General features: G+C 43.1%; 2 protein-coding genes and 1 long non-coding RNA gene across 6 annotated transcripts in view; 1 reads left to right on the top strand and 2 right to left on the bottom strand.

The window, feature by feature from the left end:
- Positions 1–4,590: 4,590 nt before the first annotated feature.
- Positions 4,591–16,705, bottom strand: LOC139571197 (hormone-sensitive lipase-like). 3 transcript variants are annotated; one of them, XM_071393822.1, is made up of 12 exons: positions 16,608–16,705; positions 13,881–13,960; positions 13,156–13,405; positions 9,621–9,905; positions 9,252–9,342; positions 8,914–9,059; positions 7,227–7,412; positions 6,928–7,083; positions 6,611–6,755; positions 6,238–6,465; positions 5,563–5,945; positions 4,591–5,135 (listed from the first exon to the last, which is right to left on the bottom strand). In XM_071393822.1, exons 3-12 carry the CDS (start codon positions 13,393–13,395, stop codon positions 4,914–4,916), a joined length of 2,082 nt encoding a protein of 693 aa, XP_071249923.1. In that variant the 5' UTR covers positions 13,396–13,405; positions 13,881–13,960; positions 16,608–16,705; the 3' UTR covers positions 4,591–4,913. The 3 variants fall into 3 exon arrangements, with proteins under 3 accessions (XP_071249923.1, XP_071249925.1, XP_071249924.1); XM_071393824.1 differs by lacking the exon at positions 16,608–16,705 and adding an exon at positions 16,078–16,206; XM_071393823.1 differs by lacking the exon at positions 16,608–16,705 and adding an exon at positions 15,248–15,380.
- An 11,830-nt stretch (positions 16,706–28,535) lies between these two features.
- LOC139571199 (uncharacterized) lies at positions 28,536–31,121 on the top strand. The gene is made up of 2 exons (XR_011674252.1): positions 28,536–30,405; positions 30,480–31,121. It is a non-coding gene; the product is annotated as an uncharacterized lncRNA (long non-coding RNA).
- A 3,988-nt stretch (positions 31,122–35,109) lies between these two features.
- abca5 (ATP-binding cassette, sub-family A (ABC1), member 5) overlaps positions 35,110–72,089 on the bottom strand; it is a 110,308-nt gene continuing 73,328 nt past the window's right edge. The window contains exons 18-37 of one of the 2 annotated variants that reach the window (XM_071393826.1): positions 62,888–63,089; positions 62,390–62,556; positions 61,683–61,810; positions 61,008–61,145; positions 59,052–59,165; positions 58,079–58,249; positions 56,522–56,635; positions 56,068–56,274; positions 55,773–55,864; positions 52,933–53,056; positions 52,633–52,750; positions 51,675–51,766; positions 47,918–48,093; positions 44,337–44,412; positions 43,384–43,478; positions 41,731–41,850; positions 36,556–36,708; positions 36,288–36,367; positions 36,120–36,175; positions 35,110–35,982 (exon numbers count right to left, since the gene is read on the bottom strand). In XM_071393826.1, the coding sequence (XP_071249927.1) occupies positions 35,842–35,982; positions 36,120–36,175; positions 36,288–36,367; positions 36,556–36,708; positions 41,731–41,850; positions 43,384–43,478; positions 44,337–44,412; positions 47,918–48,093; positions 51,675–51,766; positions 52,633–52,750; positions 52,933–53,056; positions 55,773–55,864; positions 56,068–56,274; positions 56,522–56,635; positions 58,079–58,249; positions 59,052–59,165; positions 61,008–61,145; positions 61,683–61,810; positions 62,390–62,556; positions 62,888–63,089 (2,564 nt within the window). In that variant the 3' untranslated portion in view covers positions 35,110–35,841. Of the gene's footprint in view, positions 35,983–36,119; positions 36,176–36,287; positions 36,368–36,555; positions 36,709–41,730; positions 41,851–43,383; positions 43,479–44,336; positions 44,413–47,917; positions 48,094–51,674; positions 51,767–52,632; positions 52,751–52,908; positions 53,057–55,772; positions 55,865–56,067; positions 56,275–56,521; positions 56,636–58,078; positions 58,250–59,051; positions 59,166–61,007; positions 61,146–61,682; positions 61,811–62,389; positions 62,557–62,887; positions 63,090–72,089 lie in introns of both variants that reach the window. The other variant, XM_071393825.1, reaches the window with a different exon arrangement.

The following is a 72,089-nucleotide window of genomic DNA, read 5'->3' on the forward strand; positions in this document are numbered from 1 at the left end:
ACCTCACAGGTAAACAAAAGCAATACTTGGATTCTAAAAGTTGACACCCCAGAGGTATGAGGAAAATTAATGCGTGGCTTAGAGACTACCAGATGAAAAAGGGGTTGTCATTCAAACTGAGAAAGAAATTGAAGGGTCCTTTCAAAATTGCAAAGAAACTGTCAGAGGTGCTGTATGAAGTAGTACCGGGTAATGGACCTTATCATGCCGTGGTACACTACAACTGGCTCAAACCTTACTTTAGGGTTGTTTCAGAGCATGAGGTCACGGCCATGGGACAAGAGACTGAGTTGAACATGGACTCTTTTGTGACTAGTCAGAAATACTACCTACCCGGCTTTGAGGAAAAAGCAACCAATGATGTTAATGCCTCAGTGGAACGGAAACTGGACACAGTCGGGACTGAAAGCTCAGTCGAAGACAGAGACTCATACCACGCAAACGGATGTGAACACTGAGTTGCCCTCCCTGTGCACCTGCAAGAGAAAGTGTCTACTTTGAGACGGGTCAAGCACCTGAGTCAATTGCAGCAGAAGATCACATGGGTCTGGGGGGGTAGACCCCAAAGAACTATTAGGGGGCCTGTTTGGCAAGAGAGTTTTGTGTTGAACACAGTCAATGCATTCTGAATGTGTTTGGTTACTGTGCACTTCTCAGAGGGTATTTTGTATGCGTTTACCCAGGTTATTAAACACAGGGTGTTCAGTTAAAGCCGGGGGTAATGTAATGTTTTATACATTGGAAAGTCTCTCAGCCTATCACACAATGTTATGCAAATTAGTTGCTGAACGTTATGATGTGTAAGGCATGTTGGAGAGTTTTTTTCCCATGGGAAATCAGTGTTTACTCTAGTCAACAAACAACGTGCGAGTTTCGGTGGTCTTACAGGTTCTTTACAATAGCATCTTGACACATCACACAGACCGTTTTTTTCCCCGGGCAGCTGTTATTTGGGATCGCGAGTGACGCAGCGGTCTAAGGCACTGTACCTCAATGTAAGGGGAGGCACTACAGTCCCTGGTTCAAATCCAGGCTGTATCACATCCGGCCGTGATTGGGAGTCCCATACACCGGCGCACAATTGGCCCAGCGTTGGCCGGGGTAGGCAGTCATTGTAAATAAGAATTTGTTCTTAACTGACTTGCCTAGTTGAAGGTACATTTTTTTTTAAATAATGCAGGCTGCGCAGCAGAGCTAGCTTGTGTGTTTGTGTGGTGTAGCTAAACATAGTCATGCCAACACAATTTGTTTAGTGCAGCAAGTGCTTAGTTCAGTGCATTGTGCAAGTAGGCCTAAGGCAAGTATTTGAGTCAAATATGCCGCAGACCACAAAAAAAAAAGAATCATATTCAATACTCCAGACCAGCCTGCATTCCTCCATGGACCGGCGCGGGTTTGAGAAAGACTAGACGATGAATCATTTTATTGAGATCACACTTGGCGCACTTGATATTGCAAGCCCAGTACAGAATCAGGGATGAGGGACATCATCGGGCACACAAGATATAAGCAACTACACTGAACAAAATATAAACACAAGATGTAAAGTGTTGGTCCCATGTTTCATGAGCTGAAATAAAAGATCCCAGAAAGTTTCCATACCCACAAAAAGCTTAATTCTCTCATTTTGTGCACAAATTTGTTTACATTCCTGTTAGTGAGCATTTCTCCTTTGCCAAGATAATCCATCCACCTGACATGTGTGGCATATCAGAATCGAATTAAACAGCATGATCATTACACAGGTGCACCTTGTGCTGGGGACAATAAAAAGGGCCACTAAAATGTGCAGTTCTCTCACAACACAATGCCACAGATGTCTAAAGTTGAGGGAGCGTGCAATTGGCATGTTGACTGCAGGAATGCCCACGAGTTGTTGCCAGAAATGAATGTTCATTTCTCTACCATAAGCCACCTCCATCATTTTAGAAAATTTGGCAGTACGTCCAACCGGCCTCACAACAGAGTGCCCCATGGCGGCAATTGGGTTATGGTATGGGCAGGCATAAGGTACAGACAACAAGCACAATTGCATTTTATGGATGGCAATTTGAATGCACAAAAATACCGTAAAGAGATCATGAGGCCCATTTTTTTTTAGGTATCTGTGACCAACAGATTAGCGACCGATTAATCGGCATGGCTGATTAATTATGGTCGATTTCAAGTTTTCATAACAATCGGTAATCCGCCTTTTTTGATGACGATTATGGCCGATTACATTGCAATCCACGAGGAGACTGCATGGCAGGCTGACCACCTGTTACGCGAGTGGAGCACCAAAATAACCTTGTGGCTGCAAGGAGCCAAGGTTAGTTGCTAGCTAGCATTAAACTTAAATTATAAAAAACAATCAATCCTCACATAACTTCACATGGTTGATGATATTACTAGGCTAACTAGTTTGTCCTGGGTTGCAGATAATCAAAGCGGTGCCTGTTAATTTACCATCGAATCACAGCCTACTTCAATTTAGCCAAACGGGGGATGATTTAACAAAAGCACATTCGTTGCACAAATGCACCTAACCATGAACATCAATGCCTTTCTTAAAATCAATACACAGAAGTATATATTTTTTAACCTGCATATTTAGTTAAAATAGATGCATGTTAGCAGGCAATATTAACTAGGGAAATTGCGTCACTTCTCTTGAGTTCTGTGCAAGCAGAGTCAGGGTATATGCAACAGTTTGTGCCGCCTGGCTCGTTGCGAACTGTGTGAAGACCATTTCTTCCTAACAAAGACCGTAATTTATTTGCCAGAATTTTACATAATTATGACATAACATTGAAGGTTGTGCAATGTAACAGCAATATTTAGTGTTAGGGTTACCACCCGTTCGATAAAATACAGAACGGTTTCGTATTTCACTGAAAGAATAAACATTTTGTTTTCGAAATTATAGTTTCCGGATTTGACCATATTGTAGCGACCCGCACAGACAGCTGTGTGTTATGTGTTAGGCTAGGAGGTGGTTGTGTTGTACTGACCAGTACCCGGTGTTCGCGGGGTCCGACATGTCAATCAACCTGCTATCTGCCAATCACGGGAATGCCTGGAATGTTCTGATGCCGGGCATCCTGGTGGTTGGCGGAGTGGCGTGGAGGGGGGTTGGAGCATTGGAAGTTAAGACCAGGTTCAGCCTTTGTTCTCTCTCTCTTACGTCTGGGCTTCACAAGAGAAGGTCACGATTGGCTTGTGGGTTATCTGTCATCTATTTGGCGTGTGCTACGGCCCAAACAGTAGCCTGTGTAAAGTTGGTTTAATAAACCGTCAATTCGCAAACTCAAGCCTCTGTCTGGACAATTGTTCATTTATGATCTAGTCAGGTCATTACAATATTAATAACCAAAGGCTCGTATTTCTGTGTATATTATAATTAAGTCCATTATTTGATAGAGCAGTCTGACTGAGCGGTGGTAGGCAGCAGCAGGCTCGTAAGCATTCATTCAAACAGCACTTTCCTGCGTTTGACAGCAGCTCTTAGCAATGTTCGAAGCACAGCGCTGTTTATGACTACAAGCCTATCAACTCCCGAGATTAGGCTGGCAATACTAAAGTGCCTATAAGAACATCCAATAGTCAAAGGTATATGAAATACAAATGGTATAGAGAGAAATAGTCAACGCGTCATAATTCCTATAATAACTACAACCTAAATCTTCTTAACTGGGAATATTGAAGACTAATGTTAAAAGGAACCACCAGCTTTCATAAGTTCTCATGTTCTGAGCAAGGAATTTAAACGTTAGCTCTTTTTACATGGCACATATTGCACTTTTACTTTCTTCTCCAACACTGTGTTTTTGCATTATTTAAACCAAATTGAACATGTTTCATTATTTATTTGACACTAAATTGATTTTATGCATTATATTAAGTTATAATAAAAGTGTTCATTCAGTATTGTTGTAATTATTACAAATATATGTATAAAGATCGGCCGATTAATCGGTATCAGCTTTTTTTGGTCCTCCAATAAAATCGGTGTCGGCGTTGAAAAATCATAATTTGTTGACCTCTACAACAGATGCATTATCTGTATTCCCAGTCATGTGAACTCCATAGACTAGGGCCTATTGAATATATTTCAATAGACTGATTTCCTCATATGAACTGTAACTCAGTCAAATCTTTGAAATTGTTGCGTTTATATTATTGTTCAGTATAATTGGCGCCAGCATGTTAAAGCATAAAGTAGAGGGCATTCTCCTGCCTCTGAGCTCAGTGGGCGTCCAAGGGCCTTATTATTGTTGTCTAAGGGCTCTCTCTCTGTGTGTGTGTGTGTTTGTATGTGTAAGGTCGTAGGTTTATTCCAGCACTGCCACCAGTGCATGTGTGTGCAGTTGGGTATACAGGACATCCCAGCATTGTGTTATTGTTGTCTGAGGCTCACAGGGATGGGACGGTTTACCCCATGATCCTGAGGTGAAGGTGTCTAGCGTGTCGTCTTTTCTGCCACAGGGAGAGACAGACACGATTGTTAAGCCCACACAAAGCCCCTCGCTAAAGCCACAGCCTCCCAGGAGACTCAACGTCTCTCTCGCCCTCTGACACTCAGTGTTTAATTATTATTTTTGTTCAGTATTGTTCAAACCTTAAGCAATATGACATTTAATTGATTACAAATGACATGACCCTTTCCTGGATTAAAAAAACACTAAACTGTGTACATTGACATCTCCCTCAGCAGATGCTCTTTAACCAGTAACTTCAAATATCACTCATAATTAGAAAATGTTTTCCTCAATAAAGCAGCTATCAGTCAGTGCTAGTAAGAAAAGTGCAAGTGTTAGTGCAATAAAGGGTGTTATCTTTCACTTTCCAGTTTCGTGAGGATAACAACTAGTTTTCCCCTTGGTTTTATTAGGCAGCTGGTCAGCCCCATTATTTTTCCTTTCAAACATTGGTCACTTGCGAATACAGGAAGGCAGAGTTTTCTGCTGGAAGACCTCTCTGATTCGCTCTACGCAGATGTCGGAGGCCACCTTTATCTCCTCTGCGAATCCCGATAGGCTAAGGAAGCCATGTGGGAGGTCCTCCACCACCCTCAGGGTCACTGGTTGGCCCATATTCTGCAGTTTCCTGGCAAACATCACAGAGTCATCCAACAAGGCATCCAGTGCAGAGGCCTGTGGGGACAGACAGAGGAGTAAAAACTACAGAGTACTCAGAGATTAAAGTGGAAAGACCATCAATTGTGGAGTGAGTTAGAGAGACCAGTGAACAAGGACAAAATAGGTCTGCTGCAGTAAAACGTGTCTTGTTTTTTCTTTCTTTATCTTTTCCATCCCTCTCAACCTACAAACCAGTCTTCCTAAATCAGCATTTCCCTAACTCGGTCCTTGGGACCACAAGGGGTGCACGTTTTGGTTTTTGCCCTAACACTTCACAGCTGATTCAAATGATCTAAACTTGATGATTAGTTGATTATTTGAATCGGCTGTGTAGTGCTAGGGCAAAAGCCAAAACGTGCACCCCTTGTGTCTCGAGGACTGAGTTTGGAAAACCCTGTCTTAAATGCATTGACTCTCCACCTCCCCATCCCTCCTTTCTCACCACTAAGTGTACAGGTGGTAGTCCACGCAGTAGGTCATCAGAGGCTAGCAGGGGTGACACAAACGGGTTCTTGACGGTGGGACAGCTAGGCGTCTGGATTACAGACAAGCGCTCGGAGCGCAGGGGCTCAAAGCCTTCTGGGTAGTCCCTGGGGCCCGAGGAGGAGTCGGATGAAGATGGCAACACTGATCTCTGGTGGGCCTCGTTGTCCAAGGACCTCCGGTGTGATGATGACCATGACCCTAGGACCTCTGTGGGAATGAAGGACTGGATCCATTTGGACGCCCCATGTGAGAGGTCACTGATCAGCGAGGCTGTGTCTCTACCTAGAGTGCTCAACGTGCTGATCCCCTCTGTAGGCTGAACCGTCTCAGAGTCTACACCTGGAGGGAGTGAAAAAGAGAAAGACAAGGTCATTTGGAAAAAAGGAGAAATAAAGTAATTGAACTTTTCCTATTGAAAAACAATACCACACATAAATACAGTAACGTACTGATAGCTACTTTGAGGAAAAATGTACTTTTTATGCCTGTGATATGTGGTTGTCCCACCTAGCTATTTAACTCTGCTAAATGACAAATGTATTTTAAAAAGTAAAATAAGACTGGAGTGTGACTTTAACCACCTTTTACATAACCTTTGACTAATACCCTCTCATGCCTTTCACTTCCTTACCTGTGTAGGCGTTGATACACTTGGAGAGCACCCCTAAGGGCAGCAGTAGGTCAAAGCTGGTGAGAAGGCGGGAGGGCGAGGCTTCAATGGTGAGCAGGGTAGCAGGATATGCAGCCATAATACCATCAGGGATGCGCACACCGCAGGCAATGGCCCTCATGGACACAGTGATGCAAAGGTTCCCCCCAGCACTGTCCCCAGCCAGACACACACGCTCAGCAGTGGAGCCTAGGGCAGAGGAACAGACCAATCAGTACCAGCGGGTCTGACAGACGTTTTGTTGCAATACTGCAATAAAATATGTACCAATATGATTGACCCGAGGGTCCTCTGTTGAAACCATTTCCTTTGGCTCTAACACAATGACACTGACCCAAAAGATGGCAGTTCTTGAGGGCCCAACAGTAGGCGTAGAAGCACTCCTCCAGGGCTCTGGGAAAGGGGGCCTCAGGAGCCAAGGAGTAATCCACAGACAGGATGGGGACATTCAGATCCTTGGACCAGCTCTTCAGATAGTTCTGGGAGATGGAGATGTGACAGGAAAATTAAACAGCAAGGTTAAACAATATGAAAGTATTCATGGTATGTGCTGAGCCCCAAGCTCCACTTAATTACTGTGAAACTAGGGTTTGGGTTTAGCATAAGTCATTTCAGGCGACACACCACTACCACTATCCCAGGCCTATGTACCTCATGGGATTTGGAGGTCTGGGACACGAAGCCTCCTCCATGGAAGTGGATCAACAGCCAGGGGGAGGGAGGACGCTTCTGGGCACCAAATGGTACTAAAGACAGGGAAATGGGTGGAGCTTCTGTACGAGCAAAGGCTAGCAGCTCTTTACTGTCCTGAAGAAAGAGAGAGGGTAAGATGTATGCATCATAACTGAACCCTTTTTACAGTAATATGATTGATAAAACAGTGTAGACCTGTGATGAAATCAGATAATAAGCACAAGGTAATAAGCACAAGGTAAGAGCTGAGTTTTCACCTGTCCTTCTCGAAGCTCATAGGAGATGAGGCGCATGTTGACAGGTCCAGGGCCCCAGTGGGCCACTGGCGGGGACACAGGGGTAGAAAGACGGGGGTCTGAGACCAGGGGGAGGAGTAGCGGTTCAGGGGGTATGGTCAGGGTGAGGTTCACCTGCACTAGGGTAGAGGTTAAACTGGCAAAGCCCTGTGGAATGGATGGACAAAAAAGATGGAGGACATTGCAAACAGTCATAAAAGGAAACAAACAGGAAGATGGAGTGAGCAAGGAGAGACTGAGTAAGTAGGAGAAACACTGCTCCCCCTCCGTAGAGTGGTGTGATGAATCACACTTGGTCCTCAATACCAATAAGACCAACGAGATGTGCAAAGACTTCAGGAAGCATACAACACCTACCTCTGCAACATCTATCAGAGGTCAGAACATAGAGATTGTAGAGGAATACAAATACCTGGGTGTCCTCTTGGATAATAAGCTTCAGTGGAGTAAATGTACAGACCTGATCTACAAAAAGAGTCTGTATTTTCTCAAAAAGCTGTGATCTTTTAATGTTAATTGTACTACACTGACTCTGTTTTACAAATCTTTCATTGAGAGTATTTTAACTTTTTGTATTGTTTGTTGGTTTGGCAATGCCACTGTCAGCCAGAGAAATATCCTGAGAAGGATTATCACCACAGCAAGCAAGGTACTTGGAGTCAAACAGACAGGCCTGGATGAGATCTTTAAGGTCAGGGCCCTCCGCAAGGGTCACAAAATCATTTTAGACCCAAGCCACCCCCTGTACCCGGACTTTGAACTACTCCCCTCTGTCCGCAGGTATAGGGCACCCTTCGGCAGGAAAAACAGAACTAGACAATAACTTGTGCCAGGTGTGATATCCCTCCTAAATAGCTTGGGTTCAATCAATCAATCAATTTTATTTTATATAGCCCTTCGTACATCAGCTAATATCTCGAAGTGCTGTACAGACACCCAGCCTAAAACCCCAAACAGCTAGTAATGCAGGTGTAGAAGCACGGTGGCTAGGAAAAACTCCCTAGAAAGGCCAAAACCTAGGAAGAAACCTAGAGAGGAACCAGGCTATGAGGGGTGGCCAGTCCTCTTCTGGCTGTGCCGGGTGGAGATTATAACAGAACTATGCCAAGATGTTCAAAAATGTTCATAAGTGACAAGCATGGTCAAATGTTAATGTTAAGGTTAATGTTCCTATCGACCCAGTGAGGCCAGCAGGCTAATGTTCCTATCGACCCAGTGAGGCCAGCAGGCTAATGTTCCTATCGACCCAGTGAGGCCAGCAGGCTAATGTTCCTATCGACCCAGTGAGGCCAGCAGGCTAATGTTCCTATTGACCCAGTAAGGACAGCAGGCTAGTCTCTTTTTATTGGTATGTAACTGTTATGAAAGTTGTATTGTCAATTTGTTCTGTATTTAAACGCCACTTTAAACATGTACATGACACTGCAACAAAATTTCCCCATGGGGACAATAAAGTAAAGATCTGCTAAATGTAAAAATATTCTGCAGATGCTCTTATCAAGAGCGACTTACCTTAAGATGAATGGACTACCTGTATCTAGGTAAGACAACCACAGTCATAGTTTAAACTTTTCCTCAGTAAAGCCGCTATCAGCAAAGTCAGTGCTAGTAAGAAAAGTCTAATTAGTTAAGAGCCTCCTCCCCTCACCGATACAAGCTCTGATTCGGTGAGGTTCCAGAAGGACTTCCAGAACTTCATGTCCAAGTTCTGGGTGATCCGCTCATATTCTTCTCCTCTCAGCTCTGGATCGATGACATACTTCCCAGAGGTAAGGAGGGAGAATGCTGCCATGCCTGAGGAATATGGAGGAGAGCAAATGGGAAGTCAGTATAGCACTGCACACTATGCACTAACTTTGTAAAATGCCAAAGGATTACCACAAATCTTGCAATAGGCCCAACAAGGTAGATAATCAGTCAGTTGTTATGACACCTAACATGTATAGTTTTACAACTTGATACAGCCCAAAGAATTCAGAGACTGACCTAACCCGGAATGCTGTTTTTCGTAGCTCTCTCCAAACGAGACCATGCTTATGATTAATGACTGCAGGATCGGACGAAGGGAAGATGAGAACTGGGGAAGCAGAGGGGGAAAAATATTTCAGAATCTATTCATTTACACATACCCGGAATTTGACTTAGTGAATAGTTACTGCCAGCAATAAACAATGTACAGACAGAATACAGACAGTAAGTCAACATACAGGATATACAATATAAACATAGTGAACATAAAACTCTGGAGAAAAGCTGATTTACAGTGAGGATATACAATTTACAGAGGGAATATATCTCTAGTACCCCCGGTTGAGACCCACTGCTCTATAGCATCTCCCCCTGGTGGTGACTGACCTGAAAGCCCAGGCAGCGGCCGTAGAAGCAGGCCTTGTGCATGGAAGCATACTCCCTCACCAACCACCTGCTCAGCTCTCCGTCCTGCTCTCCGTACAGCTGCCCGGGACTGTTGTCGTGGAGCATTCCCTGGGCAATGTAGAGGAGGGCCCGTAGCTGACACAGGACACTGCCATAGGCTTCCATCTCTGAGGCGTTGTGGTCGGCCCTGAAGAAGGCCCTGTGGCAGTTAGCGGCAATGTAGCGGCCGTTGTGGATGATGTGCAGAAGGCAAGACTGCAACACCTGTGAAATTAGATTATATTTTGTTGGCTCCGAAATATGAATACAAAGATGTAAAATATACATTTGTTTTAATAATCGAAGGAGCACCATCACTCCCTCCCAGGGCCGGCCCTCCCATTATGCAAGATTCGGCCAACGCCTATGGCGGCACTTGAATTTGGGGCAGCATTTTGACAATTGGCTGCCGCCCTCTGGGCGCCCCTGATCGGCTGCTACACTGCCCGCGGTACCCCATTCCCACTTTTCCCGAAGTTCACTCCCACTATCCTTGGTAGCTATGGTGATGTTTGTGATTATCCAATTGTGAAACATTGAATCTGCCAGTTATTATTTTCATTTTTATGTTTGTGTGTGACGAAGACAATTAGTGATTAAGGCAGTAGCCTAACCTAGCCTGTTAACTTTGGCTAGCTACTACTAGTGGATATTATTTTAGCTAAAAGTCATCTATAGAGATTTAAAACAATTTTCTACCATGTCTAAGAAACAAAATCTAATCAGGAAGCAAATATAAAAAATAAAAAAAAGAGAAAAGAGGCACAATCTCGAAACCAAAGAAATTTGCTGGTGAAATTTATCAGCGTGCAGCAATGTCCATCAGCCGTTGGGGAGAATGACAAGCCTACGAGGACAGGCCATTTATTCGCTGAGAACGACAAGCCCCCGTTCGCTGATTCTAGCAGCGAAGAGGGCAACCCGGATGCGTCCAAGCCATGCACTTCCACCGATGATGGCAGCTCTCTGGCTGGACAAGTACAGGTGGTCGCACCAGGCCTAGCCACACCTCCAAACAATGCCGGCGAAGATCCTACTATTTTTGACCCAGACTCGTCGCTCCCCGTCCCAGATGACAGTGGTGGTGCTGCTGCTGAATCCGACTCCCAGACAAAAAAAACAAAAGATCCCGGTGAGTGGCCAAAATATATAAATGGATCTTTACAGGATGCTAGTGCAGGCTGGGCCACATCAGGATAAGGAGGGGAATTTCCCAAGAAATGAGGGGCAACGAAAGTTTTCGGTGGCCCACTACAATAGGAGGATGGAGAACGGGGAGAGAGTGGAGAGACCAAGGCTTGTCTATTCTAACAAAAACGATGCAGCCTTCTCTGTTTTTGCTGCAAACTTTTTTCACACGAGTGCAAATCTGTGCTGGTCAGGGATGGAATCAGGGACTGGAAGAATCTGTGCCACCTCCTCAGCTCGCACGAGAAGTCGCATGACCACTTAGATAGTTTCTAGAGGTGGAAGGAGCTGGAGATCAGGCTGGGGTCCAATCAAACTCAGACGATTTGATTTCAGAACCATGGACAGCTACCATGGGAAAACATCGCTACCATGGACAGCTACCAAGAGAAAACATCGCTGACTGCAATGCAGCACCACAGCAGAGGAAAGAGGCCACTAGGTGGAAATGAAATAAATTCGATATGTAAATAAACAAAATTCATTAAGGCTAGGTCATTGACATAAAGCTTATTTTACACTGCTCCGAGGCCTGTCATGCATTTATGAAAGCACTTGTTTCCAAAGCTCAAATGATCTTACTCTGTTTTACAGTTCTACAGGAATATAAAAATATGTTAAATGTTATATACATTTTATTTTAATTGTAATTGGAACAATTATGGGGTCGTGCCATGTGTGATAACAGGTGGGATATTATTAATAAGAAACTCGTTTTCCGGTCTCCCGAGTAGCACTGCATCACAGTGCTAGCTGTGCCACTAGAGATTCTGGGTTCGAGTCCAGGCTCTGTCGCAGCCGGCTGTGACCGGGAGACCCGTGGGGCGGCGCACAATTGACCCAGCGTCGTCTGGGTTAGGTGAGGGTTTGGCCGGCAGGGATGTCCTTGTCCCATCGCACACTAGCGACTCCTGTGGCGGGCGCAGTGCACGCTAACACGGTCGCCAGGTGTACAGCGTTTCCTCCGACACATTGGTGCGGCTGGCTTCCGGGTTAAGTGGGCATTGTGTCAAGAAGCAGTGCGGCTTGGTTGGGTTGTTTCGGAGGACGCACGGCTCTTGACCTTCGCCTCTCCCGAGTCCGTACGGGAGTTGCAGCGATGAGACAAGACTGTAACTACCAATTGGACACCACAAAATTGGGGAGAAAACGAGGTAGAATAAAATTTAAATAAATATTAATAATTTAAAAATTTAACTTATTTTCCTCCTATATGTAGTAGGTTGCATAGTGATAGCAACATTGTAACTCTTCGATGCAGGGGTTAAAGTAACATTCCCTTCTGCCTGGTAAGGGACCTTCTATATGTGCACGCGCGCACCAACATTTTCTATGGGCCTAAACATGTATAATTGGAGATTATTTCTTAATCTTCCAAAAAATAAGTGGTAAGCCTACCTGTTTGACAGACACAATTATCCTATCCATAGATGTTGGTATAGCCAAATACTACAATACTGTCGCATGCACTGATTAAATACCTCCGTGTATGGGAAGGGCTTGGTGTGTTTAACTAAAACCAGGGCTCGAATTGAGTGAGGGTATCACATATCCTTTTTGCCATTTTCTTTAACTAAGGGTATCTATTGTTTGCTTTACATTTTGAAATAAATACATAAAATGTTTCCAGATTATATCAAGCGTTCTATAACAATGCTTAACTCTGTAATGCCTTATGGTGGAAACAAGCTCTGAAATGCCTGTGAAAGAAGTGACTCTGATCCATATGGGGATGTATTGATTCCTCTCCATGACAATCTGAAGCTAAACTGCAGCCTATAATATTCGAGGAGATCAAAAAAATTGACTTTGCTATTCTGTCTTTTCTCTTTCTGAAAAGACAAGATGTTTGTTTAAACCCAGGCAGCTTTTAGGGAAGCACTTATGTTGTTGGGTTATACAACGGACTAGTAGCCAGCAGTTGAAGCTTACAGTTTTCTGCGTCAGTAGAGCCTATTTCTGGGTGGAAAGGTAACTTTTGAAAGTGCCATGCTTAGATTCTATAGGATGTCTAAGATATAATCATTTTTGTCTGGCCTAGGGCGGCAGAACATCCAGGGTATTGGTGATTTTATCAATGTAATGAGATTGAAAATATTAGGCTGTTATTGACATTGAACTGATTATATAGCCTAATAACCAGATGTGCTAAAATTTGTAGCATAGGGGCGGCAGATTATGGTCTCGCCTACGGCGGCAGAAGGTCCAGGGCCGGCCCTGCTCCGTCCTATTTTCCCTCTGTGGCAAGAGAATGAGAGGCAATCACAGAGTGATAATTCTACCCTACCTTGATCAGTGTGCGATACCCATTCCCAGGGGTATCGGAGTCAAAGTCATAGTGGTGGTAGACTGCAGTGATGCCAGAAACCACAGGTTCCAGGGCACGACCATGGTCCTGAATCCTTCTCATGCATGTCACCAAGCGCCTGGACACGTCGCCATATGGAAAGTCAGGAGGCCCAGACAGAGCAGTGATGTTTTCCTCACACACCGCCTCCAAGGATGTGAACACAGCTATCCAATCCATACCTGAGACACTAGAGAACACACATACAGAAATATAAACCCAACCTAGACCAAAAACATGATTTTTATTTCTGAATAATCATACTATATCTGAGCTTTGAAAGTTTAAATAAGGAGATATAAAAATCATTACATCTGACTAACCTCCTTAAAATGACTGCTTTGGTTGTGTGTGCCAAAGGTCAAAGATTAAAAGATGCAACTTGCACAGGACTCCTCTTACAAACTGACTTAGCAAAACAAATTGGCTTTTGACATTTATCAAAATGTACACTAAATATTGTCCTAAATCCTTAATTTATAGGCCTAGTCAATAGAAGAGTAGGCTACTAAGAATCAACAAATCAAACCAACCTTGTTCCGGTATATATATGACTGACAAGTTATGTAGGTTATATGCTTGTACGCCAGATATGTAATAACCATGTTTCCATTACAGGTTAACGTTAGCTTATACAAAACGTTGAAATTGATTTTTCAACTAACCTGCTCTTGCGACAACGTCTTCGTTCTCGATTCAGGGAAAGGGTGCCTTATAAAATGTCCGTGTCCAGTTGCAGGGGATTCTACAAAAAAACAGAAAATACATATTTTTTATTAAAATCATGTTTTGTACGTCACGAGGAGGTTCCTAGCCATTGTAGGGTGTGTTCGTAAATTCAATCTGGAATGCCAGAGGTGCGCTCTGGGGACGCTCAAATCGGGGAGTAGGGTTTATACGAGCGTTCTGACCTCACAACGGCAGTCAAGCATCCACGCTAACTGGCTAACGTTGGCTAGCTACTTCCAGACACACTAGCAGAGCTGGTTAGGCTGTTTTCATGTTATCCAGAGCGCTGGTAACTGGCACTGTGCTGCTGGCAACAATTTAAATGCGCGTTTTTGCCGACACAGGCCATATTCAACGGGTGTTGAGCGTTCGTAAATTCATCAGTTATTCTTCGCTATGGCACACTCAGACGAGTGTCCTCTGAAAACGGTGTAGATGGCCAGAGTAAATTTACGAACGCACCCTTTGCTGCCCCGCATCTAGCATTTTCCAGCATCTTTGCAGGAACTAGTCGTTTCTATGCGACGCGGCCACGTTTAGACGTAGTTGACAGCGCGTCAGACAGTGCGACCAAAACAAAGATCGACACACATGCAAAAGGTATGTCACTCGAAACAAAACATGGATTTAAAATTTTAAAAAGTGTTATTACACAAGCATGAAGATCTTGTGCTAGAGAGGGGAGGGGGGCAATGGGGTGTTCATGCAGGAACCCCGGAATTGCGGGTTGCAGTTGAACACTTGTGCATCAGACAGGGTTCTGGAGAACGGAACAGCCGTCATCGGTGCATCCTTTGACCCACGAGTCCAGACGTACTGATCATAGCCCAAGTTACTAATGCATAGCGAACGTCCTCTCTGTGTGGTGTTTAGGGAAACGTATGTTAGCCGTCATATTCAGCCGTTGTAGGAAATATGTATCGTTAAAACACTACACGACTTACGGACGTGCTCCCAAATATTTCATTTCGTCCATCCTCAACCCCAGGACGTGGGTGCTCAAATATTACGATGATTCCCTAGTTGATCATACCCTGCGTTTCTCGGTTGTCGTAGGGGGAAAAAATCCGACACACATACAGTGAGCTGCTTTATTAGTGTGCACATTATGTGCAGAAATATTTGTTTTAAAGAGACGGAGGCCCAGAATATAGACTTAATATGCGATAATTGCATTATCTTATTGGTTTTTGTCATGGTAGGGAAGCAGATGTAATATTGGTACAGTTCGTTTTGCACTTGAAACGGTCTAAAACAACAAATCCACTAAACCGGGGCACCGGGCCATGTAAAACGAACTCACCCATTGAAAAGGCATTGGGTTCTCTTCACAGTTCCACCAATCTGTCTTCTATCACCGCAGTCCGCATGGTGCTGTTAATTTCCTCTTCGCCATACAACAATATGCACGACCAACATTTACTGACAGGTGTCTGGAGAACGGAACAGCCATATTCGGTGCGTCCTTCACCCGCTCAAACTACCAGATTCCCGGAGTACTGATCCTAGCCCAAGTTCATAGGAATTCACCCCGATCATGAAAATGTATGTATGCCCGGCATAAACTAAACTCCATGGCTATCGGGAAACTGGGCCCTGTTCAATGTCTATTAATGCATTCTTAAACTTCCTTCGTTTCCCCGAGTGGCCCAGCGGTCTAAGGCACTGCATATCAATGCTAAATGAGTCACTACAAACCCTGGTTCGATTCCAGGCTCTATCACAACCGGCAGTGATTGGGAGTCGCATAGGGCGGCGCACAATTGGCACAGCGCCGTCCGGGTTAAGGTTTGGTCGGGGTAGGCCGTCATTGTAAATTAGCATTTTTTCTTAACTGACTTGCCTAGTTAAATAAAGATTAAATTTAAAAAAGCAGGTCACCTTTCATCTAATTACTCAAGACTCCCCAGCTCTCAGAACCGAACCAGCTGCTTGATGACGTCACCACACATCGACAAAAACAACACCACTCTAAACTGACCAAATCCACTCTTCCCAATATATAAACTTTAACTGGGACACTGGTAGCCGCGATATCATCTTTCCCGACGGTAACCACATGTAAATCCACATAGTTTAAAAAAATTGCACTTTCAAACACGACATAGAACTTTGGAAAAAAGTATAACCTACCCAAGCTTCAGCACTGCCAAGTTGAAACAAAAATGGGAATCAGCTGGTGCTTGACTGATGGACTTTAAAATCCCCCCAAAATGAATTAACCCCAGAACACTTCTATTGAAGATTATCCGGGAGAATAAAGAAAAAGGAGCAATCGGTTGCGGCGTAAATCTGATCGATTTGTTGACGGGAGAAACACATTTAATCAGAGGCTCTGATTAAGGCGATTCATACCGAAACGTAAGCAAATATTGTTTGTCCCGTCAATACATCTGTCAGATTTACGCAAACAGTGTTATTACATTTTTTTTCTTCTCCCGGATAGTCACCAGTTGAAGTGTCCTAGTGTACGTAAAAAAAATTTCTACGACATTGAATTTGGCCGCCCAAGACTGGCAAAAATTGTGACGGACGAACGACAATTAAACAAGTGACTTCAAACGAACACTTGCAATAAACGTGCGACCTATGTTTACGAGAAAAGTTAGTGTACAGTATGATCAAATATGGAAAGCCTTGTATTGTACAGCCTACAAACTTACCAACACGCATCCTCTATTCTTCAGCTGACAGTTTCTGTTTCGCCCCACCGATTGGGGTGCGTTCAATTCGCTTAAAAAAAATAATATTTGGTTTCTTCTTCTATGGTATAATGGCCGTCCGCAAACACGTTTAAGGTGCATGCCTGCCGCCACCTACTGTGCTGGAGTGTGCGATGGATCATGGTTTGTGTAATTCTGTACTACAAAAATCCATATTAACTTCTAACAAACCCTCCCCGTCCCCAAAACACATCAAACTTTTGCTCTGTAATGTTGAGACAATCCATCCTTAGGATTACTTGCCAGGTCGCAATTGTAAATGAGAACGTGTTCTCAATTTGCCTACCTGGTTAAATAAAGGTTAAATAAATAAAAATAAATAAAAAAAATTAAAAAAATTGTGGCCAGTAACATTTTATTTAACCAGGTAAGTTGACTAAGAACACATTCTCATTTACAGCAACGACCTGGGGAATAGTTACAGGGGAGAGGAGGGGGATGAATGAGCCAATTGGAAGCTGGGGATGATTAGGTGGCCATGATGGTATGAAGGCCAGATTGGGAAATTTAGCCAGGACACCAGGGTTAACACCCTACTCTTACAATAAGTGCCATGGGATCTTTAGTAACCAGAGAGTAAGGACACCCGTTTAACGTCCCATCCAAAAGACAGCACCCTACACAAGGCAATGTCCCCAATCACTGCCATGGGGCATTGGGATATTTGTTTTAGACCAGAGGAAAGGGTGCCTCCTACTGGCCCTACAACACCACTTCCAGCAGCATCTAGTCTCCCATCCAGGGACTGACCAGGACCAACTAGCTTCAGAAGCAAGCCAGCAGTAGGATGCAGAGTGGTATGCTGCTACATTCTGTTAACATCTGTTGCCACTAATAACTCTGTTGCCATATCCACAATAATCTTCAACATGGCATTTCTGCTTTTCACAATCCGAGTCATGTTGATAACCTTTCCAATGAAGTCAATTTTATTTACTATCAAAGGGTCCTTTGACCAGACCCGGCGCCAGGATAAAGTGGTGGCAGGATAAAGTGGCTAAGGGGGCGGCAGGATAAAGTGGCTAAGGGGGCGGCAGGATAAAGTGGCTAAGGGGGCGGCAGGATAAAGTGGCTAAGGGGGCGGCAGGATAAAGTGGCTAAGGGGGCGGCAGGATAAAGTGGCTAAGGGGGCGGCAGGATAAAGTGGCTAAGGGGGCGGCAGGATAAAGTGGCTAAGGGGGCGGCAGGATAAAGTGGCTAAGGGGGCGGCAGGATAAAGTGGCTAAGGGGGCGGCAGGATAAAGTGGCTAAGGGGGCGGCAGGATAAAGTGGCTAAGGGGGCGGCAGGATAAAGTGGCTAAGGGGGCGGCAGGATAAAGTGGCTAAGGGGGCGGCAGGATAAAGTGGCTAAGGGGGCGGCAGGATAAAGTGGCTAAGGGGGCGGCAGGATAAAGTGGCTAAGGGGGCGGCAGGATAAAGTGGCTAAGGGGGCGGCAGGATAAAGTGGCTAAGGGGGCGGCAGGATAAAGTGGCTAAGGGGGCGGCAGGATAAAGTGGCTAAGGGGGCGGCAGGATAAAGTGGCTAAGGGAGCGGCAGGATAAAGTGGCTAAGGGGGCGGCAGGATAAAGTGGCTAAGGGGGCGGCAGGATAAAGTGGCTAAGGGGGCGGCAGGATAAAGTGGCTAAGGGGGCGGCAGGATAAAGTGGCTAAGGGGGCGGCAGGATAAAGTGGCTAAGGGGGCGGCAGGATAAAGTGGCTAAGGGGCCGGCAGGATAAAGTGGCTAAGGGAGCGGCAGGATAAAGTGGCTAAGGGGGCGGCAGGATAAAGTGGCTAAGGGGGCGGCAGGATAAAGTGGCTAAGGGGGCGGCAGGATAAAGTGGCTAAGGGGGCGGCAGGATAAAGTGGCTAAGGGGGCGGCAGGATAAAGTGGCTAAGGGAGCGGCAGGATAAAGTGGCTAAGGGAGCGGCAGGATAAAGCGAGGGGACAGTTGAAATCGGCAAAGGGGCACAATTTTGAGGGGTTCTTGCATTGGAATTATATTGAATTCTGCTTATATCAAGCTATATCACAATAAACAAAGTTAAAATGCAGAGACTGAGATCATTGAGTGCTTTTGAAGTGACAGTCAGGTTGGTGCGAAATATGTAGCCTGTCACCGCTGCGCTGTATCAGCACAATGGACATCGCCCTATACATTAAAGCAAGGCCGTTTTGGTAATGAATATAGGCTACAAGATATAGTAGATAGGTGAATTACCCTACTGCAAACAGCCTATGTGAATTCAGCCTTACACACAGCTGTCTTGCCAAAATAATGCTAACTAAATGCTGTAAGTAGTAGCCTAGTTATTCATGTATGGAAACAAAAATACTGAATAGCATTTTGGCTTAGAATACCAAATGAATGAATGAGAACAAAACAGCGGTACCAAGTACAGTAGTAGGCCGAGTAAACTAAAAATCAGATCAATCAAGGCATGAAACAATCTATATGTAGGCTAGTTACATTAACAGTCAACAAACACATTAAACAAAAGGCTAATGGAGATCCAAATAACCAAAACACAGCCTACTACAGTGCAATGCAGCCATGCACAGCTGTCTTGCCAAATAAATAGTCCTATAACAAGTTGTGATATGGCACAAAACACTTCTGACAATCAAATTCGACCCACGTAATCAATTAAGCAATGCCAACCTACCTTAAACACATTTCCAATATGTACGGTTCCATTTACAACCACGAAAACCAATAGGCTACCAAGAAAACCATAATAGAATGTATCGATTTCTATGATGAAACTTACCGATATGTACTGTAGCTATACTCAGGGGCATCATTTGGGTTCTTGCATTGGAATTATATTGAATGCTGCTTATATCACGCTATACCACAAACATAAAAGTTAAAATGCTTCTGACCAAAAAGTTACAAGTTGGCACGAAATCTTCGCAATGCTCTATCAGCACCATAGACAGCGCCCTACACACTAAAGCAAGATTCTTTATGATAAACAACCAGCTAGATTGTTTCTTACCCTTCAGAACAGTTGAAGCCTCCTTGATGCTCTGTGGAACTTCCTGAGGAATCGATCATTCCATTCTCCCCAAAATCAAATGCCAGTTGGATTAGTTGAGCTATCCTCGGGTGTAGTATGCTTCTTCTGTGCTGACTGAACAGGTTTGTCAAAGTGGAAAATGAGTTTTAGCATGCAGCTTCCTCAGTGACAATCTCACCAATGAGCCCTAGGATTTCATTTTGAATATTGTGTGACATGTATGTGGCACTGTGGGGTATGGTGCTAAACCCCTTGGCAAGTTCCTTGTCTTTTCGGAAAGTGTATTCCATCAGACAAGAAAAGTCCACTGCCCCCCTCCCCCATTGACTCTATCGTGTCCAATGTCCCCCTCAGTGGTTGCTGGTTTGAAACAAGTAACTCAATAATGTCCACAATCGCCGACACATACATGTGATTTCTTGCCAGCTACCCATCATTAAAAAGTGTTTCGACAAGGGATACAAAATGCAGCATTTGCAGTAACCGAGTACTCCAGCCACTCTCTTCCTCTGAACCAATTGCTATTAAATTAAAGTTTTTGGACAGGAAACCTGGGACTAGGGTAGGATTTTAGAGGCTGGCTCCTCTGTTCCAAGATCATAAGGAACAGCCATAGGTGGAGGGGGCTGTGCAGCCATTATCCTGGCAGCACTTGTGGAAGAGGGTGAAGGCTCTGCACGCGGAACTAGCTAGAGCTCAGCAGCATCATTGCTGCTGGGCTTTGTGACAGCCTCAGTGGTTTGATCCTGCTGCTACTCAATGCTCTTCTTTGGCTTTGTTTGGGTACTTTGGCGAGGCCAATTTCTGATATCCATCATGGCAGTGGCAGATTAGCTGGTTCCTGCTAGCTAAATAGGCTAAGGCTAATAACACTAACACTTTTTACTGCTAGCTAAGAAGCTAGCTCTGTAGTGGTGTGGGGCGTGAGGCAGAGTTGAGTGAAGCAGCTCTAATGGTAAAATTGACCCCGCCCAAAATCAAATATTACAGCCCAAAATCAAATATTATAGGCAGAGGCGTATGTTGTTATTCACTTCGCCTACCACAGAGAACCGTTTCCCCCCCGCTTTTTATGGAAGACCAAAGGAGCCATACCTAACAGCCCCAGTGGCTTTCAAATCAAATCAAATTTTATTAGTCACATACACATGGTTAGCAGATGTTAATGCGAGTGTAGCGAAATGCTTGTGCTTCTAGTTCCGACAATGCAGTAATAACCAACAAGTAATCTAACCTAACAATTCCACAACTACTACCTTATACACACACACAAGTGTAAAGGGATAAAGAATATGTACATAAAGATATATGAATGAGTGGTGGTACAGAACGGCATGGCAAGATGCAGTAGATGGTATAGAGTACGGTATATACATATGAGATGAGTACTGTAGGGTATGTAAACATAAAGTGGCATAGTTTAAAGTGGCTAGTGGTACATGTATTACATAAAGATGGCAAGATGCAGTAGATGATATAGAGTACAGTATATACATATGAGATGGGTAATGTAGGGTATGTAAACATTATATTAAGTGGCATTGTTTAAAGTGGCTAGTGGTACATTTTTACATAATTTCCATCAATTCCCATTTTTAAAGTGGCTGGAGTTGAGTCAGTATGTTGGCAGCGGCCGCTAAATGTTAGTGGTGGCTGTTTAACAGTCTGATGGCCTTGAGATAGAAGCTGTTTTTCAGTCTCTCGGTCCCTGCTTTGATGCACCTGTACTGACCTCGCCTTCTGGATGATAGCGGGGTGAACAGGCAGTGGCTTGGGTGGTTGTTGTCCTTGATGATCTTTATGGCCTTCCTGTGACATCGGGTGGTGTAGGTGTCCTGGAGGGCAGGTAGTTTGCCCCCGGTGATGCGTTCTGCAGACCTCACTACCCTCTGGAGAGCCTTACGGTTGTGGGCGGAGCAGTTGCCGTACCAGGCGGTGATACAGCCCGACAGGATGCTCTCGATTGTGCATCTGTAGAAGTTTGTGAGTGCTTTTGGTGACAAGCCGAATTTCTTCAGCCTCCTGAGGTTGAAGAGGCGCTGCTGCGCCTTCTTCACAACGCTGTCTGTGTGGGTGGACCAATTCAGTTTGTCCGTGATGTGTACACCGAGGAACTTAAAACTTTCCACCTTCTCCACTACTGACCCGTCGATGTGGATAGGGGGGTGCTCCCTCTGCTGTTTCCTGAAGTCCACAATCATCTCCTTTGTTTTGTTGACGTTGAGTGTGAGGTTATTTTCCTGACACCACACTCCGAGGGCCCTCACCTCCTCCCTGTAGGCCGTCTCGTCGTTGTTGGTAATCAAGCCTACCACTGTAGTGTCATCCGCAAACTTGATGATTGAGTTGGAGGCGTGCATGGCCACGCAGTCGTGGGTGAACAGGGAGTACAGGAGAGGGCTCAGAACGCACCCTTGTGGGGCCCCAGTGTTGAGGATCAGCGGGGTGGAGATGTTACCTACCCTCACCACCTGGGGGCGGCCCGTCAGGAAGTCCAGGACCCAGTTGCACAGGGCGGGGTCGAGACCCAGGGTCTCGAGCTTGATGACGAGTTTGGAGGGTACTATGGTGTTAAATGCTGAGCTGTAATCGATGAACAGCATTCTCACATGGGTATTCCTCTTGTCCAGATGGGTTAGGGCAGTGTGCAGTGTGGTTGCGATTGCGTCGTCTGTGGACCTATTGGGTCGGTAAGCAAATTGGAGTGGGTCTAGGGTGTCCGGTAGGGTGGAGGTGATATGGTCCTTGACTAGTCTCTCAAAGCACTTCATGATGACGGAAGTGAGTGCTACGGGGCGGTAGTCGTTTAGCTCAGTTACCTTAGCTTTCTTGGGAACAGGAACAATGGTGGCCCTCTTGAAGCATGTGGGAACAGCAGACTGGGATAAGGATTGATTGAATATGTCCGTAAACACACCAGCCAGCTGGTCTGCGCATGCTCTGAGGACGCGGCTGGGAATGCCGTCTGGGCCTGCAGCCTTGCGAGGGTTAACACGTTTAAATGTTTTACTCACCTCGGCTGCAGTGAAGGAGAGCCCGCAGGTTTTGGTAGGGGGCCGTGTCAGTGGCACTGTATTGTCCTCAAAGCGGGCAAAAAAGTTGTTTAGCCTGTCTGGGAGCAAGACATCCTGGTCCGCGACGGGGCTGGTTTTCTTTTTGTAATCCGTGATTGACTGTAGACCCTGCCACATACCTCTTGTGTCTGAGCTGTTGAATTGCGACTCGATTTTGTCTCTGTACTGGGACTTAGCCTGTTTGATTGCCTTGCGGAGAGAATAGCTACACTGTTTGTATTCGGTCATGCTTCCGGTCACCTTGCCCTGGTTAAAAGCAGTGGTTCGCGCTTTCAGTTTCACGCGAATGCTGCCGTCAATCCACGGTTTCTGGTTTGGGAATGTTTTAATCGTTGCTGTGGGTACGACATCGTCAATGCACTTCCTAATGAACTCGCTCACCGAATCAGCATATTCGTCAATATTGTTGTTGGACGCAATGCGGAACATATTCCAATCCGCGTGATCGAAGCAGTCTTGAAGCGTGGATTCAGATTGGTCGGACCAGCGTTGAACAGACCTGAGCGCGGGAGCTTGTTGTTTGAGTTTCTGTTTGTAGGCTGGAATCAACAAAATGGAGTCGTGGTCAGCTTTTCCGAAAGGGGGGCGGGGGAGGGCCTTATATACGTCGCGGAAATTAGTATAACAATGATCTAGGGTTTTTCCAGCCCTGGTAGCACAATCGATATGCTGATAGAATTTAGGGAGTTTTGTTTTTAGATTAGCCTTGTTAAAATCCCCAGCTACGATGAATGCAGCCTCAGGGTGTGTGGTTTCCAGTTTACAAAGAGTCAGATAAAGTTCGTTCAGGGCCATCGATGTGTCTGCTTGGGGGGGAATATATACGGCTGTGATTATGATTGAAGAGAATTCCCTTGGTAGATAATGCGGTCGACATTTGATTGTGAGGAGTTCTAGATCAGGTGAACAGAATGACTTGAGTTCCTGTGTGTTGTTATGATGATCACACCACGTCTCGTTAATCATAAGGCATACCCCCCCGCCCCTCTTCTTACCGGAAAGATGTTTGTTTCTGTCGGCGCGATGCATGAAGAAACCAGCTGGCTGCATCGACTCCGTTAGCGTCTCTTGAGTTAGCCATGTTTCCGTGAAGCAGAGCACGTTGCAATCCCTGATGTCTCTCTGGAATGCTACCCGTGCTCGGATTTCGTCAACCTTATTGTCAAGAGACTGGACATTGGCGAGTAGTATGCTAGGGAGTGGAGCGCGATGTGCCCGTCTCCGAAGCCTGACCACGAGACCGCCTCGTTTGCCCCTTTTTCGGCGTCGCACAGGGTCGCCGGCTGGGATCAGATCCATTGTATTGGGTGGAAGGCAAAACACTGGATCCGTTTCGGGAAAGTCATATTCCTGGTAGGAACGATGATGAGTTGACGTTAATCGTATATTCAGTAGTTCCTCCCGACTGTATGTAATGAAACCTAAGATTACCTGGGGTACCGATGTAAGAAATAACACATAAAAAAACAAAATACTGCATATTTTCCAAGGAACGCGAAGCGAGGCGGCCATCTCTTTTCGGCGCCGGAAGTTGGAAAGCCCCCCTTCACATACCCTGGCGTGCTCTGTCCATTGTACTGACACAGCGCAGCGGAGATACAGATTTTGCGCCAACCTGTCACTCAATTTCTTACTTTTTTGCTATTTTTATAGTTGGACATAAAACTGAAACTGAGGGGGCAAAGGTTTCAAGTTAGGGGGCTAAGCACCCTTTAACCCCCTTGTGGAGCCGGGTATGCCTTTGACACAGCACATTTATGGGAGCAAGACTTCTGAACAGGTTTCAAAACCATGTCAGGACTAGTGGAAATATCATTCTCCTGGCAGAAGGGGCCTCATTAATAAATCATGCATAAGTACAAAAATAGACCCCAAAACATGCGTGTGCCAGTTTTCATGCGAAAGTGGGCATTTACAAAAACTGAACTTGACGTGAAAATGTGCTCACCTTCCCGTAAACTTTAGACCATGTGTACGCACAACTTCTAGTGGTTGAAGTATTGCATTGCAAGCAGATTAGTAATTTGTGCACATGGGGGATATGATGGACAAGCTTATTCATAACAATAAACAGATTAATAACAAGATGCAATCTTTTTTTTATCCCCAATTTGACTAGGTAAATTGACTGAGAACACTTCCCATTTACAGCAACGACCTGGGGAATAGTTACAGGGGAGAGGAGGGGGGATTAATGAGCCAATTGGAAGCTGGGGATGATTAGGTGGCTATGATGGTATGATGGCCAGATTGGGAATTTAGCCAGGACACAGGGTTAAAACCCCTACTCTTACGATAAGCGCCATGGAATCTTTAGTGACCAGAGTCAGGACACCTGTTTAACGTCCCCTCCAAAAGACGTACCCTACAGAGGGTAATGTCCCAAATCACTGCCCTGGGGCTTTGGGCTCTTTTTTTTAGACCAGAGGAAAGAGCCTGCTACTGCATTTCAATAAACAGGTGTGGCTTCTTAAACGGTTAATTTGTGGAATTTCTTTCCTTCTAAATGCGTTTGAGCCATCAGTTGTGTTGTGACAAGGTAGGGGTGGTATACAGAAGATAGCTCTATTTGGTAAAAACCAAGTCCATATTATGGCAAGAACAGCTCAAATAAGCAGAGAGAAACGACAGTCCATCAGTGCTTTAAGACATGAAGGTCAGTCAATACGGAACATTTCAAGAACTTTGAAAGTTTCTTCAAGTGCAGTCGCAAAAACCATCAAGCGCTTTGATGAAACTGGCTCTCATGAGGACCGCCACAGGAATGGAAGACCCATATTTACCTCTGCTGCAGAGGATAAGTTCATTAGAGTTACCAGCCTCAGAAATTGCAGCCCAAATAAATACTTCAGAGTTCAAGTAACAGACACATCTCAACATCAACTGTTCAGAGGAGACTGTGTGAATCAGACCTTCATGGTCGAATTGTTGCAAAGAAACCACTACTAAAGGACACCAATAAGAAGAAGAGGCTTGCTTGGGCCAAGAAACACGAGCAATGAAAATTAGACCGGTGGAAATTTGTCCAAACAGGTGATTTTTGGTTCCAACCGCTGTCTTTGTGAGACGCGGTGTGGGTGAACGGATGATCTTCCGCAAGTGTATTTCCCACTGTGAAGCATGGAGGAGGAGGTGTGATGGTGTGGGGGTGCCTTGCTGGTGACACTGTCAGTGATTTATTTAGAATTCAAGGCACACTTAACCAGCATGGCTACCACAGAATTCTGCAGCAATACGCCATCCCATCTGGTTTGGGCTTAGTGGGACTATTTGTTTTTCAACAGGACAATGACCCAACACACCTCCAGGCTGTGTAAGGGCTATTTTACCAAGGAGAGTGATGGAGTGCTGCATCAGATGACCTGGCCTCCACAATCCCCTGACCTCAACCGAATTGAGATGGTTTGGGATGAGTCGGACTGTAGAGTGACGGAAAAGCAGCCAACAAGTGCTCAGCATATGTGGGAACTCCTTCAAGACTGTTGGAAAAGCATTCCAGGAAGCTGGTTGAGAGAATGCCAAGAGCGTGCAAAGGTGTCATCAAGGCAAAGGGTGGCTACTTTGAAGAATCTAAAATATATTTTGTTTTGCTTAACACCTTTTTGGTTACTACATAATTACATGTGTTATTTCATAGTTTTGATGTCTTCACCATTATTCTACAATGTAGAAAATAGTAAAAATAAAAACTCTTGAATGAGTAGGTGTTTTAAAACTTTTGACCAGTATGTAAATGTGATAGCAGTTTATTTTTTGATACATTTCCAACAATTTCTAAAAACCTGCTTTTTCTTTGTCATTATGGGGTATTGTGAGTAGATTGATGAGGGAAAAAACTATTTAATACATTTTAGAATAAGGCTGTAACAAAATGTGGAAAAAGTCAAGGGGTCTGAATACATCCTGAATGCACTGTAAATAAAAAAATACATAGAAAAATCTGCATCTCTGCCCAGCCTGGCAAGAGTAGCTCTAAGGGTGTTAAGCTTCTCCAGTGGCTCTGCAAGAATGGAGAGGATATTCTCCGCTGCTGTCCTGCTCTCCAGGCACCATCGCATGAGCCTGAAGCCACAGACTCTGGCCAAACTCGTGTTTCTAAAAATGAATTAAAACGCACTGTAGACTGAGCCTAATAAGGCATGTTTCCTTTAATTTGTATTTAATTCTAAGTAAGTCCCAGCCTATATGCGCAATTTATAGACTATGATTTAATACAACGAAATGTTGTTTATTGCTGAGCGCTTTATGTCCCTACCAGCCTAGTGTCGCACTCGCAAATGCTTCACAATGTATTTATTTGTAGGCTATAGCCTTGAAATAATTGAAATAAATAGCCAGAATAATTCATTTTCATTCCTTCTTAGGCTCCCTGTCTAGCTCCTGACCTATTTAAAGTGTTTATATGCCGTTTAATACGACATGTAACCTATTTGAAATGATGAGTGCTACTTACATTCACCTTTTCATGTTTATTCAAATACGTTTCATTCAAATCATATGGTTTGGTTAAATTGTGAGCGGCAGCTTTATTATCTGTGAGCGCAGAGTAGTTTTTGGAGGAGCCGTTGGAAAGAATGTGGAGAGCTGGAGCTGCTCCATGACCAATGTGCGCGATTTCCGACCGCTCAACTCCGTTCACATACTCTGCTCAGGTGGAACAAACTTAAACTTGCTCCTATTTTCAATGCTGAATTGAATGTCATTTAGAAAACAGAAAGGTGGCATGTTTTTTTTTGCAAACATCCTTTCTGAATTTAAAAGTAATCCAAGTAAAAAATATTTTGCTGGTAACTGATTTTAGTTAGTTTTGTAATCAGTTTACATGTAACTGATTAGATGTTATCAGTTACTCTCTAACCATGTTGAAAAGATGTGTTGATATCCTACCTGTTTATTGATTATATTTGTATATGGGACAATCCAAATAAAAGTGTGACCGTTTTATTTGTCATATATTGTTGGAGAGGAAAAATGTGTCGTTTTATTAGACAAGTTTAAAAGATTTACGTTTCGGCCTTCTTCAGATTTATTATTGATTCTGAAGAAGGCCAATGAAGGATGAAACGTCAATGTTTTAAACTTGTCTAATAAAAAAAACAAAGAAAAATATGGTGAGTGAGCGCTGCGCCTTTTCCTGTCCAATGATGTCTACACATTTTTAGGTTGCACCTCCACTCACATTGGAAAGAAGTAGGAGGTACTCAACCAAAATGTTCATATATTGAACATATATTTGTATTGATATCCTATGTTTATTTGTATTGTCATTTAAATTCTAATAAAAATATACATTTGCCCTGCTACTGTAGCAGGCTAAATCGGGCAGTCATGGCATTACTAGGCAGACAGTTTGCTGCGGGTCATTCCAGCGGCAGAGTTTTTTGATGACGTGACTCTTCCTATTCAGTCCCTATTGGGCAAAACATAAACCAAAACACAAGCAAAACAAACCGCAAATGCATCCAACAAGTTTGTAGAGTCACAAACTTGATGTAGTCATTGCGTGTAAGTAATATGGGACCAAATACTTAACGTTTGACTACTTTGATACACTAAGTGAATTTGTCCAAATACTTATGACTTCTTCAAATGTGGGGCCTAGATACATAAAGTTATTTGATGTCTAAATGGCAAAACAGATATGTATGAAAATACCCTCAAATAAAATCTGACATTCTAACTCAAATCTAAAATGCTGTCCAAATACATATGGAAGGGAGTAAAAACAAAATGCTTACCTGCTCTGGGAATGGGCACCAAAAAAGAGTAAAAGGAAAGCAATCTAATGTTATTAACATTTTACTGCAAGTGACACTAAAGTCCACAGAATAAAGGATGCATTGATATTTTAGTTAACCATGATAGCCTTTATAATAGAACGCTTGTGACAACACATCTAAATATTGCACTTGGGAAAAACATCTTAAAGTAACTGCCAAGTGAAAATCTCACTTAAAAGTTCATATTTAGTTAACTCGTATCCAACTAATGTTGACTTGTCCTATACTCGTTTGTGGCCGAAGCATACATTGGAGAAAAAAAACAACAACCCCACCTCAAACTATCTCAAACAGACCTTTTCAAAAACGCTTGCTATTTCCTCATAGAACATGTCATCTCCCTGAGGATGAGCTGGCCAATCAGAGGTCTAGAGGAGGCTGAGCTGGCATACCAGCGGTCGACTTGCAAGAATATTTTTGACCGGTATACGCCCACACCATTTTGTTGTTGTTGTACACACCCATCATTCCGACACAGGAAAGCAGCTTTTTAAGGTAATTTAAAAATAATAATTGGAAGGAAAACCACTTCACTCATATTGTAAGTAATTATAGGTCATACTTCATAGAAATCTGGAACATCTGGGCAGTTACTTTAAAATAGATAAGAATTCAGTGAATGTAGTCCATCTCACCCCATACACAACTCATACAGAATGAAACATAAGACATTCTATTTTCACTCTATTATAGTGGCGACGATAGCACAAGGCTACATGTGTGCAAAAATAATGGTCAGAGTTAAAAATAAAAATGCTCTCCACTCACACGATAGTGTTAGAGTATGTCAACAGAACAAAGCAATATCTTTAAACATACACAGTCAGTGGGGTATTCTAGAAAGAAGGATTATCAGACAACAAATGCTGCCTGTGAGAGGTTGTACTGTATCATCATAAAAATAGCAGGAATCACAGAACCATACACAGATTTTTCACCAACAATGCTCAGTAGCAAATACCCTTCGAGAGAGTAAAGTAGAAAACATGCTTTACAAATTTAAAATAAAACCAATTGTAATTAACTTCAGAGGGCAAATTAACAGAAACCCAACAGACCAGTCCTATACCAACATACATTTTCAGATCACTTTCTTAAAAAAAAATATATGAATAGAAAACACAAAACATATATTCCATCAAATGAAGGTCAATGGTGGCAAAACAGGCCTCTGAGATGCTACTGCATCCTATTTCTTGGGCTTCAACCTCTTCTTTAATTACTTTTCATCAGTTTAAAAGACAACACAATAAGCATAATGATAAACTAAACCACACACATGACATGGTAGAGACAAAGGAAGCTATGAACAACCACTTTAAGTAACTTGCTCCAACATTATCCAACAACACCTCAATAACCCAACCACCACATTACAAAACTAAGTCACACAGCTCCCCATTAAAATTAACAATGTTATAATAAAAAATCTCCCTTAAAAAGTTGAGATGACGACTATAAAGCTTCTGCACCCCAGGTTGGAGATGAGACGTGAGAAAATATCTAGTTCACAGAGAAGGAGGGGAGGTGGGTTTATGTTAGAAGGCAAAAAGGGATAAGAGGCATTTTGCTCAATGATTATCACTGCCCAAAATAGGCGCTACACTCAGAAATATAATCGCTAGAAGGGACAAAGCCCCTCAGGCCATGGTCTTTTGACCACCTGGAACAGTATATTTCTATGGCCACACCACCCGTAAACAATAAGTGAAGGCCTCCTGTTCTCTGTGAATGTTTCTTAATTCAGACTCATGGCCAACAGACTGATATTAAGTCTCAGTATCAGAGAGAGGCTGGCGAGACATCAACAAATCTGACTCACTGTCATATTTTCTACTACGACACATCTTCGTCGGCAGGATGATATTCTCTACTACGACACGTCTTCTACGGCAGGATGATATTCTCTACTACGACACAATGATATTCTCTACTACGACACGTCTTCTACGGCAGGATGATATTCTCTACTACGACACGTCTTCTACGGCAGGATGATATTCTCTACTACGACACGTCTTCTACGGAACGATGAAGAACACACACTTCTGTAGAAAATGCAAGCACTCGTGATTTATGCTACAAGAAAATATATCAAATTAGACATAATATTATGCCACACTGTACAATATATTTACCTTTAGTGAGACATATAGACAGTTAGGTATTGTAGACACTTTTTAGGGCATCCTGAAATTGTGTTTGCATCTTTGTAAGTATGTGATGCAACTTGCAACCAGAGGGATCATGCGTTTCAAGCAATCAAGAATCTACCATGCCGGGCATACGCCCGCATCACAAATAGGGTCAAAAGTACCATCTCAATTTGGAAACCAAGGAAACCAACATCTTCTCTCAGTTCCACCATCCTCACATACTAAGAATTATCTTCTGAACTCCCTTCTGTTCATCTCTTATTCGCTCTTTCAAAGCTCACCTGAATGTCACAAGAAAAAGTTTATATTTTTACTGTTACAATTGTTTAAGTATTGCACCAACACTTAGTGTGCTTCCCTGGAGAGGGTTATATTAGTACTGTAGCAGTCTTATAACAGTAGCCAAACATGAGTCACGCACGCACACACACGCACACACACACACACAAATAATAAAATATATCTGTGGTTAAAAGCAGCACCAGAGTGACACAGAGTGAAAACTGAGCTCCTTTCAGTCCAACAGAACTTCAAAAACTCGAAGTCACCTAGATAAAAGAAGCCTCTTTTTGGAGGCATTATTTTTTTCATGCATTCAAAATTCAACACTTTGTCACAAAATACAAATTTTACCAATTACCAACCTGGCCAAGATAAAATAATCCAAATATTTCATAATAATAAAATAAAAACAAGACCTACTCTTCCAAACAATATTCTTCCAATGGACTGATTCTCTAGGGTTGGTGACTTGGTTCCCATACCAAATGTTTGATGAAGCCAGAGTGCTACATGTACTGATGTGCATTTAAGATACTACATTACCAAGCTATCATTCCTATTCAGACACTAAAGTATTGTAGGAGTGGAAGGCCACTGGGCAGTGTGAGCACATGTCCTAAACTATCCACCCTAAACCCTCCATACTAAACCTTACACTTGTGCCTTTTATAACATCACTACAATACTGACCATCTTCTCCTTATTTATCCATAATTCTTCCTCTCAGACAAGCATGTTAAGTCACTCAAAAGCAGGCCTCTTTCTTCTTGCCTATGAGAACTGGGGAGAGCTGTGTTTATAGTATACAATGGGCCTGAACAACACTAAAATGCATGCTGGTGTAGAGGAGACACAGTACTCACAGTGCCCCACAGAAACACAGAGGCACCCTATTCCCTATATAGTGCACTACTTTTGACCAGAGCAAGTAGTGAATATTGTGCCATTTTAGGATGCAGCCAGAGAGAAACATACAGTAACAGCAGCAAACCCTTAGTGCAGAAGAGGCAGAGGCAGAGTGAGGTGTGATTTTCTTCCCACCCACCAGAGGGCGATGCAGGGGAGGAGAGGGACTGGAGCTCCAGTTCTGCTGGGTTTCCTCTTTTGCAACAAAAAAAGGCCACTCCATCTGCCAGTAACTCTGTCTGTACTGGAGATCTGTCAGTTGATCTGTCAGTAGTTTATCTGTACTGGAGATCTGTCAGTAGTTTATCTGTACTCACGTTCAGAACAAGCAACCTACACAACTACGACACAAATAGTCCACATCATGCTACAGACGCTAAAAGCACCTCAGTGTCAACGTGTTAGGTTAGGAGTGTGTGAGTAAATAGGGATGTACTGCTTTGGTTCTAGTGGATCTAGAGCCAGAACTGGATTGGTGTTGTTATAAAACACACAAAGTTTCACAAACACAGTGGAAGACACGAGCAAACACACTTACTGCACTGCACTGATTCCCCATGGATAATCTTGTTCACTAGACACTTCCAATTTGCCTAGGGACGAGGTTACCCCAGGTAGGGAAATGGATGGAAAGTAAAAGGAATCAATAAATACTAGATATATAAATAACAGTTCAAAAGTTTGGGGTCACTTAGAAATGTCCTTGTTTTTGAAAATAAATAAATAAAATGTGTCCATTAAAATAACATCAAATTGATCAGAAATACAGTGTAGACATTGTTAATGTTGTAAATGAGTATTGTAGCTGGAAACGGCAGATTTTTAATGGAATATCTACATAGGCATACAGAGGCCCATTATCAGCAACCATCATTCCTGTGTTCCAATGGCACGTTGTGTTAGCTAATCCAAGTTTATAATTTTAAAAGGCTAATTGATCATTAGAAAACCCTTTTGCAATTATTTTAGCACAGCTGAAAACTGTTGTTCTGATTAAAGAAGCAATAAAACCGGCCTTCTTTAGACTAGTTGAGTATCTGGAGCATCAGCATTTGTGGGTTCGATTACAGGCTCAAAATGGTCTCATACAACGCTGTGTACTACTCCCTTTACAGAACAGCGCAAACTGTCTCTAACAAAGAATAGAAAGAGGAGTGGGAGGCGCCGGTGCACAACTGAGCAAGAGGACAAGTACATTAGAGTGTCTAGTTTGAGAAACAGACGACACACAAAAGTCCTCAACTGGCAGCTTCATTAAATAGTACCCGCAAAACACCATTCTCAACGTCAACAGTGAAGAGGCGACCCCGGGATGCTGGCCTTCTAGGCAGAGTTGCAAAGAAAAAGCCATATCTCAGACTGACCAATAAAAATTAAAATATTAAGATGGGCAAAAGAACACAGACACTGGACAGAGGAACTCTGCCTAGGTTTTCTTTCAAAAACAAACAAGGACATTTCTCAGTGACCCCAAACTTTTGTATATAGTTCTTATATATATATATATATATATATACATATATATATACATACAGTGGGGAGAACAAGTATTTGATACACTGCCGATTTTGCAGGTTTTACTACTTACAAAGCATGTAGAGGTCTGTAATTTTTATCATAGGTACACTTCAACTGTGAGAGACGGAATCTAAAACAAAAATCCAGAAAATCACATTGTATGATTTTTAAGTAATTAATTTGCATTTTATTGCATGACATAAGTATTTGATACATCAGAAAAGCAGAACTTCATATTTGGTACAGAAACCTTGGTTTGCAATTACAGAGATCATACGTTTCCTGTAGTTCTTGACCAGGTTTGCACACACTGCAGCAGGGTTTTTTGGCCCACTCCTCCATACAGACCTTCTCCAGATCCTTTAGGTTTCGGGGCTGTCGCTGGGCAATATGGACTTTCAGCTCCCTCCAAAGACTTTCTATTGGGTTCAGGTCTGGAGACTAGCTAGGCCACTCCAGGACCTTGAGATGCTTCTTACGGAGCCACTCCTTAGTTGCCCTGGCTGTATGTTTCGGGTCGTTGTCATGCTGGAAGACCCAGTCACGACCCATCTTCAATCCTCTTACTGAGGGAAGGAGGTTGTTGGCCAAGATCTCGCGATACATGGCCCCATCCATCCTCCCCTCAATACGGTGCAGTCGTCCTGTCCCCTTTGCAGAAAAGCATCCCCAGAGAATGATGTTTCTACCTCCATGCTTCACGGTTGGGATGGTGTGCTTGGGGTTGTACTCATCCTTCTTCTTCCTCCAAACAGGGCGAGTGGAGTTTAGACCAAAAAGCTCTATTTTTGTCTCATCAGACCACATGATCTTCTCCCATTCCTCCTCTGGATCATCCAGATGGTCATTGGCAAACTTCAGACGGGCCTGGACATGCGCTGGCTTGAGCAGGGGGACCTTGCATGCGCTGCAGGATTTTAATCCATGACGGCGTAGTGTGTTACTAATGGTTTTCTTTGAGACTGTGGTCCCAGCTCTCTTCAGGTCATTGACCAGGTCCTGTCGTGTAGTTCTGGGCTGATCCCTCACCTTCCTCATGATCATTGATGCCCCACGAGGTGAGATCTTGCATGGAGCCCCAGACCGAGGGTGATTGACTGTCATCTTCAACTTCTTCCATTTTCTAATAATTGCGCCAACAGTTGTTGCCTTCTCACCAAGCTGCTTGCCTATTGTCCTGTAGCCCATCCCAGCCTTGTGCAGGTCTACAATTTTACCCCTGATGTCCTTACACAGCTCTCTGGTCTTGGCCATTGTGGAGAGGTTGGAGTCTGTTTGATTGAGTGTGTGGACAGGTGTCTTTTATACAGGTAACGAGTTCAAACAGGTGCAGTTAATACAGGTAATGAGTGGAGAACAGGAGGGCTTCTTAAAGAAAAACTAACAGGTCTGTGAGAGCCGGAATTCTTACTGGTTGGTAGGTGATCAAATACTTATGTCATGCAATAAAATGCAAATTAATTACTTAAAAATCATACAATGAGATTTTCTGGATTTTTGTTTTAGATTCCGTCTCTCACAGTTGAAGTGTACCTATGATAAAAATTACAGACCTCTACATGCTTTGTAAGTAGGAAAACCTGCAAAATCAGCAGTGTATCAAATACTTGTTCTCCCCACTGTATATATATATATATATATATATATATAGATCTATATTTATAAACTGGGTGGTTCGAGCCCTGAATGCTGATTGGCTGACAGCTGCGGTATATCAGACCGTATACTACAGGTATGACAAAACATTTATTTTTACTGCTCTAATTATGTTGGTAACCAGTTTATAATAGCAATAAGGTGCCTCGGGTTTTGTGGTATATGGCAAATATACCATGGCTAAGGGCTGTGTCCAGGCACTCCGCGATGAGTAATGCATAAGAATAGCCCTTAGCCGTGGTATATTGGCCATATACCACACCTCCTCGGGCCTTATTGCTTAAATATACATATCCATATATACCAACTCGCTGTGAATTCAGATAAAAAATCAAATAAAACCTATTAAAAAACCGGAGTAGGTATTAGTCGTATCAGTGCGTCATCAGAGGAGAGAGATTCTGGTTGGGTGGAGTGGAGCAGGCCCTTTGGTTAGTCAGTGCAAAGGTCAGAAAACACACAGTAGTTCGGACAACTCACACACCTCAGCCCCAGAGAGACTTCCCATCCCAAACACACACAGTTCAGTTGCTAGCCCTCCAGGGCCATGTCCATAGGGGCATCCATCTGTCCTGTGACGCCCATCTTGTCCTATTAGTTTGGGCTGGTGGTGGGTGGTTGTGTGAGCCGTGAGGTGAGGGGTGAGTGCATTGCCAGGGCTGGCATAGCCTGTGCCATAGTAAACTCGTTTCCAGCCTCTTTAGGCTGGGGACGAGGTTAGTGCCATGTAGGCAGGGATAATGGGAGCCCAGAGACTGTGCCGGCCACAGACAGCCAGCCCCCCTCCCCCCCAGTAGAGCTCAGAGCTGGTGCACAATGCTGTCTGTGTGGTTGACAGGCACAGGGCCGTCCTGGCGGAGCCGCTGCCACTGGAACGTGGTGCTGAGGGAACCCACCTCTTCCTCCTCGTTTTCCTGCTCCTTAGCAAACTCCATGAAGACCTGAGAGATGGGGTGAGAGAGAGAGCAAGAGAGAGACTAGCTAAGACAAATAGTCAGGAAGTGGATGGCGTTTGCATTGCAGTTGATGTAACATCATCACATGAAATTCAAGGTAAGGTTCACAAATGAGTACTTACCTGCTCTAAGGTTGATTGTGAAAAGTTGTACTCTTCAAAGTTGAAGGCTTGCTTAGCTGGAGGCAGGGGAGAGCAGAAAATATTAGAACAGAATGCATTTTGCCTAAATTGTAACTGATCAATGAAAAATGAGGCAGATGGTCAGAGAGTGATCACACACACACTCACCACTCTCTAGCTGAGAGAAGGACTTGGCCAGTGACTTGACATCCTCCATGGGGATCTTGTAAACCATCAGGGTGGCAAAGCTGCAAGACAGAGGCAGCAGGCTTTAGCATGTCATTACACACACACACACACACACACACACACACACACACACACACACACACACACACACACACACACACACACACACACACACACACACACACACACACACACACACACACACACACACACACACACACACACACACACCTCTGCTCTGACTCACCTCTCCTGTCTTGCAGCGTGAGGGAAGATTCGACGGATCTCCTTGTGGAGCAGTGCCACTTGTTGGAGCCCCGTCAGCTCCTCTCTCAGCTTCACTTCCAGGCTGTAGCCACGCCCATACTTCCCCTTCAGGTGCTGGATAGACCCAATACACCTGAGAGACAGAGACACATCATCATCATCACAACTACATAGACCCAATACACCTGAGAGACAGAGACACATCGTCATCATCACAACTACATAGACCCAATACACCTGAGACACATCATCATCATCATCACAACTACATAGACCCAATACACCTGAGACACATCATCATCATCATCATCATCACAACTACATAGACCCAATACACCTGAGACACATCATCATCATCATCATCACAACTACATAGACCCAATACACCTGAGACACATCATCATCATCATCACAACTACATAGACCCAATACACCTGAGACACATCATCATCATCATCACAACTACATAGACCCAATACACCTGAGACACATCATCATCACAACTACATAGACCCGATACATCTGAGACACATCATCATCATCACAACTACATAGACCCGATACATCTGAGACACATCATCATCATCACAACTACATAGACCCAATACACCTGAGACACATCATCATCACAACTACATAGACCCAATACACCTGAGACACATCATCATCATCACAACTACATAGACCCAATACATCTGAGACACATCATCATCATCACAACTACATAGACCCAATACATCTGAGACACATCATCATCATCACAACTACATAGACCCAATACATCTGAGACACATCATCATCATCACAACTACATAGACCCGATACATCTGAGACACATCATCATCATCACAACTACATAGACCCAATACACCTGAGACACATCATCATCATCATCACAACTACATAGACCCAATACATCTGAGACACATCATCATCATCATCACAACTACATAGACCCAATACACCTGAGACACATCATCATCATCATCACAACTACATAGACCCAATACATCTGAGACACATCATCATCATCACAACTACATAGACCCGATACATCTGAGACACATCATCATCATCACAACTACATAGACCCAATACACCTGAGACACATCATCATCATCATCACAACTACATAGACCCAATACACCTGAGACACATCATCATCACAACTACATAGACCCGATACATCTGAGACACATCATCATCATCACAACTACATAGACCCGATACATCTGAGACACATCATCATCATCACAACTACATAGACCCAATACACCTGAGACACATCATCATCACAACTACATAGACCCAATACACCTGAGACACATCATCATCATCACAACTACATAGACCCAATACATCTGAGACACATCATCATCATCACAACTACATAGACCCAATACATCTGAGACACATCATCATCATCACAACTACATAGACCCAATACACCTGAGACACATCATCATCATCACAACTACATAGACCCGATACACCTGAGACACATCATCATCATCATCATCATCACAACTACATAGACCCAATACACCTGAGAAACATCATCATCATCATCACAACTACATAGACCCAATACACCTGAGACACATCATCATCATCACAACTACATAGACCCAATACACCTGAGACACATCATTATCATCATCACAACTACATAGACCCAATACACCTGAGACACATCATCATCATCACAACTACATAGACCCAATACACCTGAGATATAACACATCCTCATCACAACTACATAGACCCAATACACCTGAGACACATTATCATCATCATCACAACTACATAGACCCAATACACCTGAGAGACAGAGACACATCATCATCATCACAACTACATAGACCCAATACACCTGAGAGACAGAGACACATCATCATCATCACAACTACATAGACCCAATACACCTGAGACACATCATCATCATCATCACAACTACATAGACCCAATACACCTGAGACACATCATCATCATCATCACAACTACATAGACCCAATACACCTGAGACACATCATCATCACAACTACATAGACCCAATACACCTGAGACACATCATCATCATCATCACAACTACATAGACCCAATACACCTGAGACACATCATCATCATCACAACTACATAGACCCAATACACCTGAGACACATCATCATCATCATCACAACTACATAGACCCAATACACCTGAGACACATCATCATCATCATCACAACTACATAGACCCAATACAACTGAGACACATCATCATCATCATCATCACAACTACATAGACCCAATACACCTGAGACACATCATCATCATCATCACAACTACATAGACCCAATACACCTGAGACACATCATCATCATCATCATCACAACTACATAGACCCAATACACCTGAGACACATCATCATCATCATCACAACTACATAGACCCAATACACCTGAGACACATCATCATCATCATCACAACTACATAGACCCAATACACCTGAGACACATCATCATCATCATCACAACTACATAGACCCAATACACCTGAGACACATCATCATCATCATCATCACAACTACATAGACCCAATACACCTGAGACACATCATCATCACAACTACATAGACCCAATACACCTGAGACACATCATCATCACAACTACATAGACCCAATACACCTGAGACACATCATCATCATCATCACAACTACATAGACCCAATACACCTGAGACACATCATCATCACAACTACATAGACCCAATACACCTGAGACACATCATCATCATCATCACAACTACATAGACCCAATACACCTGAGACACATCATCATCACAACTACATAGACCCAATACACCTGAGACACATCATCATCACAACTACATAGACCCAATACACCTGAGACACATCATCATCATCACAACTACATAGACCCAATACATCTGAGACACATCATCATCATCACAACTACATAGACCCAATACACCTGAGACACATCATCATCATCATCATCATCACAACTACATAGACCCGATACATCTGAGACACATCATCATCATCACAACTACATAGACCCAATACACCTGAGACACATCATCATCATCATCACAACTACATAGACCCAATACACCTGAGACACATCATCATCATCATCATCATCACAACTACATAGACCCAATACACCTGAGACACATCATCATCATCATCACAACTACATAGACCCAATACACCTGAGACACATCATCATCATCACAACTACATAGACCCAATACACCTGAGATATAACACATCCTCATCACAACTACATAGACCCAATACACCTGAGACACATTATCATCATCATCACAACTACATAGACCCAATACACCTGAGAGACAGAGACACATCATCATCATCACAACTACATAGACCCAATACACCTGAGAGACAGAGACACATCATCATCATCACAACTACATAGACCCAATACACCTGAGACACATCATCATCATCATCACAACTACATAGACCCAATACACCTGAGACACATCATCATCATCATCACAACTACATAGACCCAATACACCTGAGACACATCATCATCATCACAACTACATAGACCCAATACACCTGAGACACATCATCATCATCATCACAACTACATAGACCCAATACACCTGAGACACATCATCATCATCATCACAACTACATAGACCCAATACAACTGAGACACATCATCATCATCATCATCACAACTACATAGACCCAATACACCTGAGACACATCATCATCATCATCACAACTACATAGACCCAATACACCTGAGACACATCATCATCATCATCATCACAACTACATAGACCCAATACACCTGAGACACATCATCATCATCATCACAACTACATAGACCCAATACACCTGAGACACATCATCATCATCATCACAACTACATAGACCCAATACACCTGAGACACATCATCATCATCATCACAACTACATAGACCCAATACACCTGAGACACATCATCATCATCATCATCACAACTACATAGACCCAATACACCTGAGACACATCATCATCACAACTACATAGACCCAATACACCTGAGACACATCATCATCACAACTACATAGACCCAATACACCTGAGACACATCATCATCATCATCACAACTACATAGACCCAATACACCTGAGACACATCATCATCACAACTACATAGACCCAATACACCTGAGACACATCATCATCATCATCACAACTACATAGACCCAATACACCTGAGACACATCATCATCACAACTACATAGACCCAATACACCTGAGACACATCATCATCACAACTACATAGACCCAATACACCTGAGACACATCATCATCATCACAACTACATAGACCCAATACATCTGAGACACATCATCATCATCACAACTACATAGACCCAATACACCTGAGACACATCATCATCATCATCATCATCACAACTACATAGACCCGATACATCTGAGACACATCATCATCATCACAACTACATAGACCCGATACACCTGAGACACATCATCATCATCATCATCATCACAACTACATAGACCCAATACACCTGAGACACATCATCATCATCATCACAACTACATAGACCCAATACACCTGAGACACATCATCATCATCACAACTACATAGACCCAATACACCTGAGACACATCATCATCATCATCACAACTACATAGACCCAATACACCTGAGATATAACACATCCTCATCACAACTACATAGACCCAATACACCTGAGACACATTATCATCATCATCACAACTACATAGACCCAATACACCTGAGATATAACACATCCTCATCACCATCATCCTAATCACAACTACCACAAATCAACTCCCCAATACACCACCTGATCTCAACACCAAACAAAATATCTAAACACTAAAAACATACCTACAGTATGATAAAAAGACAAAGTTATTTATAACCTAGTTACTGCGACATAGATTATTAGCTATAGCAATGTATTTGCAACATATCACACCTTTTCCCCAATGTCAGAGCTTCTGGACATCCCCCTGTTCCCCTCATTGAGTTGGATAGAGGGCAGACCACAAACAGCCATTGTGGCAAGTGCATTCTCTATCCAACGCTATGTTCCACCCATCTTCACCCCTACTCTGATACCCCAACACTCACCTGAGCTGCCCTGACACCATGATGGCCACGCGGTCACACACAGCCTCAGCCTCCTCCATGTAGTGAGTGGTCAGAATGGCCCCACGCTGGCGGTTCTTAAACGCTGCCCGGATAGCCCTCCTGGAGACCGGATGAACCAGAGGAACAGAAGGACCACAGCCTTAGCACTTTACTGGCTACTTAACAGAGTAGAACAATGAAAATCTAAAACTAAAAAACAAACTGAAAACCTTTGAAACTGAAGATGACATATACTTTTGGTTATGTAGTATATGGACACCTGCTCGTCAACCATCTCATTCCAAAATCATGGGCATTAATATGAAGTTGGTTCCCCTTTTGCTGCTATAACAGCCTCCACTCTTCTGGGAAGGCTTTCCACTAGATGTTAGAACATTGCTGCAGGGACTTGCTTCCATTCAGACACAAGAGCATTAGTGAGGTTGGACACTGATGTTGGGCTATTAGGCCTGTTGGGCTAGTCGGAATTCCAATTAATTCCAAAGGTGTTCGATGGGGTTGAAGTCAGGGCTCTGTGCAGGCCAGTCAAGTTCTTTCACACTGATCTTGACAAACATTTTCTATATGAACCTCGCTTTGTGCACGGGGGCATTGTCATGCTGAAACTGGAATGGGCCTTCCTCAAACTGTTGCCACAAAGTTGGAAGCACAGAATCATCTAGAATGTAATTGTATGCTGTAGCGTTAAGATTTCCCTTCACTGGAACAAAGGGGCCTAGCCCGAACCATGGAAAACAGCTCCGGACCATTATTCCTCCTCCACCAAACTTTACAGTTGGCACTTTGCATTCGGGCAGGTAGCGTTCTCCTGGCATCTGCCAAACCCAGATTTGTCCTTCGGACTGCCAGAGAGTGAAGAATGATTCATCACTCCAGAGAAAGCTTTTCCACTGCACCAGAGTCCAATGGCGGCGAGCTTTACATCACTCCAGCCGACGCTTGGCATTGCGCATGGTGATCTAAAGCTTGTGTGCGGCTGCTCGGCCATGAAATTTCATGAAGCTCCCGACGAACAGTTCTTGTGCTGACGTTGCTTCCAGAGGAAGTTTGGAACTTGTTAGTGAGTGTTGCAACCGAGGACAGACGATTTTTATGCGATACACGCTTCAGCACTCTGTGGACCCATTCTGTGAGCTTGTGTGGCCTACCACTTTGCAGCTGAGCCGTTGTTGCTCCTAGACGTTTCCACTTCACAGTAACATCACTTACAGTTGACTGGAGCAGCTCTAGCAAGGTAGAAGTTTGACAAACTGACTTGTTGGAAAGGTGGCATCCTATGACGGTGCCACTTTGAAAGTGACTGAGCTCATCAGTAAGGCCATTCTACGGCCAATGTTTGTCTACGGCCAATGTTTGTCTATGGAGATTGCATGGCTGTGTGCTCGATTTATACACCTGTCAGCAATGGGTGTGGCTGAAATAGCTGAATCCACTGAAGGTGTGTCCACATGCTTTTGTATATATAGTGTACATATACAAATGACACAATGAAACACGATACATTCTGGTTTCTATTGATTGCAGTGTGATTTTGCTGTAATTTCTCAGCCTTGTACCGCACAACTATTTCTTGTCAACAACATTGTTTTGGTCTGATTGTGCCTGTCCCAGGGAGAGGAGCATGGGTCTCACCACATGCGTTGTTTGGACTTGGGGTCCATCCCTGCAGAAGGCTCGTCCAGCAGAACTATCTGAGGGTTCCCCAACATGCTGAGAGCAAAGCACAACTGAAACACATAAACAGGAAACACAAAGGAAAACAGTCAACAACGTGTGGCACAGATACAAATGAAACAGGCAAATGAGAATTAGTGAGGGCAAAAGGATTTGAATGTTTGGGCTAGGCTAAAACACACAAAGAAAACGCAACAATAAAAATCTAATATATTTATAAAGCACTTTTTACATCAGCAGATGTCCCAAAGTGCTTATACAGAAAACCAAACCTAAAATTCTAAACAGCAAGCAATGTAGACGTAGAAGCAAGGTTGGCTAGGAAAAACTCCCTAGTAAGTCAGGAAGAAACCTAGAGGAACCAGGCTCTGAGGGGTTGACAGTCTTCTTCTGGCTTTCCCAGGTGGGGATTATAAGATTGTCCATTAAGGCCAGATCGTTCTTCAAGATGTTCAAACTACCATAGATGACCAGCAGGGTCAAATAATAAATCACAGCGGTTGTAGTGGGTACTACCTGTAGCCTTTTCTTTCCAGCACCTCAGGAGTAAACGTCAATTGGATTCTCATAGCTGAGCATTCAGAGATTGAGACAGCAGTCAACATACTGTGACACAGATATACAAATTAAACAAGTGAGCAAAGTAAGGTTGTAGGGTTGTTTGAACTGGCAGAGGGAGGATACACTCACCTCATTTCCTCTCTCTATTATCAAACATCACATTAAATGATGGATGGTACTGCTAGGCCCAAACGGAATCTCTGAAGCAACCCCATTTCAGCTTTCCAAATGTCTCCCTGGCAAGCAGTTTCAAAGTAAAAGTCTCCCTTTCCACAGTGTTATGTAAAGGTGTGGAGAGTAGACAGAGTGTAAAGTGGAACTCTCTCTTGCTCTCCCTCTTTCTGTCTCACCTTCCTCTTGATCCCAGCTGAGAGGTTTTTTGCCTGCTTGTGGAGGTGGCCCTTCAGCTCCAGAGCATTCACCACACTGATAGGAACACAGAGAGAGAGAGACAAATACAAAGTTCACACAAAGTCCATTCCACAGGAGACCACAGCAAAAAGGTACATAACAGAAAAATAAAGAGGGCCAAGTCTAAAAGGCAGGTTAGATAAGAGGCAAACGTTAGACACATTATTCATTTTTTAGGATTAAAATGAACTCCAGATAAACAATCCAATCAATGCTTAGTTGTCAACAGTACATCTCTGACTACATCAGGCACCAGCTGTTACTACCACAAGACAGTTGACATAAGGGTATTTATATCTATTATGGGGTCCAAACACATTAATGCACTTACATTACATATATAAAAAGATAAAACAGTACATCATATAACATTATTACACTACTACATATCTACAATACAAAATGTATAAAACCACCGTACAACAATATTACAACGTACGTGTGTGTAGTGTGTGTGTGCTAGCGCTTGTGTGCGTATGCTTGTGTCTGCACCTTTGTGTGTCTCTTCACAGTCTCCGCTGTTCCATAAGGTGTATTTTTACCTGTTTTTTTTTATTTTTATTTTTAAATCTGGACTTGGGGATTGTGAAGAGACCTCTGGTGACATGTCTTGTGGGGTATGTATGGGTGTCTGAGCTGTGTGCTAGTAGTTTAAACAGACAACTCAGTGCATTCAGCTTGTCAACACCTCTTACAAAAACAAGTAGTGATGAAGTAAGTCAATCTCTCTTCCACTTTGAGCCATGAGAGATTTACATGCATATCATTGTTAGCTCTCTGTTTACTTTAAAGGGCCAGCCGTGCTGCCCTGTTCTGAGCCAATTGTAATTACCCTAAGTCCCTCTTTGTGGCACAATGGTTAACATCTCTTTTCTGAGTGTACTGCATATAACCAGCTTCTCAGGCGCCATCTCAGTGTGCTTTATTCTATAGCTAGAGGACTCCTGATAGTATAATTTTTTGGTCTTTATCTATTGATGTCTAGTACTGTCTGTTTGCTAGCTAGGGCCATCTACTTTAAGTGCTCCCTGTCTTCACAGTGACCTACTTGGTGTCTGCTGACTGTTCATAATTTGCAGATAGTTCATGACACATCAATCAGGATGAAGGTACAGGGCAATTTGGGACTTATTTTGGTAATCAGTGGCTATATTGGAGTGCTTTCACTTCTCCTAGGCAATCAGCAATTAGTACAGGGAGGCGTGCTCTCCACCTCTGATAAGCAATTAGCAATTAGTGTTAGTTCTTCAGTCTCCCCTGGTTTCTCAGTGGTAGCGGCGGTCGTGTCAGTTCGGTCTCATAACTAAGACCAACGCCGAAACAAAGACGGTTCTGCGGAGTTGTTGGAGGAAGGCTCCACACTCTCACTTGAGTATATTTTACCTAGTTATTTACTTTGATTTTGCAGCTTTGTCAACCCTGTGCGTTTTCTATACCTGTTTGCACCTCTCCCTGTAGTATTGACAGACGTTCCCCACAACTTGGTTGCAACCCTCCTAATTTAGTGTACCCTGCACGCACAATCCATGTGGAATTCCTGATCTCTGGCAGCATTTGGAACTGCCACTCTGCGGTCAAGAATGCCTAGTTCATCTCAGCCTATGCTGCCATTCAATGCATTGACTTTTTGGCCCTGATGAAGACATATATCACCCCAGAGAACACTGCTACTCCAGCTACTCTACATCTGACTGTTTCTCTCATAGTCCGAGAGCACCTGGTCTTTGGTGGTGGTGACACAGGTCTACAAATTTCTCCTAAGTGGAGATTTTCTATTCTCACCTGTCCATCTCCTCTCCCTTCTGCTAAATAATTCTCCCGACTCTGCCTCTTCGACTACTTCCCTCCCTTTCCGCATCCTATGACCTGCACAGTCCCCTTTCCTCCCGGCCAGCTCGGCCCTCCCCTCCTGCTCCGTGGCTGAGTGACTCATTGTGAGTTTACAGAACAGGGCTGCGAGCAGCTGAGTGAAAAATAGAGGAACACTAAACTTCCGGAGAACCTATCATCCTTTCACTCCCTCCTCTCTACCTTCTCTTCCTCTGTATCTGCTGCTAAAGCCACTTTCAACCACTACATTTCATGCTTCTGCCTCTAACCCTAGGAAGTTCTTCCACCTCCTCCCTCTCTGTGGACGAGTTTGTCAACAACTTTGAGGAAAAATAGGTTGACGACATCCGCTACTCCTTCACTCAGCCTATTGAGTCCACTGGTCTCACTCAACTACCCTACGCCTTGACCTCTTTCTCCCCTTTTCCAGATGACGTCTGGCCACTGGACAACCTGCCCGCTCGACCCCAGACCATCTCGGAGACCTTCTCTCATTAACTCATCCCTGACCACTGGCTGCGTCCCCTCTAAATTGAAAATGGCCAGAGTTGCTCCCCTCAAGAAACCAACACTCGACTCATCTGACGTCAAACTATAGACGTGTAGCCTTTCCTTTCCAAAACACTTGAGTGTGCTGTCTATGATCAACTTTATCGTTATGGCTCTCAACGATCTTGACCCTAAATAGTCAGGCTTCAAGATGGGTCACCCAACCGAGACTGCTCTTCTGTGTCAGAGGCTCTCTGCACTGCCAAAGCTGACTCTCTCCTCTGTTCTCATCCTGCTAGATCTATCCACTGCCTTTGACACCATGAACCATCAGATCCTTCTCTCCACCCTCTCAGGGCTGGGCATCTCGGGCTCTGCACACTTTTGGATTGAATCCTACCTGGCAGGCCGCTCCTACCAGATGACATGGAGAGGATCTGCGTCGGACACAGATTTACTGGTGTCCCCCAGCGCTCGGTTCTAGGGCCTCTATACACCAAGTCACTCGACTCCGTCATATCCTCACATGGTATCTCCTATCATTGCTCTGCAGATGACACGCAACTACCTTTCTCCTTCCCTTCTGACACCCAGGTGCCCGGCCCACCACCTCAAGCTCAATAAGACATAACTGCTCTTCCCCTGGGGGAAGGCCTGCCCGCTCAAAGACCTCTCCATCATGGTTGACAACTCCAGTGTCGCCCTCCCAGTGCAAAGAACCTTGGCGTGACACTGGACAACACTGTTGTTCTCTGCAAACATCAAAGCAGTGACCCGCTCTTGCAGGTTCATGCTCTACAACATCCGTAGAGTATGACCCTATAATACACAGGAAGTGGTGAAGGTCATAATCCAGGCACTTGTCATCTCCCATCTGGACTACTGCAACTTGCTGTTGGCTGGGTTCCCCTCTTGTGCCATCAAAACTCCGAAACTTATCCAGAACGCGGCCGTCTGCCTGGTTTTCAAGTTCTCCCATGTCACCCCGCTCCTCCTCATGCTCCACTGGCTTCCAGTTGAAGCTCCCATCCACTACAAGACCATGGTGCTTACCTACGGAACAGCAACTGCCCCCACCCACCACACTTTCGTTGCCTGTGATATGTGGTTGTCCTTCCTAGTTAACATGAATGCAGTCACACTGGAAAAGAGCATCTGCTAAATGACAAGTATTAACTGTATTATGATAGTGGATAGTTACCGTGTGATGATGCCAGGGACGTCCTGTCCCTGGAGGCCCTTGATGGCAGCGTAGATCTCCAGGTGTTCCTCCAGGGTGATGCGGGGCCACAAAGGGCTGACCTGGGGACAGTAGCCTATATGCTCCAGGGGGTTGTCTACTGGACGGAACTCTGTACTGTAGTCCCCCATCAGGACCTGAGGCAAGAAAAACAGACTGTCATATTTAATCATAGGATCAGATTGGACCTTAAATGCAGCTGTTTGGTCTCAATTATTGCCCAGAAATGGTTTAACTTCTTATGGCTGCAGGGGCAGTATTGAGTAGCTTGGATGAAAGGTGCACAGAGGTGCCCAGAGTAAACAGCCTGCTCCTCAGTCATAGTTGCTAATATATGCATTATTATTAGGATAGAAAACACTCTGAAGTTTCTAAAACTGTTTGAATTATGTCTGTGAGTATAACAGAACTCATATGGCAGGCAAAAACCTGGTAAAAAATCCAACCAGGAAGTGAGAAATCTGAGGTTGGTCGATTTTCAACTCCTCGCCTATTGAAAACACAGTAGGATATGGATCTGTTTGCACTTCCTACGGCTTCCACTAGATGTCAACAGTCTGTAGAACCTTGAATGAAGCTTCTACTGTGATGTGGGGCTGAATGAGAGGGGAATGAATCAGTGGTCTGGCAGAGAGCCAGGTCCTGGTCACGCGCATTCCACATGATATCGACTTGCGTTCCATTACTTCTATAGACACAAAGGAATTCTCCGGTTGGAACGTTATTGAATATTTATGATAACAACATCCTAAAGATTGATTCTATACTTAGTTTGACAAGTTTATTCAACCTGTAATATAACTTTTTGAAGTTTTCGTCCGACGTTTGGCTGGACCTGCACGAGCGTTTGGATTTGTGTACTAAACGCGCTAACAAAAGTAGCTACTTAGACATAATCGAACAAACCAACATTTCTTGTGGGAGTCCTGGGAGTGCATTCCGACGAAGATTAATAATGCTTTTAATGAGTTTTGTTGACTGCACAATTTGGCAGATAACTGTATGGCTTACTTTTGTTGCTGAACGCTGTTCTCAGATTATTGAATATTGTGCTTTTGCCGTAAAGATTTTTTAAATCTGACACAGCGGTTGCATTAACAAGTGTATCTTTAATTCTATGTAAAACATGTATCTTTCATCAAAGTTTATGATGAGTATTTATGTTATTTGACGTGGCTCTCTGCAATTTCTCCGGATATTTTGGAGGCATTTCTGAACATGCGAATAAATCCAACCAGGAAGTGAGAAATCTGAGGTTGGTTGATTTTCAACTCATAGCCTATTGAAAACACAGTAGGATATGGATCTGTTTGCACTTCCTACGGCTTCCACTAGATGTCAACAGTCTGTAGAACCTTGAATGAGGCTTCTACTGTGATGTGGGGGTGAATGAGAGGGGAATGAATCAGTGGCGCCAATGTAAACTTAAAGGTTTTTGGATATAAATATGAACTTAATCGAACAAAACATATATGTATTGTGTAACATGAAGTCCTATGAGTGTCATCTGATGAAGATCATCAAAGGTTAGTGATTCATTTTCTCTATCTGCTTTTTGTGACTCCTGTCACAAATAGCTGTGTTTTTCTGTGATTTTGCGGTGACCTAACAATCGTTTGTGGTGCTTTCACTGTAAAGCCTATTTGAAATCGGACACTTTGGTGGGATTAACAACAAGATTACCTTTAAAATGGTATAAGATACATGTATGGTATAAGATACATGTATGTTGCACTTTCACTGGCTGTTGTCATATTATCCCGTTAATGGGATTGCAGCCATAAGAAGATAACCTCTTGACACTACAGGGGGTGCTGTTTCAACTTGGACATTTATCGTTCCCAAATTAAACTGCCTCGTACTCAATTCTTGCTCGTACAATATGCATATTATTATTACTATTGGATAGAAAACAATCTCTAGTTTCTAAAACCGTTTGAATTATGTCTGTGGGTGAACCAGAACTCTTTCTGCAGCGAAATCCATGACAGGAACTGCGAAGGTCTGAACTAGGCTCTGTTCTCAGATCAGTTTAAAGGTCTGTATGTATCCTATGGGTCGACATGAACTGCACCCGCCTTCCCCTGGATGTCAGTAACCAATGAGAAGTGGAATGGAGTGTCTACGTAGTTCTCAGAGCTTATAAAAGGCCAAGGAACGAAGTGCGCTCTCTTTTCGTCGTTCGTCATTGCGCAAAGCAAGACCTCAAGATGGCATTTTGAAACGCTCAGTTATCGGCCTTAGCTATATCCGTCTAATTTAATTCGATATAGGTGTTAGAAACATCATAACGAAGTTATTTTAAACCGAGTTATATCAGTTTATGCGAGTATATTGCTATTTTCGGAATTTCCTTAGTATTGCGTTTTGGGGATTTGGGAATGTTGTGGCCACATAGCTATTGTTAGCTGCTAATTCCGAAGTTGAAGACGACGTTTTACAACCAAGCAACGATTCTTTTGGACAAAGGACACCTTGCCCAAGATTCTGATGGAAGCTCGTCCAAAAGTAAGAACTATTTATGATGTTATTCAGTATTTATGTGGAAAAATGTAAACGCATTTGTCCGCCGTTATTGCGGCACTAGTCTGGCTGTAACGCACACTGTATGTCTAGTAACGTTAATTTTAAAAATCAAACTCAGCGGTTGCATTAATAACTAATGCATCTTTCATTTGCTGTCCAACCTGTATTTTTTAGTCAAGTTTACGATTATTTATTGATTAGATTAGGTGCCTTTTCAAGATGGCGCCGGCCAGAATGCATGAACTTTTGCTACTGATCACATTGTATAGCCACGATTTGTGCTGCTAAATATGCACATTTTCGAACAAAACCTATATGCATTGTGTAATATGATGTTACAGGACTGTCATCTGTGGAAGTATATCAAGGTTAGTCCAAAATGATATATCTTTTGCTGGATTGTTACGATCGCTAACCTGTGCTGCTGGTAAATTGCTTGTGTTTCTGGCTATCGTGCTAAGCTAATATAATGCTATATTGTGTTTTCGCTGTAAAACACTTAAAAAATCTGACATATTGGCTGGATTCACAAGATGTTGGGCTTTCATTTGCTATACGCTGTGTATTTTTCAGAAATGTTTTAAGATTAGTAATTAGGTATTTGACGTTGGTCTCTGTAATTATTCTGGCAGCTTCGGCACTATTTCAGATTGCAGCTGCAATGTAGAACTGTGATTTATACCTGAAATATGCACATTTTTCTAAAAAAACATATGCTATACAATAAATATGTTATCAGACTGTCATCTTATGAAGTTGTTTCTTGGTTAGTGGCTATTTATATCTTTATTTGGTCGAATTAGTGATGGCTACTGATGGAGTAAAAAACTGGTGGAGTAAAAAAAGTGGTGTCTTTTGCTAACGTGGTTAGCTAATAGATTTACATATTGTGTCTTCCCTGTAAAACATTTTAAAAATCAGAAATGATGGCTGGATTCACAAGATGTGTATCTTTCATCTGGTGTCTTGGACTTGTGATTTAATGATATTTAGATGCTAGTATTTACTTGTGACGCTATGCTAGGCTATGCTAGTCAGCTTTTTTACTGTGGGGGGTGCTCCCTGATCCGGGTTTGGGAGGAATTAGAGGTTAAAAGCCATTTTAAATGTATATGACTTATAAGTCCAGGAAACTGGCCCTAAAAATTCCATATTGGGTCCAGTCAAAAGACAGAGGGTGAATGGTATGTACCTGTCCAGCGGTTGGGACTGTGTCTCCAGACAACATATGCATGATGGTGCTTTTCCCTGCTCCGTTGGGCCCCAGCAGTCCAAGCACCTCACCTGAACACACATACAGTTGATATACTGGTTCTGTTATGAGACCATTGACATTGTTCAAAAACCCAAGCTTCACAGTGCAGACCTCAGAGATTTCTCTGCCATTAATATCCTTGGACGGGCCGCTTAAGTACAGTGTAAAATATATATATAATTTTTTTATACATTTTTGCGATGGAAAAATGTTTTCAGTGTAAACTTAAACGACTAAAAACAGATAGTATGTAGAAAAGATAATGGACCTAAATATTTTTTTATAATATAATCTTTGAACTAACCACCAAAATAAAATAGACAGTCAGGGAGAATAGAAAAATCCCAAAACAATTCATTTAGCAGTATATATTTTGTTATGTTTGGGCAAAAGAACACAGCATTAGCCATGGCAAAATGCATAGAATTGCAGGAAATCTGCTTTAAAACAAAAATAATAATAACAGCTGCATGGAAAGTATAGAATTGGGGGAAATTGGCTTGTCTATAATTTCTTGACACCGCCAAGATTGGGGCCACTATTTTTGATTTTATTTTACTGCGGAGGCAGAACAACCCTGCCACATCCCTTACCACGCCCACCACCTAAGCCTAATTTAAATCCAGTTGAGGCTGCTGAGGGGAGGACGGCTTATAATAATGGCTGGAATGAAGTACATGGAAACCATTTGTCCGATACCATTCTATTTATTCCGGTCCATCCATTACTACGAGCCGTCCTCCCTTCAGCAGCCTCCATTGCTCTGGACATAAGTCATACACTCAAAATCATTGCATTCATAACTTCATGTGATAAATGTTAAGCAATGGAATTGTTTAGTGTTTGACTGATCAAATATACAGTTTACAGTTGGAGAGTAGTAAGCTCAGCTGACCTTTGCGTACACAGAAGGAGATGTTCTTGGTGGCTACCGTCCTCCTCTTCTTGAGAGAGATTCCTTCCCTTGGACATTTATACTGCTTCCTCAAGTTACTCACCACCACTACTGGTTTCTGAAGGGGGGAGGGGGGGGCACACAAGAAAGATTATTAGATGACAGTTAATAGATTATCTGAGGAAACCGTCAAAACATGGCAAATCCCCTTTCAAAGATGGGACTAGTCTTCCACAGAGATCAAGGTGTGAATAAAAAAGCACTTAACACACACACCTCGTAATGGCCACACACACACACCTCCTCACAGCACTGGCAGGTGAGGGCCTCCTTCACCCGAGCCTTTTCCATCTGAACATCTTCATCCTCATTGATCCCCTCCTCTGGGTTACGCTCCACTTTAGCCTTAGTCTTGGAAGAGATCCTTCAGGAGAAAGACAATGGTAATATTCAGTTTCATAGTCTCACGTTGCCATACTTTCAAGTCTCATTCAAATCAAGGAACCTTGGAATCGAAGCTAGGTGGAGTATTATGATGACTTAAAGATCCAATGCAGCCATTGTTATCTCAATATCAAATAATCAAGCACCATACTGTGATTGTTTTAAATTGAAAAGGTCAGAAAGAAACAAAAACAATTTAAAAAAAACTTTTTTTTCATAATGTTTTTGACATTTTTGACTACGTTTTTATTTGTCATCTTTTGGTTGGGGGGGTTACAGGTACAATATTCATGTACATTTACACACTTAGTTTATACTACACGTACCATAAGCTGCCCCTCTACAGAAAAATGTAATTATCATATTAACCACACAGCATTTTGTAATAAAATTGGTAGGTAAAGAAAATAAACAAAGGAGTGGTGGGCCTACAGAAGTCAAGATTTTAGGGAGCGTGCAATTGGCATGCTGACTGCAGGAATGTCCACCAGAGCTGTTGGCAGAGAATTTAGTTTTAATTTCTTGAGCATAAGCCACCTCCAACATCATTTTAGAGAATTTGGCAGTACGTCCAACACTGCAGACCACGTGTAAGCACGCCAGCCCAAGACCTCCACATCCGGCTTCTTCAATTGCGGGATCGTCTGAGACCAGCCACCCGGACAGCTGATGAAACTGTGGGTTTGCACAACCAAATAATTTCTGCACAACCTGTCGGGAAGCTCATTTGTGTCAAGAGTATGTTAGCGGAGCAGAGCTGGAGTTGAGCGTGCCCAATTTGACTGGAGCGTGGAGTAATATTCCTAAAGGCTAGAGCGCCAAGTCTCATGTCTGGAGGAAACCTGACACCAAATATATTTAGATTTGTTTAACACTTCTTTGGTTACTACATGATTCCATATGTGTTATGTCATCGTTTTGATGTCTTCACTATTATTCTACAATGTAGAAAATAGTACAAATAAAGAAAAACCATGGAATGAGTAGGTGTGTCTAAACTTTGGACTGGTACTGTATATGGAATTGTTTTAAGAAGGTCACAAGGATCATTTAGTTATTTGATTTGAAGTATAAAAAAATATATAGGGCCTTACTGCTATTAGCCAATACTAATGCATTGAATAACAGATTATCTACATGGACAGTCCCCCCAAAAATATAAAAAGGACGTTTGTTCTGAAGTATCTCTAGAGAGACACTTATATCTAGAGATATAAGAAAGATCAGGAAACATTTATTATCATATTATTATTTATTTTTTTACATGTATTTAAAAGCTTATTTTTGTCATTAAACAATCTCCATATATACTTCCATTCATTTTTTTCAACTGGTACCACGGGACCTTCAGACGAGTCTTGTGAGGCCTGTGGGTGTTCTAAAGAACTGTTTGGGTCAAAGGTCCATTTGATACTCGTGGTGGCAGAGGAGCTTTCGACATTGTGTCAGAGACAATTACTCTATGCATTTGTCTCTCTCGCTGTAATTCAAACGATCTCTCCCTTTCTTTCTCTCTCCCTCTTTCTTTCTCTCCCTTCCCCCTAGTCTGGGTGTGAACTCCAACACAGTGTCAGTGTGGGTCAAAGGTCCATTTGATACTTGTGGTGGCAGAGGAGACAGTTACTCAATGTATTTGTGTCTCACTCCCTCCCTCTCTCAGTCTGGCATTGTTGCTGGTCTTCCTAGCTGCTGTCCTAGTATTGTCTCTGGCTACGGGGAACATCCAGATCCACGCTCCAGAACTCATCAAGCCAAAGGGTGGCTATTTGAAGAATCTCAAATATAAAATATATGTTGATTTGTTTAACATAACACACTTTGGTTACTACATGATTCCATATGTATTATTTCATAGTTTTGATGTCTTCATTATTATTCAACAATGTAGAAAATAGTAATAATAAAGAACAACTGAATGAGTAGGTGTGTCCAAACTTTTAACCGGTAGTGTACATTGTCTAGATAAAGTTTGATATTATCTGAGTATAATGAGATGGCATGACCCGTAGAATTGAGAGATATTATTGTAATTTCTTTTGATTGTTGAAGTCCCTGGGCCAGGGCCTCCATAGACAATAAAAATAGCTGAGGTGAGATGGGATCCACTAGCCTGCTACTTCTAGTTATTCTGACCAGAACAGAGCAGGTATTGGCATATAGTATTTTAATAATATTTTCCAAAACCGACCAAAGATATGACAATTTAGTCTATCAAAAGCTTTTTTCTGCGTCGAGAGATATAACTGCCCAATGAGCTTTGGTTTCTGATGAAGCATGTAAGATACTGTAAGTAATAGATGATGGCGGCTATCTGAGGATGTACCAATTTGGGTAAGTAGGTTTCGAGACGGGACGACAGGATTTAAAAAAATTGTTTAATATGTTTTTATCAAAGATAGGGGGTGATAGTGAGAGCACTGGGTGGTGTCCTTATCTTTTTTTAAATAAAAGCAAAATTAGCGCTGTATTTATATCCCTTCCAAGTAAACCTTTGTGACCGGTTGTGTTAATCATTTCCGCTAGTTTGTACAAATGGTTCTCTATTCTACTGTATGCGAGTCCTTTTCGACTGCACTGGGACTTTAACAATGACTTTAGTTGTGTGATATTTTTATCAACATACTCCCCCTATCCATTGACCACCACCTCTACCCTCTGAGTAGCCCTGCCCCTCTTCTTCTTCTCTCATCCCTTACCTGCAGAACTGGTCATTCTTCATGGTCCTCCCTCCGTAGCGGATCTCCAACCAGCGCAGCATGAACAGCAGCAGGATGCACTGCAGATAGGGCTGGGGAGAAACAATGTGTGTGATGTGCTCTATGTCTGTCTACAAAAATATTGATATGCTAGCATGCTGTATGAAACAGAAATAATTTCCTACCAGACACAAAGTAACCAACAACAACAAACCCAATCCATGTTACACATCAACATCTCCGTACTCTGACTCCTATTCCTATTATAATGTCCAGGGCATTTCCTGCTACTTACAGATAGGACAGCAATGAGCAGGTTCTTCCAGAGGAAGTCCTCTTCATAGAGGGAGGGCAGGAAGGTGGCCTTGGTGATAGAGTTAAGGCAGCCCATTAAAGGGTAGAGAGGGTTGAAGAAACATAGTGTATTGTGGAGGATCCTCGTCAGCCCGGGGTTGTCGTTCACAAATGACAGCTGGACGATGGAGGCAGACACCACACACACCTAGTATGCAACAAAACGACACACACACACACACAAAATAACCAAAGACAAAGTAATATAGCTGCTCCCACATTGACACAAATCATTAATCTACTTATATATTTTTTTCACTATAGAGGAAACTTGATAATAAAAACAAATCACAGTTTTATTAATATTGTAAGAATGTTGTGTGAACATTGTAATGTTGTGTGAACGTTATATAAATGTTGTGTGACAGGGAGGGAGGGAAGGTTGTTGTTCTCACCATCATGGAGACCACAGAGAAGAAGTCTCTGTTACTCTGGACGCGTGTGAACATGAAAGACACCACGTAGGCGAACAGGATCATAGCTGGACCAAAACCTATCAGACACAGGATCTATAGAAAATAAGATGGAGAGAGTCAGTCTGAGGGAGTGTACAGTGGCATGAAAAAGTATGTGAACCCTTTGGAATTGCCTGGATTTCTGCATAAATTGGTCATAAAATTTGATTTGATCTTCATCTAAGTCACAACAATAGACAAACACAGTCTGCTTAAACTAATAACACACAGTTATACGTTTTCATGTCTTTATTGAACACACCGTGTAAACATTCACAGTGCAAGGTGGGAAAAGTATGTGAGCCCTTTGATTTAATAACTGGTTGACCCTCCTTTGGCAGTGTTAGCAATTTATGTTATTCTTCAATAACACAAACTCCAAAGCAAATCAGGGGGAGAAAAATAGGTTTATTTAAGAAGGACAAATCAGGATGTTATGCTGAGAGGTAGATGTTCAGTCTCCCCTCTCCTCAGCTTTTCTCCACCGAACAAAGGAACAGGATGCCATTTATAACCCCCCCACCCTAACCTGGGGTTGACTAATCAGAAGTCATTGCAGTACAACTTGGCCAATGGCCAAGTAACAAGTATCCTGCACCCGACTCAATGTACAGACTAATGAAAATGTGGCACACGTCGCTCTGAGTTCAGGAGTGACATTCCACAGATTCTAAACAGATGTTGAACTGAAACCCAAGTCCTATTTACAATTTGCTATTGACCATTAGTATTCCAGTACTCTCGTCCTCTGCGTTGTGTATTTATCTTCAAAATATTCTTAAAGCAGCAATAACCTCAAACAAAAGTTTTCTGTTGTTGCGGATCAGACAACAGTCAGGAGGAATTTTGGACCATTCCTCTTTACAAAACCGTTTCAGTTCAGCAACAGTGCTGAACTTTCTCCATTTATAGACAATTTGTCTTACCGTGGACTGATGAACATCAAGGCTTTTAGAGATACTTTTGTAACCCTTTCCAGCTTTATGCAAGTCAACAATTCCTAATCTTAGGTCTTCTGAGATCTCTTTTGTTCGAGGCATGGTTCACATCAGACAATGCTTCTTGTGAATAGCAAACTCAAATTTTGTAAGTGTTTTTTATAGGGCAGGGCAGCTCTAACCAACATCTCCAATCTCGTCTCATTGATTGGACTCCAGGGTAGCTGACCCCTGACTCCAATTAGCTTTTGGAGAAGTGATTAGCCTAGGGGTTCACATACTTTTTCCAACCTACACTGTGAATGTTTAAACGCTGTATTCAATATAGACAAGAAAAATACAACAATTTGTGTGTTATTAGTTCAAGCACACCGTGTTTGTCCATTGCTGTGACTTAGATGAAGATCAGATCAAATTTTATGACCAATTTATGCAGAACTCCAGGTAATTCCAAAAGGTTCACATACTTTTTCTTTCCACTGTATGTGTGTGTTGTTTCTGACTGACCACGGAAGTGTGCGTGTGTACTGTACTAGACACACGAGTCTAACTAACTGACCACTGCGGTGACGTTGCTAGAGGTAAGCAGGTTGGCAGTATGGAAGGAGAAGAGGATGCTGGTCATGGTGGTCAGTATGAGGTAGTAGAAGGGGATGTCCACTGCAGCCTGACCACACCAGTACGCAGACGGGACCAGGCCAGAGATACGCAGCGTTGAACGGCACTTTATCTAGGATTGAGAAGAGAAAGGAAAGAGTTATCAGTCAATATGGAAAGCACACTAAATGAATGCTTTTGAATGTAGATCACAAAAGGAGTGCTTTTTGTTGTATTGTAGGCTTTCAGTTTCACCGCTATTGTTGTTCAATCAATCACCAATAAGGTCATTTCTGAATCGGGAGAAAACTGAAAGCTCCAGACAGTCCTGCATCAGAGCAGTCCCAGACAGTATTCATGGAATGTCTACTATTCTGTGAATCGACTTCTTAGTCCTAACCCTCTCCGTCTCGGGTGAATTGACCGTTTAGTGCTTACCCTCTCCGACTCGGGTGAATCGACCGCTTTAGTGCTTACCCTCTCCGTCTCGGGTGAATCGACTGCTTAGTGCTTTACCCTCTCCGTCTCGGGTGAATCGACCGCTTAGTGCTTACCCTCTCCGTCTCGGGTGAATCGACCGCTTAGTGCTTACCCTCTCCGTCTCGGGTGAATTGACCGCTTAGTGCTTTACCCTCTCCGTCTCGGGTGAATCGACCGCTTAGTGCTTACCCTCTCCGTCTCGGGTGAATCGACTGCTTAGTGCTTACCCTCTCCGTCTCGGGTGAATCGACTGCTTAGTGCTTACCCTCTCCGTCTCGGGTGAATCGACTGCTTAGTGCTTACCCTCTCCGTCTCGGGTGAATCGACTGCTTAGTGCTTACCCTCTCCGTCTCGGGTGAATCGACTGCTTAGTGCTTACCCTCTCCGTCTCGGGTGAATCGACTGCTTAGTGCTTACCCTCTCCGTCTCGGGTGAATCGACCACTTAGTGCTTACCTCTCTGTCTCGGGTGTGGTCCATGGCGAAGTAGGCAGGCATGCCTGCAGCTAGCATCCCCAGTATGATAGCCTCAATGTAGACCAGAGCATATGACGTGGCGTCGGGAATTTGCTAAGGAGAAGAACATAGGGAACGTAAAATTATTGTAGCATGACGATCACTCTTTCAGGCACCTTTTGTTAATTCGATAGATACAGTGGGGAGAACAAGTATTTGATACACTGCCGATTTTGCAGGTTTTCCTACTTACAAAGCATGTAGAGGTCTGTAATTTTTATCATAGATACACTTCAACTGTGAGAGACAGAATCTAAAACAAAAATCCAGAAAATCACATTGTATGATTTTTAAGTAATTCATTTGCATTTTATTGCATGACATAAGTATTTGATACATCAGAAAAGCAGAACTTAATATTGGGTACAGAAACCTTTGTTTGCAATTACAGAGATCATACGTTTCCTGTAGTTCTTGACCAGGTTTGTACACACTGCAGCAGGGATTTTGGCCCACTCCTCCATACAGACGTTCTCCAGATCCTTCAGGTTTCGGGGCTGTCGCTGGGCAATACGGACTTTCAGCTCCCTCCAAAGATTTTCTATTGGGTTCAGGTCTGGAGACTGGGTAGGCCACTCCAGGACCTTGAGATGCTTCTTACGGAGCAACTCCTTAGTTGCCCTGGCTGTGTGTTTCGGGTCGTTGTCATGCTGGAAGACCCAGCCACGACCCATCTCAATGCTCTTACTGAGGGAAGGAGGTTGTTGGCCAAGATCTCGCGATACATGGCCCCATCCATCCTCCCCTCAATACAGTGCAGCCGCCCTGTGCCCTTTGCAGAAAAGCATCCCCAAAGAATGATGTTTCCACCTCCATGCCTCACGGTTGGGATGGTGTTCTTGGGGTTGTACTCATCCTTCTTCTTCCTCCAAACACGGCGAGTGGAGTTTAGACCAAAAAGCTCTATTTTTGTCACATCAAACCACATGACCTTCTCCCATTCCTCCTCTGGATCATCCAGATGGTCATTGGCAAACTTCAGATGAACCTGGACATGCGCTGGCTTGAGCAGGGGGACCTTGCGTGCGCTGCAGGATTTTAATCCATGGCGGCGTAGTGTGTTACTAATGGTTTTCTTTGAGACTGTGGTCCCAGCTCTCTTCAGGTCATTGACCAGGTCCTGCCGTGTAGTTCTGGGCTGATCCCTCACCTTCCTCATGATCATTGATTCCCCACGAGGTGAGATCTTGCATGGAGCCCCAGACCGAGGGTGATTGACCATCATCTTGAACTTCTTCCATTTTTTTATAATTGCACCAACAGCTGTTGCCTTCTCACCAAGCTGCTTGCCTATTATCCTGTAGCCCATCCCAGCCTTGTGCAGGTCTACAATTTCATCCCTGATGTCCTTACACAGCTCTCTGGTCTTGGCCATTGTGGAGAGGTTGGAGTCTGTTTGATTGAGTGTGTGGACAGGTGTCTTTTATACAGGTAACGAGTTCAAACATGTGCAGTTAATACAGGTAATGAGTGGAGAACAGGAGGGCTTCTTAAAGAAAAACTAACAGGTCTGTGAGAGCCGGAATTCTTACTGGTTGGTAGGTGATCAAATACTTATGTCATGCAATAAAATGCAAATTAATTACTTAAAAATCATACAATGTGATTTTCTGGATTTTTGTTTTAGATTCCGTCTCTCACAGTTGAAGTGTACCTATGATAAAAATGACAGACCTCTACATGCTTTGTAAGTAGGAAAACCTGCAAAATCGGCAGTGTATCAAATACTTGTTCTCCCCACTGTACATGGATAAATATACTTTATTGCTTGTGTATGTCTGTAACAAGTTTGAGATAGAATATAACTTCATTTTTCTAGACTATTGCTGTACGTGCTATTCTAACTAAACCATCACGGTGTTATTCCAATCATTAGTCTTATTGGACTTGACTTACATAGTCGAAGGGCTTGGTCCAGGTTTGGATGTGTTGTGTGCCGTTGAGACCTCGTAGGATGGCGTTACTGAGGACGTTGACTGTCATGGGCAAAGAGTGGACGGTAGTACTGTTGAACGCTACACTGTATCTGAAACCCTGCAAACCAGAGAAAGAAAAAAAGTGTCTGTTGTCAATGGTTGTCTGTGTGTGTGTGCGTAGGTGCGCACGTGTGTGTGGGCGTGCTTGCGCAAAGCTATGCTTAACTGAAACCCTATAACCAGACAGAAGAAGAGTCAATCAAGGACTGGGCATTTAAAGTGGCATTAGTGGCCTCCCTATGTCTTCTGATCTTATGCCCCAATTTTTGGCAAAAGAGCTGATTTGATTTTGATTGGTCAAAATAGACCCAAGGGGGGAGAAATGAGAATTGGGCTGCCTGTGTAGACACATCCTATGTGGCTCTGCGCCTGAGACAGACAGCCAGGGTAAACGTGAACCACTCTACTGAAGCACCCTACTACCAATTAGGGCACTTGCTGCATAACTAGCCTCAGCCTAGGAGCACTCCATATAGCACTCAATTTATCATGCATAAAATCAGAGGTAAACCGCCCACACACACACACACACACTCACAGAGAGAAAGAAAGAATGTCACCCTTCTCCTGTATAAGAGGGGTTATTATTTTTCACCTTGTTGGATCCGGTGACGTTGATGGCTGCGCTGTGAGGAGCACAGGACATGTAGTCTGTGTTCTTCATCATCTCCACCTTGATGTCCTGAGATTCCAGGTTACGGATGAAGTCGGAGATATCCGAGCCTGCACAGAGAAACAGACCACAGTTTTTTTGTGTGTGTTTCTAACCAGAGTGTTTCTACTCTCGTATTCAGCCATTCATATTCTGTGAACAGATGCTGCTAGGAACTCCACTGCTTGGGAAAAGCTAGATAGAGAACATAAAGTATTTCAGAGCTGTAGTGATGGGAGGAGAACACAGTATTCAAGAGTATTCAGTTCACAGTATAGAAGAGAGTATGGACTAACCTGATGAGTTCTGGACCAGTAGGCTGGTGGTGTATTTCCTGACTGATTGGCTGACGTACCTGATGAGTTCTGGACCAGTAGACTGGTGGTGTATTTCCTGACTGATTGGCTGACGAACCTGATGAGTTCTGGACCAGTAGACTGGTGGTGTATTTCCTGACTGATTGGCTGACGTACCTGATGAGTTCTGGACCAGTAGACTGGTGGTGTATTTCCTGACTGATTGGCTGATGTACCTGATGAGTTCTGGACCAGTAGACTGGTGGTGTATTTCCTGACTGATTGGCTGACGAACCTGATGAGTTCTGGACCAGTAGACTGGTGGTGTATTTCCTGACTGATTGGCTGACGAACCTGATGAGTTCTGGACCAGTAGACTGGTGGTGTATTTCCGGGGGGCCTGGTTCGGTCTCAGCAGGTAGATGGGGACAAACTGCCGTTCTGGAGCGTGGATCTGGATGTTCCCCGTAGCCAGAGACAATACTAGCACAGCAGCTAGGAAGACTAGGAACAATGCCAGACTGAGAGGGGGAGGGAGTGAGACACAAATACATTGAGTAACTGTCTCCTCTGCCACCACAAGTATCAAATGGACCTTTGACCCACACTGACACTGTGTTGGGGTTCACACTCACACCCAGCCCAGAACAGTTCCCTGTCCTTCTCAACCCAGACTAGCCTGTGTAGCCAAAGGCCTTCCTCTCTCTCTACATGTTGAGCATGTGGGGAGGGAACTGCTTACCTCCCTATTATCTTGCCTATAGCCTTAGTACAACAACACAGTGTATAAGGTCAATAACATAATATTAGGTTAGGTAATAGAGAGGTAAGCAGTTCCCTCCCCAGACTCACGTGTAGACAAAGGCCTTCCTCTCTCTCTGCATGTTGAGCATGTGTAGCCAGGCCACGGTGCTGAACTGCTGTCTCCACAGAGCATGGCCCTGGACCGCCTCTGGCTTGCTGTCAGAGAAGGTCAGTAGTCTTTGGTCAGTGTCGTCCAGAGAGGATGCATCACCCTCATCCTCAACCTGCTCCTGGTTGAACACACTGTAGTCTAGAGACGGGAGGGGTGGGAGAGAGGAATATGTTATTAGGCTACTCAACAGGGTCGTACTTTTAGGGCTCACCGTAGAAAATGTTTTTGAACAGAAAACAAAAAATTATATTTCTAATTGGACAAGTTTAGGTTGTCATCTCCCCGTTTGTCAGTTTTCTTCAGTTCGGTGCCTAATGAATACGACCTAGGTAACATAGTTGTCAGTAGATTGCATCTTATGATTAACATAAAACTACACGTGACATGTGAAATAAATGTGACAACATGGGATTCAAAATGTAAACGTGAGAACATGAAATTACACGTGACAACATTTGAGCACTTGTGAAAGCTGAGATGTCCAATATCATTTAGAATACTACTTTAAAAGGAATAGTTGATGTTAATGGACAGTATGCTGCTGTATGCTGATTAATTGGGACTCAACCTCACTTGGGATTTGAACTCTAAACATCTTGGTTGCTAGCTACCTGATGTTGCTGCTGCACCACCAGATCTATGGACATAATGGAGATTGGCTATATATTTATTGCCAAGAATACGTATGCAATGTCTAAAGTTGCAGTAAAAATAAAGTAAAAACTTACAACTTCTTATTTCTATAAACATGACAGTATACTGCTATATTCTGATCTCAATTACTGTAAAATATAATTTTGTACTGTGAACAATGCGTTCTACAGACTTATTGCCAATAATTGGCCATTTCTGCATTTTGCTAAAAGCGGCACAGAATCAAGTAACGTAAATGTAAAACTAGCAGTGCTCAATGACACTTGAGAGAATATACAACAATTATTTGAGGATTTGAACTTGCAACACCTTTGTTGGGAGTGCAACAATGTTTCTGCAGTGCCACCAGGTTCATACTTATTGCTCAGAACATACAGTATATTAACACACTCAAAAAACAAGGGTATGGTTAGTGTAGTGTTGTTCCCCAGGGAACAAAAAGGTCAAAGATACACTTCACAGCTATACATACTGTATAAACTCACATGGAACAGTTCGGTGTACCTCATAGGTATGTGAGATTTTTCTACCCAATATTTTGAACATAAGGTATGATCATCACTGCACTTTAAAATATAGGTGGGGGCAATGTACTGGTTGGGTCTCATTCGCATATTTGGGGGCGTGGTTAAATACACTACATGACCAATAGTATGGGGACACCTGCTTGTCGAACATCTCATTCCAAAATCATGGTCATTAATATGAAGTTGGTCCCCCCTTTGGTGCTATAACAATCTCCACTCTTCTAGGAAGGCGTTCCACTAGATGTTGGAACATTGCTGCGGGACTTGCTTACATTCAATCACAAAAGCATTAGTGAAGTGGGACACAATGTTGGGCGATTAGGCCTGGCTCGCAGTCGTTGTGTTCCAATTCATCCCAAAAGTGTGCAGGCCAGTCAAGTTCTTCCACACCGATCTCAACAAACCATTTCTGTATGGACCTTGCTTTGTGCACAGTGGCATTGTCATGCTGAAATGGGAAAGGGCCTTCCCCAAACTGTTGCCACAATGTTGGAAGCACAGAATCGTCTTGAATTCATTGTGTGCTGTAGCATTAAGATTTCCCTTCACTGGAAGTAAGGGGCCTAGCCTGAACCATGGAAAACAGCCCCAGACCATTATTCCTCCTCCACTAAACTTTACAGTTGGCACTATGCAGTCGGGTAGGTAGCATCCGCCAAACCCAGATTCGTCCTGTGATGGAACATGTTATGTTGGTGCTTTTTTAAGCTAAATCATGAAAATATGACTTGTCTGCAGTACATCAGAGAACTAACTGGACCGGGAGAGCTCCTGACAGACGTTCACTATGGTGCATCAAGTCTGTTGGAACCTCTCCAGCGCCCTGACAATAAACAATGATTCATTTAAGATTGACTTCCAGTGTCCCTGTGTAAGAATTTCCATAACAATTTGGCGTCACAAACTGTGGAGCTTTCCAGTGGGGGTCTGCAAGGAAAACTGGTGGCACATTTTATGAAGCGTGAGGGAAATTCCTGTCTGACCAAAAGACGACAAGACCCGCCCAGACCAGACCCTTGCTGTGAGCTGCCCGGCAGGAGACACATCATCCGTGAACAATTGAGGGACGGCAACTGATTTTCAGTAAGTCAATTTAAATGAATCTGTATAAAATGTTTAAATAAATGAAAAAAAATGTAATAACTGGGTGACACGCATAAAAAGGTAACCATATTCTTAGAGAGAAGGCTATTCGCTCGTTTTATGAGAAGACTAGAACGAGGGCATAACGGTACCATGGAAAGCCCCGCTGACAGCTGCCTGTAGGCATTTATAAGAAATGTCTATGTGGTCTGCAGCCAGTACAAATAACACAAGGTGTTTTTGAATACGAGGTGTTATTAAATACGTACAGTAGATACATATGGTGTATCGACAAGTAACGATAAGATAATCGTTGAAGATGCACATGGGTAATATGGGAGATTAGAGAATGTGTTTGGGAATAGTACTTAGTGAATGTGGATGTGAAAGTTGTGTGATTGTGAGATGACATATTAAACTGATTGAAATTTGGATAATGAATAATTTGAAATTAGTACTAATAAGATTGACATTTGGATTGAAATGTTGACATTAAACTAATTGAAATTTAGCCATAACGATTGAAATATGGATAATAAGAGATTGAAATTTAGCTCTAAATTATTGTGTGAATGAGAGCTGTCAGGGGACTAGCTCACATGTGAAAGAGGTGAATGAATGCCCCAACCAGTTCTGTGAGCTAAGTTTGTCGATCTGTAACATTATCTAGGGTTCTGTCCACCACTACTTTTAGATCTACAGGTAGTGGATAACATGTCTCAGAAATCTCATACGTAACATGTCTCAGAGGATAACACGTCTCGTTAGTAACGAGGATAACATGTCTCTGAGGGTAACATGACTTTAGATCACATGAGGATATCTACTCTGATTTCAGAGCACTCGTCAGTATGACAGAGCGCAGAATAACTGATGAATTTACAAACGCTCAACACCCATTGAAAATGGCCGGTGTCAGTAAACGTCGGCAAAAAAGCGTAATTAAAATTGTTGCCAGCAGCACAGTTACACTCACCAACGCTCTGGATAACAAGCTCTGCTAGGGCTAGAAAAATGGTCAGAGTGAAGTGTTCTCTCATTTAGCAAGGTAGCCAACGTTAGCCAGTTAGCTTGGGTGCTTGACTGCCATTGTGAGGTCAGAACGCTCGGATCAACCCTACTCCGCGTCCAGTGTGCGCTCTGAAAGCTGCGAGAGTGAAACGCTCTGAATTTACGAATGGACAATTGACAACGCTCTGAATTTACGAATGCCGAGGGCACAATCTGAGCGCTCTCTGGCACTCCAGAGTGAATTTACGAATGCACCCAAAGTAACAAAATATGTGTATAATGGGTTACTAGAGATCCGACGAAGTAGCAATAGAAAAAATTATAATAATATACAACTTGCACACCCACACATAGACATACGTAACTGGGGTAAAATGTTCTCCCCCAGGAGGAGTGGGGGTCTGACTTACTGGGGCTGACTGACCTCTGACCTCTGTTCTGACTTCCTGGTGAGGCTTGATAACCCTCACTAGAAAGACTGGAGACATTGGGTGAGATTTAAAAGGGCTATGTAAACACTAATACAGTGGTTCTTAACCTTGTTGGAGGTACTGAACCCCACCAGTTTCATATGCGCATTCACCGAACCCTTCTTAATTGGAAAAATAAAATATGATTTTTTCAAATTCAAAACATAGGTATATATTTTACTGGTGCACAAAATGAACCGTTCATCAACATCAACACTGTGTGTTCAAAGAACAAAATCATCAAAACATGATTTTCACACAAAAACAAAAACATAATAATGAATATTTACTGCAAATCAGTGTGACTTCTGCTGTTGCCTTTCAGAGACCAGTTCAGAAATGCGCGGCTTCACCTTGGCAAGTGCCACTCTCATGTCATTTTCGCAACAAAGTCTGTTCCTTTTCTTCGTTTTTATGTCCAGCATCCTCGAAAAGGATTGCTCGCAAAGATATGTTGTAACAAACGGTATGAAAATCTCCAGAGCTTTCTTAGCAATAACAGGGTACGTTACCATTTGTTGACACCAAAACGTTGAAAGCGTTGTTGTTCTGAAGAGTTACTGTTGAACCTGGCTCTGCTGAATTTCAATGATTTCATCGAGGTATTCATCATTGACATCTGTTGTCTCAACACTAAACGTGAACGGCTGTCTCACCCATGCTGGATATGACTCTCTTGTAGGGAAGTATCCGTCGAGAGACTTTGCAAGCTCGTCTAAGTGCGTGGCAATTGCTTGCTTCAGTTCCGCGGGTACAGAAATGTCTCCGATTCCAGATACATCTTCGATCTTACTTACACAGTCGTCCAGCAGGGGAAAGTTTGCGAAGTTATCGTTCTCTGTTCGTTGTTTCCATAACGGTAGCTTTTTTTGAAAAGCCTTCAGGTTTTCCTCCGCTTCGATGATGTTGACTCCACCGCCCTGCATCTTTTGATTGAGATGGTTGAGAGCTGCGAAGATATCAGCCATGTACGCTAAAATGAGAATGAACTCAGAATTTTTGAAGCAATCTGCATGACAATGTTGGTGCTCTTGCAAAAACAGGGCTAATTCCACACGCACGGCAAAAACACGATTCAGCACCTGTCCCCGGGATAACCACCGAACGTTAGAATGGTACAGAAGTACCTTGAATTCAGAGCCCATTTCTTTACACAGCTCACTGAAGATGCGGTGCCTCAGAGCACTAGTTCACACATAGTTCACGCATTCCACTACAATTTTTAATACTTCTGCCAGTTTTGGAGGCAAGGTTTTTGTTGCCAACGCATGCCTGTGCAGAATACAATGCGTAACAATGATGTGTGGCGCATCGGCTTTCACTAGCGCACCAAAACCAGACTTTCTTCCCAGCATGACTGGAGCTCCGTCCGAACAAACTGCAGAAACCATATCCCACGAAAGATTGTTGTCTTTGAAGAAGTCATCCACAAGTTTCTTCACATCGGCTGCCTTAGTTGTTGTTGTAAGAGGCTTACAAAATAAGAAATCTTCCTTTATCACGTCGTCTTTCACATAGCGCACGAATACAGCAAGCTGGCTTAGATTGGAAACGTCTGTGGTCTCGTCGAGTTGAAGGCTGAATTTTGCCGGGCTTGAAATCAGATCTGCAACTACTTGAGCCAAGATGTCTTTGCTCATGTCCTCTATTCTGTCGCTGATGGTGTCATTTGAAAGAGGAATTTGGGATAACTTAACTTCAGCCTCTTTTCCCAGCATGATATTCGCTATCTTCAACACAGCTGGTTTTATGAGTGTTTCACCAATGGTGTGTGGTTTGCCCTGCTTTGCGATCAGGTAAGCAACTTCGTACGATGCTGTGAGGATCGGTTTGTTAATGGGTACAAAGCCGAGAACAGGCAGAGTAGCCTTTTCATCGAATCTGGCTCTCTTCACCTTGAATTCAGCGAGCGTTGTGTTCTTGTATTTTCCATCTCCATGCAGCTTAAGGAAGTGTTCTCTTAGTTTTGCCGGTGCTAGACTAGAATTGCTCAACTTGGCATTGCAAATCATGCAGTTAGGGCACTGACTCCCATCACGTTCCGTTATACATGTGAATCCATATTGTACATATTCGTCCGACCACTTTCTTTTTTTGCTCGACATAGCAAGTATGAAGGGATTAAAATATTAAGAAAGAAATCACAAGACGTACCATCACGACAGTCACAAGTCGACTACTGAGCGCACCAAATTCCCTGCAGCACAGATAGGCCAAGCGATGTAGCGTGATCACCTGCAGCCAATGATGGCCAAGCGGGGAGTGTCATCACAAATCATATGAGTCGGATGTGTGTCTTGACCTCCGCCGAACCCCTGAGACTGACTCACCGAACCCCTGGGGTTCGATCGAACCCAGGTTAAGAACCACTGCACTAATAATTAGAAAAAGTTAATAATTTATTAATAGTCCCATGTGTGATTAGGACCACGAGGACAGAGAGACAGTGCTCCCCTTGAATGAGGGACGCCTGTCTCTAGTCTATTTTACAATTACCTTATAGGATACAATCATTTCCTTATGGAGTTATCAAGATTTGTAATTCTAATTTATTTATTTTTGATTTAACAGGCAGTGTTATGCATGATGCATGAATCATGATGTGAGTCGTGTTCAAAGCGGAAATTATTACCAGTCCCCTAGGGCCCTTTGGTAAATATGCACATTTATTTTCTTCACATGCCTTCCTGGAAAAGGAAAAAATATATGTTGGTAATGGTTGACAGTTACTCCAAATGGATTGAAGTTTTCCCCACATCAAGTGATATGTGTATTGCTGTTGTTTTCTTTTCTTTGTTTTTGTCTTGCTTCAATAACAAATCCCCCCAGATTGGGTCTGCTGGATTTCTCCCTAAGGATTAGCCCTCTAACTCCCTGACCTGTAACTCTGCAGTGGGATCGCCAAGATGATAAGGGAGTATAAGCCAATTTGTGGGGGGAAAAAGTGTTTCAACTGTGTTGTTATTCTCTTTGACATTTGTCTTAGAAATCTGCATTAAGAATATTGGTAGTAGTAATAATTTGTTATACAGTAAATAACTTGTCTGGATTTCCTGAATCAGAAATGCCCTAAACTGAACTGTTGTTCTGGTCTGCCCTCTCTCGAGGTTATGGCGACGTTGATCACAGATGGTGTCTAGATGCATGGAAGGGATAATTTGACCAAGAACAGTGTGAACCTCAACCCACCCCCTAACCAGCTGAAGCAATGGCAACAATGGAGTTCAGTATGGTCCTTCACCACTTCTACAGTGAGTCCGAGCCAGCAAACTGTACACAGCATGGAGGCGAAGCTTTCAACTGCCTTTTCTCTCATGATTTCTCTCTCAGGAGTGCGACATGAGTCCACGTGGAGTGAGCATGGAGAGAGATCCCATCCAAACTTCTCTCATGCTGCTGGTGTACTGGTAGGAAAATGGACAGGACATAATGAACTGTAAAGGTCAGTGGCGGTGAGATACATTATCAAGGGCCATCCACTTTGAACATGTACCATTGGGAGGACGAACTGAAACACTCTCTGAACATGAAGAAATGCCAGAAGGATGAATGCAGGGAGGGAGGGGGGTGATCCACCGTGCCCGTAATTGATTTTGGCTCATCCAATATTGTTTGTTTGGGTATCCGGTTGATTGTTGAGGTCTGGACACTGCAAAATGTACAGTAATTTAGACATAAAATGCATTGAGATACCAATCTGTCATTACCACAAGTGATGAGAATAGTTAAAGCCAGAAATATATGTCAATGTAAATGTACATTCTGCCAGTATGGGTGTGTGCTAAGTTGAGGGTCTTAAAGTGATAGAACCAACATGAAGCACTAAGGACTGCCATTCTAAATTCGGGGTGGATCATTTATTAATAGTTATAATTATGATTTGGATAAGTGAGGGTTGTAGAGACAGAGCTATGCCCCTAAAATGTGAGGAGAGCCACTAGATTGTAGCTTGGGCTAACCTTGCCCCAATCTCATTCTTATCAAGGTTGGTGTGAAACTGTTATAACATGAAAGTCAATATGCATGTGCCCTAGACCAAATTTGGGAGATCTCTAGAGATGTAGAAAACATTGGAAATGCTAAAGGAATTGTGCAAATAGGCTCTGCAAAACAGAGAGGCTCTTGGCGATCTTTTGGCAAGTCAAGGCAACACTTATGCAATCATTGGTGATGAATGTTGTACTTTTGTACCAGATCATTCTTCTGATATGACTGAATTCGCCGTATACATTGCCACTGTTTCTAAGAATAATTCCCCACAACCAGAGTGGACGCTTGCAACTTAGTTGGAATCCCCGTTTGGAAGTTGGGGATCCCAAATTGCCAAATGGGCTGCAGCGTGTGTTTTTTTTCTTTCTTAGTTTGTCTAAATTGTGCTATTTACCATGCTGTGTATGTGTGTATTTTTTATTAATTCACTCCCATTAATAGAACTGTCACGTATAACTGTCACGTTCCTGACCTTATTTCCTTTGTTCAGTATTGTTTAGTTGGTCAGGACGTGAACTGGGTGGGCATTCTATGTTATGTGTTTCTATGTTGGGTTCATTGTATTGGCCTGATATGGTTCTCAATCAGAGGCAGGTGTTTGTCATTGTCTCTGATTGAGAACCATATTAAGGTAGACTGTTTCTCAGTTTGTTTGTGGGTGATTGTTGCTGTGTCTGTGTTTGTTTCACCACACGGTACTGTTTCGTTTCGTTTGGTCGTTTGTTCCTACCTGTTCGTGCGTTCATGTTTTATGTTCTCAAGTTCAGGTCTGTTCACGTCATTTTGTTATTTTGTATTTTGTCAGTGTTCTGTTTTGTTGGATATCATTAAAATTCGACATCATGAACATTCACCACGCTGCGCCTTGGTCCTCCTCTCTTCCACCTAAAGACGAGCGTTACAATAACCTTTATTGGGATTATAGTATTACCATACTAATTGGATTGTACAAACTAGAATGAAGGGTTTGAAATAAGGAAGTGTCTGTTTTTTTCTGTGTTGATTTCCCTTACTTTAATAGGAGTATAGAATATTTCGATATAGAAGCTAAAATCTAAATCACTATCAGTATCAGTATCTGCAATTTGGACGCCTAGACCCTTGTTTTGAGAACGATATCTCAGATTCAAGGTCTCAGCTTAGAGAGAAGAAGCCTTGTGAGGTATTGGTCTGTCACATGCATGACCCAGTATTGGTCGGTTACATGAATGAAGCAAACGTTAGTGATGAATATGTTGACTTGTCTGCAGTACATAAGAGAACTAACGGGACTGAGAGCTCCTGACAGACATTCAGAAGTATGGTGCATCAAGTTTGTTGGAACCTCTCCAGGGCGCTGACAAGAGCTCTCCCGGGGCAGTCCTGTTAGTTCACGCTTACACTGCTCCAAAGTCCAATGGTGG

Source organism: Salvelinus alpinus, chromosome 3, assembly GCF_045679555.1.
Source record: "Salvelinus alpinus chromosome 3, SLU_Salpinus.1, whole genome shotgun sequence".
NCBI classification, from domain to species: domain Eukaryota; kingdom Metazoa; phylum Chordata; class Actinopteri; order Salmoniformes; family Salmonidae; genus Salvelinus; species Salvelinus alpinus.

What these genes read in the sequence shown, in the direction of transcription:
- LOC139571197 (XM_071393822.1), bottom strand. Translation starts at nt 13,395, where the DNA reads ATGGATTGGATAGCTGTGTTCACATCCTTGGAGGCGGTGTGTGAGGAA. An exon ending in AAAACAGCATTCCGGGTTAG is followed by an intron (nt 9,060 to 9,251) that starts GTCAGTCTCTGA and finishes CATATTCCTCAG; the next exon opens with GCATGGCAGCATTCTCCCTC. An exon ending in TACCACCTGTACACTTAGTG is followed by an intron (nt 5,136 to 5,562) that starts GTGAGAAAGGAG and finishes CTGTCCCCACAG; the next exon opens with GCCTCTGCACTGGATGCCTT.